General features: G+C 40.7%; 3 protein-coding genes across 3 annotated transcripts; 2 read left to right on the forward strand and 1 right to left on the reverse strand.

The window, feature by feature from the left end:
* Positions 1–3,460: 3,460 nt before the first annotated feature.
* LOC117380423 (ATP synthase subunit beta, mitochondrial) lies at positions 3,461–6,472 on the forward strand. Its single transcript, XM_033977233.2, has 10 exons — positions 3,461–3,617; positions 4,268–4,441; positions 4,512–4,686; positions 4,760–4,881; positions 4,959–5,143; positions 5,217–5,375; positions 5,451–5,573; positions 5,646–5,858; positions 5,942–6,143; positions 6,214–6,472. The coding sequence occupies exons 1-10, from the start codon at positions 3,515–3,517 to the stop codon at positions 6,309–6,311; spliced, it is 1,554 nt and encodes a 517-aa protein (XP_033833124.1). The 5' UTR covers positions 3,461–3,514; the 3' UTR covers positions 6,312–6,472.
* A 241-nt stretch (positions 6,473–6,713) lies between these two features.
* On the reverse strand, positions 6,714–12,255 carry LOC117382126 (retinol dehydrogenase 7-like). The gene is made up of 5 exons (XM_033979177.2): positions 12,183–12,255; positions 11,176–11,490; positions 7,323–7,581; positions 7,079–7,242; positions 6,714–7,003 (listed from the first exon to the last, which is right to left on the reverse strand). Exons 2-5 carry the CDS (start codon positions 11,486–11,488, stop codon positions 6,804–6,806), a joined length of 936 nt encoding a protein of 311 aa, XP_033835068.1. The 5' UTR covers positions 11,489–11,490; positions 12,183–12,255; the 3' UTR covers positions 6,714–6,803.
* Positions 12,256–17,814: 5,559 nt separating this feature from the next.
* LOC117381491 (bile salt export pump-like) lies at positions 17,815–43,881 on the forward strand. The gene is made up of 28 exons (XM_055227294.1): positions 17,815–17,893; positions 17,976–17,994; positions 19,160–19,189; positions 19,258–19,312; positions 19,984–20,279; positions 20,603–20,690; positions 21,085–21,218; positions 23,154–23,325; positions 23,403–23,527; positions 23,595–23,769; positions 24,688–24,801; positions 24,923–25,033; positions 25,110–25,235; positions 25,655–25,858; positions 25,927–26,097; positions 26,171–26,372; positions 27,297–27,366; positions 27,757–27,874; positions 28,871–29,035; positions 29,637–29,741; positions 31,780–31,941; positions 33,085–33,288; positions 34,844–35,085; positions 35,161–35,317; positions 35,561–35,758; positions 37,860–38,066; positions 39,685–39,831; positions 42,915–43,881. Exons 1-28 carry the CDS (start codon positions 17,815–17,817, stop codon positions 43,113–43,115), a joined length of 4,077 nt encoding a protein of 1,358 aa, XP_055083269.1. The 3' UTR covers positions 43,116–43,881.
* Positions 43,882–72,089: the final 28,208 nt, after the last annotated feature.

A 72,089-nucleotide genomic window follows, 5' to 3' on the forward strand; every position in this document is an offset into this window, starting at 1 on the left:
GAGGAGAGCGTGTTGCGTGAGGAGGAGGACACACAGAATGTCTCCCCTGCAGGTATCAAACCAGTGTTTTTACAAGCTAATGCTAATGCTAATGCTAATGTAGCTTAAACACACTCTTCTTCTCTCGCTCCAGGAGACGAGGGCAAACGCCGGGGCTGTTGACGCTTTTGTCAGACGAGTAAAATGATCCAAGATACACATTTCTCTGCCTCAACACGTTTTCGACTCGTCTGAACGGCCAGATGTAGAATAAATGTACAACACAACAGAAAGGACAGGCCCGAATCTGTGGCTTAACTCAAAGGTCACGGAGGTGTAAGGTCACAGGGGTCAAAGGTCAATGAGGTCTAAATAAATAAGTCAGGAGATAATCATCCTCCAGTGAAGTACGACTTTACTTCTGTCGGACCGTCAGGCGACGCTGGAGATACACAACACAAACACACAACACAAACACACAACACAAACACACAACCTCAACACAAAACACACAACACAAAACACACAACACAAACACACAACCTCAACACAAACACACAACCTCGACACAAAACACACAACACAAAACACACAACCTCAACACAAACACACAACCTCAACACAAACACACAACCTCAACACAAAACACTCAACCTCAGCACACAACACAAACACAAAACACACAACCGCAACACAAACACACAACACAAAACACACAACACAAAACACACAACACAAAACACACAACCTCAACACAAACACACAACCTCAACACAAACACACAACCTCAACACAAACACTCAACCTCAACACAAAACACAAAACCTCAACACAAAACACACAACCTCAACACAAAACACACAACCTCAACACAAAACACACAACCTCAACACAAACACACAACCTCAACACAAACACTCAACCTCAACACAAACACTCAACCTCAACACAAACACACAACACAAATACACAACCTCAACACAAACACATAACCTCGACACAAACACACAACCCCAACACAAACACACAACACAAATACACAACCTCAACACAAATACACAACCTCAACACAAACACACAACCTCGACACAAACACACAACCTCGACACAAACACACAACCTCAACACAAACACACAACCTCGACACAAACACACAACCTCGACACAAAACAGCTTGGACAGAGCAGAGGAATCACCAGATAAACATAGAAGAAGAAACAGTGTTAAGATCATCACTCAGATTTGGCAGCAGAGTACTACAGTGTCAGTACTGCAGTATTACAGCACTACAGTATCAGTACTGCAGTATTACAGTACTACAGTGTCAGTACTGCAGTACTACAGTGTCAGTACTACAGTATTACAGTACTACAGTGTCAGTACTGCAGTATTACAGTACTACAGTGTCAGTACTGCAGTATTACAGTACTACAGTATCAGTACTACAGTATTACAGCACTACAGTATCAGTACTGCAGTATTACAGTACTACAGTGTCAGTACTGCAGTACTACAGTGTCAGTACTACAGTATTACAGTACTACAGTGTCAGTACTGCAGTATTACAGTACTACAGTGTCAGTACTGCAGTATTACAGTACTACAGTATCAGTACTACAGTATTACAGCACTACAGTATCAGTACTGCAGTATTACAGTACTACAGTGTCAGTACTGCAGTACTACAGTGTCAGTACTACAGTATTACAGTACTACAGTGTCAGTACTGCAGTATTACAGTACTACAGTGTCAGTACTGCAGTATTACAGTACTACAGTATCAGTACTACAGTATTACAGCACTACAGTATCAGTACTGCAGTATTACAGTACTACAGTGTCAGTACTGCAGTACTACAGTGTCAGTACTACAGTATTACAGTACTACAGTGTCAGTACTGCAGTATTACAGTACTACAGTGTCAGTACTGCAGTATTACAGTACTACAATATCAGTACTACAGTATTACAGCACTACAGTATCAGTACTGCAGTATTACAGTACTACAGTGTCAGTACTGCAGTACTACAGTGTCAGTACTACAGTATTACAGTACTACAGTGTCAGTACTGCAGTATTACAGTACTACAGTGTCAGTACTGCAGTATTACAGTACTGCAGTGTCAGTACTGCAGTATTACAGTACTACAGTGTCAGTACTGCAGTATTACAGTACTACAGTGTCAGTACTGCAGTATTACAGTACTGCAGTGTCAGTACTGCAGTATTACAGTACTACAGTGTCAGTACTGCAGTATTACAGTACTACAGTGTCAGTACTGCAGTACTACAGTGTCAGTACTGCAGTATTACAGTACTACAGTGTCAGTACTGCAGTATTACAGTACTACAGTGTCAGTACTGCAGTATTACAGTACTGCAGTGTCAGTACTGCAGTATTACAGTACTACGGTGTCAGTACTGCAGTATTACAGTACTACAGTGTCAGTACTGCAGTATTACAGTACTACAGTGTCAGTACTGCAGTACTACAGTGTCAGTACTGCAGTATTACAGTACTACAGTGTGCAGCTTGTGTAGATGGACGAGCTTTAATCACAGGCTGATTCTTTAGAGTCGATGTCACTGGTTTGTGTAAAATGATGTTTTTTGTTGATACAAACTGAACATCACATGGTCCAAACACAGAGGCTCATCTCTGCAGAACGTCCACCTCCAAGGACCAGGAGCGTCAAACACTCTGACCCCTGAAGACCAAGAGCACAGACACTTGGACGATTTAAATCAGTGCAAACACAAACCTAACCCTTATCTCTGAACATGATCCTGGAGATGATGCTGTGGATGAGGTTTTAGGAGCTCGTCCTCTTAAAATAGATACTGCAGTTTTAAAGTATTATTCAGATGTATTTGTAGAACATACAGATCCTCAGTAACTCACTTCACTCATCTGTACTTTTACCAGGTCTGAACAAAGTGACCTCATGGTCTTTTTCCTCCTGTGGTTCAACAGCGCCCCCTGTTGACAAAAACACTTTATTACACACAGTTGTTCAAATTTAGATTGCAATTGCACTTTTTATTCGTTTATCAATTTACAATTTTACAGTTGAAGCCACAAATATGTCCTTAAATGTGTGATTGTTTTACTGATTTGTAACAGGCAGCAGCGCATCAGAGCACATCATTTTAACCTTTATATTTCTGTAATAGTGACCGCGTTTAAGAGTCACACTCATGTAGGACAGAGGTGCAGGTCCGTCCTCAGTCTGTCCCCTGTCCTCTGTCCCTCTGTCCCTCTGTCTGTGCCCTGTCCTCAGTGTGTCCTGTGCCCTGTCCCCTGTCCTCGGTGTGTCCTGTCCCTTGTCCCTTGTCCACTCTTTGCAGCTGTTTTGACTTCAGAGCGCGCTCCTGGTGCGGGGCTCGTGCCCGTCATGGAGGGCAGAATGTCACTGAGGTTCTGCGCATGCGCCCTGTGCGGTGCAGTGTGGCGCATGCGCAGTTGGGGTGGGTAGTGTGTCATTATAAAGCTCGCAGTTCCGCTGTCTCTTTCCACCTTCAGCCATTTTAACCATGCTAGGAGCTCTGGGACGCTGCTGCACCGGGGCTCTGCAGGCTCTGAAGCCCGGGGCCCAGCCCCTCAAAGCCCTGGTCGGATCCCCGGCTGTTCTCTCACGTATGTTATGCATGTTTATTATTTAGGAGAAAATAATGTCCTTAAAGCGGCGCGAGAGCACAATGTCGAGGCTAAGCTAACACAGGCTAACGGGCTGGTGCTAGCTGTTAGCATGTCACCTCCACGAGTGCACCGGCGGACCTTAGGCCTCAGAGATCATTATGTCCTATTCAATAGTTTTTAGAGCTGTGAATAGGATTTACATCTGTGCAGGACAGTGTCCACACTGAGTCTGTCTGTGGGAGGACAGAGACACGGAGCTGTGCGCGGTGTGTGTCCGTCCGCAGAAATGACCTTTGTAAATGACGTGAGGCCCTGATGGAGTCAGAGCAGAGAACAAACTCACTTTAATAAGAATCTGTTAGATTGAGATGAAGCCCCTTTAAACCTGCTGCTCTCATTGTTGTGCATGAAGGACACGTCCTCCTGATTAAAGTCTGAGGTTGTTGTTGCACAAACCTGCAGCAGCTTTAGCTCAGTCAGGACAGAGTCAAATGAATGAGCCGCGGAGCTAACTGTGCTAACTGTCCCTGCAGAGACATGTGGACATTGTGTACGCTTTACTTGGTTGATGTGAAAAGTGTTTGTTGATCAGATTTTTCATTCAGTTGACTGATCTGGAGTCAGTTTGACATTTTAATATTTGTTAGGCCGAAACTATGTGGCTCCTGCCGCCGCCGCAGCCACCGCCAGCGGGAAGATCGTGGCTGTCATTGGGGCTGTGGTCGATGTCCAGTTCGATGAGGATCTTCCTCCCATCCTGAACGCTCTGGAGGTCACAGGCCGTGACTCCAGGCTGGTCCTAGAGGTGGCACAGCATCTCGGTGAGTTAAACTCTGATATAAAAGTGAAAATGCAGAAACTGCAGTCCTAATTGTTTTCTGTTGTGTCCAGGGGAGAACACTGTGCGAACCATCGCCATGGATGGTACTGAGGGTTTGGTCCGTGGGCAGCAAGTCCTGGACACTGGGGCTCCCATTAGAATCCCCGTCGGCCCCGAGACCTTGGGTAGGATTATGAATGTAATCGGTGAACCAATTGATGAGAGAGGACCCATCTCCACAAAGCAGTGAGTTAATATTAGAATTTAATGCATACAACCAGACAGCATAAATGTTCACATTTCATTCTGTTTTTTTCAGGACGGCCCCAATTCACGCAGAGGCCCCTGAGTTCACAGACATGAGTGTGGAGCAGGAAATTTTGGTCACTGGCATTAAGGTTGTGGACCTGTTGGCTCCTTATGCCAAGGGAGGAAAGATTGGTATGTTGACCCAATTACTACTGTAAATTATGAATGAACTTGACCTCAAATTGCTATAATTATATATTCTGGTTCAGGTCTGTTCGGTGGCGCTGGTGTCGGCAAAACTGTATTGATCATGGAGCTCATCAACAACGTGGCCAAGGCCCATGGTGGTTACTCTGTGTTTGCTGGTGTGGGAGAGCGCACTCGTGAGGGAAACGACTTGTACCATGAAATGATTGAGTCTGGTGTCATTAACCTGAAAGACACTACCTCCAAGGTTAGTGAGGTTTTAATGTTTATGGTAATGAAGAGATGACTGGACCTTTCACTCACTGCATTTGTTTCACCAGGTGGCGCTGGTGTATGGACAGATGAACGAGCCCCCAGGTGCCCGCGCTAGAGTGGCTCTGACTGGTCTCACTGTGGCTGAATATTTCCGTGACCAAGAAGGTCAAGATGTGCTGCTGTTTATTGACAACATCTTCCGCTTCACACAGGCTGGCTCTGAGGTCTGTAGTCCTAAGTACAAGGTCAAAGGACAGATTTGTTTTGGGCTTTTTAACCATTCTGTGACTCTTCTTCAGGTGTCTGCCCTCTTGGGTCGTATCCCATCTGCTGTGGGTTATCAGCCCACTCTGGCCACTGACATGGGCACCATGCAGGAGAGGATCACCACCACCAAGAAGGGTTCAATTACGTCTGTGCAGGTAAACCAGGTCCAGATAAAATGCAGGGAGTTGGAAGTCGCAGCTTAAACTGAGTGCTCCTTTTGTCCCAAGGCTATTTACGTGCCCGCTGATGACTTGACTGACCCTGCCCCGGCCACAACCTTCGCTCACTTGGATGCCACCACTGTGTTGTCTCGAGCCATCGCTGAGCTGGGTATCTATCCCGCTGTGGATCCTTTGGACTCCACCTCCCGTATCATGGACCCCAATATTGTGGGTGCTGAGCATTACGATGTCGCTCGTGGTGTGCAGAAGATCCTTCAGGTCAGTGATTGAAATGGAGACCACAAACCGTCACCTGCACAGATGTTGTGCTCATTAGTCCATGTGCTCCTTTCCTCTTGTAGGATTACAAATCCCTGCAGGACATCATCGCTATTCTGGGTATGGATGAGTTGTCTGAGGAGGACAAACTGACTGTGGCTCGCGCCCGTAAGATCCAGAGGTTCTTGTCACAGCCCTTCCAGGTGGCTGAAGTTTTCACCGGACACATGGGCAAGCTGGTGCCACTGAAGGAGACCATCAAGGGCTTCAAGGCCATCCTTGGGGGTAAGGAACATTTTAAATGTGCACTGCTATGAATTTGTTCATATTTCATTCTAAAATACTGTTTTCTTAGGCGAGTACGACGCTCTGCCTGAGCAGGCCTTTTACATGGTGGGTCCAATTGAAGAAGTTGTCCAGAAGGCTGAGAAACTTGCAGAGGAGCACTCTTAAAGATCAAAATTATAAACTGTCCTGGAAAGGGGGTTAGGAGCACTTGGTTTGTAAAACATGTCAAAATCGATCGTACCTGTCTTGTTCATAGAAAGTTCTATTTAATGTTTCCTAAGAAAGGATGGAATAAAAGCATCTGTCCACAACATCTGTCAGCTTCATACTTGTTTTAACTGTGAGGTAAAAGACACTGAGCTCTGATGCCTCAATGAAATAAATGGCTGAAAATAACTTTATGAATTGTCTTTTACTCAGCAAAACCAGCAGCACTTGACCCAGCTCAGGTTTGAAAGATTGTTTCAATGGCTTGTGTTATTCCACTGAGGCCTAAGTAGGTTTAGTAGAGGTAAAGGGAACCTAAAGCCAAGTCTTAAACTTCTTAAGATTTTTATTGCAGCAGCAACAGACATGAAATGGCAGAGAATTGTTTTGTGATGTAATTATAACCGGTTACACTACAGCCTGAAAAGAACCAGAAAGTCAGTTTGAGCTTTACAACCTTGGCTTCATAATATAATCAAAGAGCCACGTTGGCATGTAGGACAGCGGCAGCCAGAAAAACTTTGCATCCCAACCAGCAGAATATCGTGTCCTGGGCCGGACCGCGGACACGGCGTGCTCCATACAGCTGACCACCTTCATCAGATCCCCATCGCTCATTTTTTCCACCTCATTTTTGAGTAGTTTCAGAGCTGTTAAAGCAAAAAACAAGTCAGGACATCTGCAGAATGACTAAAACACCATAAAAAACACCATATAAAACGTACAATTGTTCAAATAATCTGGTCCATAGTCGTCTTTGACCTCTTGGGGCAGCCTTTCCCACAGCGCGATCACGGTCTTTGAATGGAGATCCGAGTTGGTCACGTTTGTTTTGAAGAAGCCCGGCTCAATGCAGAGGACTTTGACACCAAACATCTGCATATTGATTCTGAGGAGAAGATATTTAAATATTAACTCGAGCGATACTGACTTTATTATTAACTTTATTATTTAAGATCATCGTTTAACCTGAGACTGTCGTTAAACGCTTCCACTCCATATTTGGACACGGTGTAAGGGCCCCCCGTCGGACTGACCCTCCCAAACACGCTGGCGACGTTCACCACTCTCCCTTTGGCCTTCTTTATCAGCGGTAAGACGCTCAAGGTCACGGCGATGACCCCGTTCAGGTTCACGTTGAGCATGGAGGTGTAGTCGTCTATGGTGAGCCAATCACAGGGGGCGGAGGGGACGGCCACACCCGCGTTGTTCACCACGGCCCACAAACCTAAAAAAAAAACACATTTAGACACATGTTAGTTCAGTAATAGTTTAATAATCTACATCCTTATGGCACAGTACGATTGTTTTAAAGGGAAATATGGAGCTTTACCGGTGAAAATGTGTATTAAAGCGACTGTAATGAGACCGTTTGACCCAGTTCTGTTGTATTTTCACATAAAACCACCAGTAAAAGATAAAGTTATGGATCAGACTTGGACGACTGGGGGATTACACAAATATATAACACAACTAGATGCATTTACATTACTCTTGTGTGTTACTGGGCCAGATTTAGCCCGATAAACCGAGAAAAACAGAGCACAGTCTCACTTTATATAGTAAATTGTTTTAATATATCAATTAAAATGGCAGTTACACCTGAAAAAAAGAGTGAGTTGGGCTCATATTGGGCTTTTCCTGTGTAAATAAACACAGGAAATGGTTGAGGAAGTCCCAGGACAGAGGAAGAAGAAGAGGAAGCCCAGTGAGAGACAGGAGCCGGGGGTCAATGGGACACTTCCCCCGTAGTGAGGACTGAATTTCGTCTTATTATTATAACGCCATCCAACCACAGACTGTGTAAAGAAGTGGACTGAGCGAGTGTGACGTCTCCCGCAGCGTTCGGCTCCAGTCAAAGCTTATTAAAGTTCCATATTTGGACCGTGAGTATCATAGCAACCAAAGAGCCAATCCAGAGCGAGGCTGCTGAAGGTAACGCCGCTGGTTTAGCAGAGTTTAGCAACGCTCTCGATCAAACTGTGACAAACTGAGCCTTTTGTCCCTTTAAAAAAAATCACCAGAGTTTTGTTTATTCACAGATTTGCTCATTTTCAATAATTTTTCAATATCCAACTAATCACAACTATCCCGGGTTTGTTTTGTTTAGTCTTTCAGTTAATCGACCTTTAATTTAAACACCACACACACCGGATACTTTAAAGATATTCAGTTATCTTCAGTTACAACACATCCATCTACTATTCATTTATTCATTTATTCATTTATTCATTTATTCATTTATTTATTCATTTATTCATTTATTAATTCATTTTTTTATTTATTCATTTTTTTATTTATTCATTTATTTATTTATTTATTTATTCATTCATTCATTTATTTCAAGCACATGTATCTCACATTTCACAAATTAATCCTTATATGAGCTCGAAAAGGAGTGGAAAGAAGAAAACTTATTAAATCCCACCCATCTCTTACCTGAGTCTCCACATGGTCCAGACACAGAGGGGGCGTGGCCTATGTCAGCCATTTTTAAAGCCTTGGGTGTGGTCGTGGGCCGGACCATGTGGAGGGAGAACTGGGTTAAGTTATTTTTGTTTTAGTGTTTGTGTTTGTGTCCATCTGTCCATTTTCTTCCTCTTATCCAGGGGCCGGGTCGCGGGGGCATCAGTCTAAGCAGGGGCTCCTAGACTTCCCTCACCCCAGACACGTCCTCCAGCTCCTCCGGTGGGACCCCAAGGCGTTCCCAGGTCAGAGAGACACACAGTCACATGTCCTCGGTCTTTGTGTTTGCAGATTTAACTCCAAAAGTGTTTAAAATAAAACTATAGTGTTTGATGAGATCTTGCTAAAGTTGAACCTGCTGCACTTTGTGAAGTAAATGGCGTTTACCTGAGGGGGCGGAGCTTCTGGATTAAGACTTATTATTTATAAGCAGGACAAGTCAGTCTTTCAGGAGAACATCAGAGTAGCCGGTTGCACATGGGGTGTTTCCTCAGTTTCTTTATTCTGTTGCTTTTTGCTTAAGTTGAGCAGTTAATTTTTGGTATATATGTATTATTTTTTCTTTTTATAATATTTTCTTGTAAATATGTATTATTTATTTATTTAGTGTTGCATTTATTTATTTATATATTTTTCTTTTTATTATTTTCTTTTTTCTTTTCATTATTTTACAATTTATTATTTTTTTGTAAATATGTATTATTTATTTAATATTTTATTTATTTATATATTTTTCTTTTTATATTTTTCTTTTTTCTTTTCATTATTTTATTATTTTATTATTTTTTTGTAAATATTTATAATTTTTTCTTTTTATTATTTTTTCTTGTAAATATGTATTATTTATTTTGTGTTACATTTATTTATTTTTCTTTTTATTATTTTCTTTTTTCTTTTCATTATTTTACAATTTATTATTATTTTTTCTTGTAAATATGTATTATTTTTTCTTTTTATTATTTTTTTCTTGTAAATATGTATTATTTATTTATTTAATATTATATATATTCATTTATTTATATATTTTTCTTTTTATTATTTTCTTTTTTCTTTTCATTATTTTATTTTTTGATTATTTTTTCTCGTAAATATGTATAATTTTTTCTTTTTATTATTTTATTTTTATTTTTTGTAAATATTATAATTGTGGATTTTTTTTTGAGTGCCTCCTATTTCGACCACATTGGGCCAGCTTTTCTCACAGAAAGCGCCTGATTTGTTATTAATGTTCATATGTTGATTTACAGACACAACAGTGAAATAAAACACCAGGATCATGTAGAGCGGGTTAAAACTGAAAGTTAATTGGAGCTCGCAGGTTCGCTATGTCCATTTATATAAACAGTCTGCGGTTTGAACATTTGCTTTTGTTAGTTTTGCTCAGAATTGTGTCAAACGTCACTCGTCCTCGCTGCGGTACAGGGAGTACTTCTGTTGCAACAATACAAACCGCTCAACGTGACACAAACTGATTATTTCTGATCCGTTTCCTCCGTGGTTTCCTTTCCTCGCTTCCTTCCCTCGTCTCCTCTGAGTCGTGGGACACTACTTAAACTGGTGCGTGTGATTGACAGCTGAAAAATGGTTACCCGTCCCGTCAGAAGCGCACGCCGTGACAAGACTTTACACGGACGAGTGGTTCTGCGGCGGAAAATGGAACAGATCCAATCCAGGAGTGAGACTCAGAGGATCCCAGAGTCTGCGCAGCAAGTATGGTCAAGGTTGTCTTGATTATTTACATATTTGGTCAAAGGAGCGTGGGAGTGGGTCTTTTAGCTTAAATCAACTCAACAAACTTAAAACAAGTCTTGAAAAGGAAAGAGAAACTAATGCAGACTAAGAGAGCTCCTACTGCAAAACTACGAATGAAAAATGCTCAGGAGAAATGTCTGAGTGTGTGGATGAATGAAGCAGAAACGCACGATGAATGGATGTGAGAAAGGGAGTAAACGGGAAGGTCCAAAGTGGGAGAACAAGAAAGTGTGTGAGAGGAAGACGGGGCCGGATGTTCCATCAGTTTATTCACCCAGAAATCCTTTTACTCAGACATGTTCACCTGCAAACAGCACTGGGTCAGCACACGCACACAAGTACACGATGTTAAAGTACGAGTTACTGCTGTTGGTTCTCGTCTCTATCCAGATCTGAGCGCCGTTTCTGCTGTGCACATCGACCCTGACCTCGACCTTTGCCCGCCGAGCCCAGCAGCCTTTTACAGATTAATAAAATAACGCAAAAATAAACAAAACACAGCCCTGGTGACCCTGAAAAAAGCCCAGGTGAGAGTGAACAGGGCTCACATCTGCCCCCTACTGGTAAAACAAATCAAATAAACTTAGATTAACACATCACTCACCACGCGCTCCCACGATGTCCTTGATAAACGCCGCCACTTTGGCCACACTGTCCTTGGACGCCACATCCAGGTGAGTCGCGGTCAGCCGTTCAGAGCACGACTTCTTCAGATCCTCCTCTCCTTTCTCAGAGTAACATCCCGCGATCACCCTGAAGCCCAGCTGGTCCAGGTGACGCGCCAGGAGGTTCCCGAAGCCGGTGTCGCAGCCGGTGATGTACACGTACTTGTTGCCCTTGTCCGGGACCCGGGGCATCTCTGAGATCCAGCGGTAAACATAATAAAGAACCACGAGAGCCAAGATGTACAGGAACATGTCTGAAAAAGCAAGAACGGGGTCAGTGTGTGGACGCAGAGACTTAAAACTGAAGCTTACAACCACATACCATAAGCCCAGGGCCGGACCAGCGTTTAAGCAAACTGAGCAGCTGCTGAGGGGCCCGAAGCCAGCAGGGGGCCCCCCAAGAGCCCATACATTTATATTGAAAATAATATAATGTGTAAAATTTTACTGGAAGCAGAGCAGCAGCTTAAATATCCCTCTATATCTCTATTTTTTTATTTCTAGTCGGCACAATTCATACACAAAATAATTCAAAGTGATTTACAGAATAAGACGGACATTAAAATCACACAAATCAAAGCAAATAATCACGATAAAATTAACATTATAACTGAAAAGTGCAGAATAAAAACCTTTCAGAATCGTTTTTTGAGCAAAATATCTGCTTTGTTTTGCGGGTTAAATTAAAACATTTCGGTCTTTTGGTGATATAAATAGAAATACAAAAGGACGAGCTGAGTTAAGGTACGTTCGCTGCAGGGGGCCCAGAGACACACTGTGCTTAGGGCCCCCTGAAAGCTGGGACCGGCCCTGCATGAGCCTAAATAGCCCTAATAAACAGCTATGGAACTGAAATAGCATATTTTGGAGCGTGTACTTCATATACTTTTCTTTTCCCGTGTGTTACTAATGCACAAAAACGTAATGGCACAAATATTTTCCAAACCTTAGTCCGGACGTGGAGCCCAGCGTTCGTAGATCCAGATTCCAGCCCTGCCCCGGCGGAGAGTGCGATGGCCTTGTCCCACGATAAAGAGAGTAAGGTCCAAACAAACGCACAAGCCCCGCCCCCTGAGTCACTCCAGCGAATCAGGCCCCACAGATGTGACTTGGAATCTGCTCAGAGTTCACAGTGACTCAGAACAAACTAAAAATATTAAATACACATGTAAAATAAAACTGCAACGACGCATCTGTTATGAAACTCACAAACAACGCAACAGTTTAAGCTCTGAACACAGTGGAGAAACGGAAGTACAAGGAGGAAAGTACTGGCTACTTAAGTACATTTATAGTGGATACTTTTTACTTTACGTCACTGCGTTTGAGAGCAGCACCTGTACTTTCTACTTCACTACATTTTTAGTACTTTTCATGCAATTTGAGGGGTTATTTTTATCGTGTTCGTGGAAACATCCTGACTAAAGTTTCCAAATTCAAGCCTCAGCTAAAATAAATGCACAAAATTCATGAGAAAAAGTAATAAACTGATCCGTATTTTCTACTGTGGACCAAAATTTGTATCATTTTAAATCAATCTCTCTACTTTTAATGCTTTAACAAATGAACAACACTTGTAGATTATATATATAAATGTAATACGTTGCTCACTTTCTTACAAAAAGGTCTCAAATGTTTCCCATCATGCAGCAGTGCTCATTTATCACACTTAGATAACGGCTGTGTTCTGGTCATTCTGGTTAAAGGCACATCTCAGGAATGTGTGACCCTCGCACCGCCCCGCTCTGGGAGGGTGGTGGGGCACGCTCTGTTTGACTTTGCTTTAAATTTCTTCTCTGTGACCTCCGCTCTGTGACCTCTGCTCTGTGACCTCTGCTCTGTGACAGAAAACACTCTGGTCTATAGAAAGTTTAAACTCCGACTCTTCTAGTCGTATAAAACCCCTGGTACAGTCTCACCCTGTCAGAGTCTCTCTTGGACTCCCTCTTGGACTCCCTCTTGGACTCCCTCTTAGACTCCCTCTTAGACTCCCTCTTAGACTCCCTCTTAGACTCTGCACCAGACTCTTTTAGACTATTAGATTCTATTAAACTCTCTATTAAAGACTCTTTGACTCTGCACTAGACTCTGCACTAGACTCTTTTAATAATAATAATAATAATAATGCATTTTATTTATAAGCGCCTTTCAAAACACCCCAGGACACTGAACAAGATAAAAATGAGATAAAAACAAACAAATACAATAAAACATGACAAAAAACTGATTGATAAAATACGTGTGATTGTTACAAGAGACAGGACAGACTGAACAGGCGAGTTTTGAAGGGTGGAGAGAGTCTAAGGTGCAGAGATCAGGAGGGAGAGACTTCTTTTAGACTCTTTTAGACTCTTTTAGACTCTTTTAGACTCTTTTAGACTCTTTTAGACTCTTTTAGACTCTTTTAGACTCTTTTAGACTCTTTTAGACTCTTTTAGACTCTTTTAGACTCTTTTAGACTCTTTTAGACTCTTTTAGACTCTTTTAGACTCTTTTAGACTCTTTTAGACTCTTTTAGACTCTTTTAGACTCTTTTAGACTCTTTTAGACTCTTTTAGACTCTTTTAGACTCTTTTAGACTCTTTTAGACTCTTTTAGACTCTTTTAGACTCTTTTAGACTCTTTTAGACTCTTTTAGACTCTTTTAGACTCTTTTAGACTCTTTTAGACTCTTTTAGACTCTTTTAGACTCTTTTAGACTCTTTTAGACTCTTTTAGACTCTTTTAGACTCTTTTAGACTCTTTTAGACTCTTTTAGACTCTTTTAGACTCTTTTAGACTCTCTTAGACTCTCTTAGACTCTCTTAGACTCTCTTAGACTCTCTTAGACTCTCTTAGACTCTCTTAGACTCTCTTAGACTCTCTTAGACTCTCTTAGACTCTCTTAGACTCTCTTAGACTCTCTTAGACTCTCTTAGACTCTCTTAGACTCTCTTAGACTCTCTTAGACTCTCTTAGACTCTCTTAGACTCTCTTAGACTCTCTTAGACTCTCTTAGACTCTCTTAGACTCTCTTAGACTCTCTTAGACTCTCTTAGACTCTCTTAGACTCTCTTAGACTCTCTTAGACTCTCTTAGACTCTCTTAGACTCTCTTAGACTCTCTTAGACTCTCTTAGACTCTCTTAGACTCTCTTAGACTCTCTTAGACTCTCTTAGACTCTCTTAGACTCTCTTAGACCCTCTTAGACCCTCTTAGACCCTCTTAGACCCTCTTAGACCCTCTTAGACCCTCTTAGACCCTCTTAGACTCCTTTAGACCCCTTTAGACCCCTTTGGACCCCTTTGGACTCCGCACTAGACGTCACGACTCACTTGACTTTAAATCTCACAGGACGTTGCCTTTAACCCGACTGTTTTGCTGTAACCGACAATAAAAATCTACAGAACGATCCCTGAGCCTCTGCATCTGCGTCTGTTCTTCACGCGACAGAACAGAAACACTTTTACTTTTTTACTTTAGTGCTTTCACTTCAGTACAGTTTTGCTTTTACTTGAGTAACTTTTGACCTTTGTACCTGTACTTTTACTTAACAAAACTGAGTACTTCTCCCACCACTGTCTATAACACAGTCCATTTAAATCAGTGTCAGAGCGAAAGAAACATGAACAAGAGGCTGTTGAATGTGACACTCACCACTAGATGGCAGCAGAGCACAGTACTCTCATGTACACAGAGAATAAACTGTACACAGCCTATTTTTATGTATTTTGCGCTTTAATCGCTGTATAAAAACTACATATTTAAGATTATCAAATAAGAACAGGTGAAACAGTAACAATAACTGGTATAAATGATCATAATGTGGCAATAAGGGGTTAAAAAATAAAAAAATAAATAGAAACAACACCCCAAATCTAGTTTTGAGAATAAACCTTAAGTATAAAGTTCAGAGGTCACACAAAGTACACAGTGAACACAAAGTCTGCAAAGTATGTGCCTGGTTTGGTTTAATTTACAACATTTTTATTTTATATTAATGAGAACACTATTTTATTTTATTTTTTTAAATTAACAGTAACTACAGTATATAAAGTCTGGATTCACTCACACACACTCACCTGTCAGACAAGAAACAGGGAAAAATACAACAGGACGCACACACAGGTCTGTCACAATAACACATGTTCAACTAAGATATATCGTTTCAGAGGAATATCACGATAAACGATAATATTAAAACAACTGTATGTCCCTGAAAGAATAATAAAGTGATAATCGTCCATAAAAGTGACATATTCAAACCAACAAAACAACAAAAACACCCCAAATCTCCACCTGCGACAGAGTAAAGACAGAGCGCCCGGACCGAGCGGCGCCCAGAACAGCTCCACCCGAGAAGAGGCGGGGCCAACGTGGAACGAATACAACTGTAAATAAACTGAGAAAAAACAAAATGTGGAGGAAAAAGAAAAGATGAAATGGACCAAAACTGTAGGAAAAACAATAAAACTGCTGTGGACAGTCGAGTCTGTATTTGACCCATTTCTCTGGGTTGTTTGATTTGACCCATTTCACCGAGTTGTGTGCGAGGATTTGACTCATTTTGCTGGGACGTTTGCGAGGATTTGACCCATATCAGGGCGTTGTTTGAGAGGATTTGACCCATTTTGCTTGGGTTGATAGATTTGACCCACTTCTCTGGGTTGTTTTGGGAGAATCTGACACTTTTCTCTGGGTTGTTTGCGAGGATTTCACCATTTCACTGGGTCGCTTGAGAGGATTTGACCCATTTCGTTGGGGTTATTTGCAAAGATTTGACCCATTTTACTCAGTTGTTTGAAAGGATTTAACCATTTCGTTGAGTTGTTTCATAAGATTTGACCCATTTTGCTTTTTTTTTGCAAGGATTTAACCATTTTTCTTTGTCGTTTGTGATAATTTGACCCATTTCGCTGAGTTGTTTCATAAGATTCGACCCATTTCGCTTTTTTTTTGTGCAAGGATTTAACCATTTTTCTTTGTTGTTTGTGATGATTTGACCCATTTCTCTGGGTGGATCAGACGAGAGACGGGAAAATATCTATCATTATGTCCAATTAAATTACCCAGTGAAACTCTGAAAATAACTAAAAAAAAGTGACCAAACTCCACCAACCTGGGCAGAAAACATAACCCAGTATTTTTAGCTCATACGAGGAGTTTAAGTTGTTCTTTTCCAGTCGAGGCTGATTAATCTGCTCAGTACAGGACCACACTGGGTAAACACTGGACGCTGAACAAAAACACAACCTGCTGGACAAACATCTGCCCTAAAGAGCCTGAGAAAGTCGGGGTCAGGGACCTCGCGTACACGGACCTCCAGGATGAGGCCCGTTTCCTTTGTTTCAACTTTAGATTCTCTTTAAAAGGTCATATATTACGCAAAATTGACTCTTGTGAGCGTTTAGTCGTGTTCTAAAGCCGTTTCCTCCTAAAAAACAGACCTGGAGTTGAGTTTTGTTTCATTCGCACATGTTTCTTATTAGTCTGTTACATCTCCAAAGCTCAAAACGCTCTGTTCCACCTTGTGATGTCATCAAGTGGCAGTTTTTAAGCTAAAAAAACAGCTCATTTTACAGTTTAGTTCAGTAGAAAGTGACAAAACCAGGACTGAAATGATCCAAATGATTCTAGAAATGAAGGTGTGTGGAGTTTAAAAACACAGCGGAGCACTTCCTGTATCGCCACACGATGACATCACGAGGTGGAACGAAGTGTTTTCAGGTTAAGATTACGTATAAACGCGCTGCACGTCACACTAGCGAGCAGCAGATTTTTATGAATTAAGAGAGTAAAATTGAGGAACGACGTGAGTCCGGAGCGGTGGGTGTGTGCAAACTGGGGACGATCACTAAAATTTTGAAAATGAGCTCATAAATCAGTCCAAAAAACGTCTGAAAAGTCAATTTTGCTGATTTAAAAGGTCCTATATTACACAAAAATGACTGTTAAAATGTTGTTTCCTCATCAAAAACAGACCTGGAGTTGTGTTTTCTTTCATTATTATTAGTCTGAAGCTCAAAATGCTCCGTTCCACCTCGTGATGTCATGAAGTGGTAGTGGAACAGCGTTTTTTTTTCAGTTTGAGACAAAAACTCAGCCTAAATGTGCAGGTTTTGTGCGTTAAACATGTGCAAACGAAGCAAAAAAAACCACAACTCCAGTTCCGTTTGTGACGAGGAAACATTAAAATAACACAGATCATAAAAAAAACAAAAAAACAGCGTCACACGTGCGCTTTAAATCCCGCTGCAGTTGCTGTAGGACGACGCACGAACCGCAGGTAAAGTGTTTGCTGCCTCGGCCATTGACCTTTACAGTACAACCGGCCGGACACTTACCCTCAAACGCACACTCTGACCCCACGATTCACACAAAACCAACTCAAAAACACCTCGTGCAGCTGTAGAGAACACACAGCAGCCGCACGGGGCCACGCTCCAGCCTCGCAGCTTCTACAAACACATTCAACTCCATCTTAAACCGTCTTTTAACCCTGCACGGACGCGTAGGTAAGCATCGCTCTTACGTTCGCTTTTAACGTTTGATTAGCTTGATCGTTTTGGCTGTTTTTTTTTTCCTCCAGATGATTCAAAATGCCAGCAGGTTCGGTCACATTACAAAGCATAAAAAAACTGGGCCAGGAAAACCGCAGCTATGAAGTCTCAGATGAAGGTTTGTGATTTATTTCGCCGCACGATGGAACATGGACCTGCCCCGAAACGCTTAACTGAATTATAAAACCGATCTTTTGTAGAGCCCGCTGGATCGTACATGTGAGTGGGGAGTATTCTTACAAACGCACATTATCGGAAGAGGTCTGAGGTTGATCGAAGAAAGAGTCTCGTCGTTGTAGGGTTTTGGAGAACGATGGTCTTGGTCTTTGGTACCAGATAGAAGATCCGTGCTTTTACTGAAGAAAAATGTTGAAGAAATACTTAAAAAAAAATGCCATAGGTTCATTTTTTTATTGTGCTCAAATGTTCTTGTTCTTCTGGACCCAATCTTGCATTTTTTGGATAAACTACACCTACGATCTCCAACCTTTTCTCTCCGGTGCGCTGCCTTTACCAAATTTTTACGTTTGCGAGAAATTGAGCAAATACAGCGCGGCCCAAAAGTCACTGACAGCTGAAAAAAACTCATAACTCTTTCGTTTCTAGATATTTTTCTTTCATTTTTTCAGAGCATTTAGAACGACTCTTCCGACATTAATCTGAGCAAATTCAGCACCGAGGAACGAACCCTCATTGTACAGTGGAACTTTGAGTCACATGGGTCAAATTCGACATTTTAATCCCAGAGATGCCCCAAGCGTAAACGCCATTAAAGGAATAATACGTGTTTTTCAAAGACGGGGGGCAGAATCTCCACAGACCTGACTAGTCCCGATTTCTTCCTGTGGGTCGATCTTAAAGAAAAGATGTTTGTGAATAAACCTCAGACGACTTAATAAACAACTTAAAACGTGATATCGAGGATCAAATAAGAGACATACGCCCGGAAATTAGATCATTTTTATTTCCAAGTTTAAGTCGTGATAAGTTCAAGTGTAAGTGAACAATTATAACCGTTTATATCGCCAAAAATCTCGGAAGGTTCAGTTTATCTACTGCTAAAATTTGATGAGTGTAACATAAGAATTATAGGAGCGATGGACGATTTAAAAGTGCCGCTGACTTTTGGGCCACGCTGTATAAGAGGCACAATGAGACTTAGATGTGACGCAGTTTGACGTCTATAAAAACGTAAACCAGTTTCCATTTATCAGGCATCAAAAAGACACATTTACATCGATAATCTACGTTTAATTTACTGCGTTTGAGCACAATAATAATTCAGAAATCCCGTTGTTGAGCTACACGTTTTGAACTATGAACTAAACTGTACGATTCTTGTTTTTTTCCACGACAACTAAAGCGTTTTTTTTCTTCCTCGCAGGAGTATGTCGGCGTCTAAAGAGAACGCAAAGTAAGTCAAAATAAAAATAAAAGGGTTGACGTCGGCGTCGGTCTAAATAAACTTGTTTTGTTTGTCAGGGCGCCGGGGAAGGCGGAGGAGCAGCCGGCCATAAGAGTCGGGTTCTTCCAGCTGGTAACGTCCGTCTCTTTGGTCGTTTCCTTTAGATTCGAGCTGTCGCGGTAAAACGTTTGGAAGATTTGCGATATCTTTCTGACGTAAATACAGACGATAAACGGTAATATCGAAACCAAACCGTACAGAAGATTTATCCCTCCAAAAATATTCCATGTGCATTTAAATAGTCAGAATTCAATCTTCTACGACTCATTTCTCAGCGTAAATACGAGGGTCATTCAATAAATAAGGTGAATTTTTCATATAAGGACTTTTAATACACATAGTTTACCTTTTTTTTAATTTTTATAACACTTTTACTTTTTACTCTTAAAGTGTAAATGTAGAAATATTGATTAAAAATTAGACATTTTGGTATTTCAGTAACAAAATCTATTTCTTAATTTTTCTTCTGAATTTTGTGAGTTTATTTTTGTTTTGCTCAAAGTCAAAACTTCAACTCGAAACTTTATTCAGGATGTTTCCACGAACATGGTAAAAATAACCCCTCAAAAAAGTACTTTTCCTGTTTAGTTAAAAAATGTAGTGGAGTAGAAAGTACAGATACTGCTCTCAAATGGAAAATGTACTTAAGTAGAATTTTGAGGTATCTGTACTTTACTTAAGTACTTTACTACTTGTACTTGTCTCCCTGCCGCTGCTGTACCTCGGTCCATGTTTCTGCACAGTTCCGTTTCTCCACAAAGCGGGACGTCCTGATGATGGCGGTGGGCGGAGCTTGCGCCGTGCTCCACGGCTCCGCCCAGCCCCTGATGCTGCTGGTGTTCGGGCTCCTCACCGACACTTTCATCGAGTACGACGTCGAGCTGAACGCGCTGAAGGACGACAGGAAAGAGTGTGTGAACGGCACCATCCAGTGGAAGAAGAACTACACTGCAGGACTGAACATGAGCCAGAGCGGCTGGAGCGCCATGAGCAATGCAACATGGGAAATGATGACTCCTCTGGAGGAGCTGCCCTGTGGGTGAGTGCGACTCCTCTGGAGGAGCCGCCCTGTGGGTGAGTGCGACTCCTCTGGAGGAGCCGCACTTAGCACAGGGCGGCTCCTCTGAGTGCGGCTCCTCTGAGTGCGGCTCCTCTGGGTGAGCTGCTCTGAGCTAAGTGCTTGTGACAAATGCATGAGGACGAGGCTTTTCCAACATGGAGCCTCATGTATGACACGTTATTAAAAGACCCGTGTTCTTTTTAGACCCGTGTTCTTTTTAGACCCGTGTTCTTTTTAGACCCGTGTTCACAGGCTCCTCTACACGGCTCATCTTTTATTTACTCTGTGTTTGTCTCTTTCAGGAATCTAGACATCGAATACGAAATGACCAAATTCGCTTTTTACTACGCTGGAATTGGAATCGCAGTGTTTTTGTTGGGCTACCTCCAGGTTAGTTTAGTTTAGACACATTATTTCCTCCTTTTGTAAATCATCTTTAGACCTGATCATCACTTTATCGACTTATCGTTCAGTATTTGAAACCTGGAACGATATTTTTGGAGTCAATATTTATCAAGTTTTGGGTCATTTTTTAGCTCTACGATCAGATTTAAGCCGTAAAAGTTTGGATTAAAAACGTGTCTGACTCATTACAGACGCAAACTGTTTATTTATTTAGTGCAGCTCATGATTTTTTAACAATATTGAAGATTTAGAGGAGTTTTGTGGTTGAAATCTGCAATATTATCATCCGTATTTACTTCAGCGATACATAGAACTTCGACACATTTCACTGCACTTTTGTCGTGTTCAAATCTAACCGCAGCTTCTCGTCCGACTGCAGATCTCGCTGTGGGTGAGAGCAGCGGCCGGACAAGTCCAGCTCATCAGAAAACAGTATTTCAGTAAAGTGATGCGGATGGAGATCGGCTGGTTCGACTGTACGTCTGTGGGGGAGCTCAACACTCGCATGTCTGAGTGAGTCCAGTTCACTTTCTATTGAAAAACCACGGGGCTTTGTTCACTGTGGAGGATTTTGGAGACTGCAGAATATTTAAGTTGCTTTTAAACCGTAGAATACTTTTTTTTTTTTTTTTTTGACAATGATTACATCTCTTAATTATATCTATGTCCTTGTCCTGCGTATTATTAATATTTATTTAATACAGTAGCAGCTTAAAAAATCAACCTCACAGCTGCTCGGGAAGATCAGAGCAGGTCCTGAGGTCGGAGCTTCGTGTCACGCTTTGAGGAAGTAGAAATGGTCGACAAAATATACAGCTACACCCAGCCCTGACCTCAGACTGTATATGTAAATGGACGTAGCTAACCTGCTAGCTTCCATCGACTCTGGCTCCAGTTCATTTTCTATTGAAAAACTGTGTCCTCTCTCTGTCTCTGCTGCTTCAGACTCATTTTGGTCATAAATGTTCATATTAACCCTCTACATGATCCTGGAGTTAATTAATTTATTTTAATTTATTTTTTTAGTTATTCACAGTTTATTGTTATTTACTTATGTTATTTTTTGAGGGTTTGTTTTTTTTTAGTTATTGAGGTTTTCGATTTTTTTTCTTTATTTTTAATTTATTTATTTATATGTATATTTTGTTATTTTGAGTTATTTATTAATTTATTTTTTGTTTTGAGTTTATTTATTTATTTAATTTTTTTTAAACTGTCCCCTCTCTCTGTACCTGCTGCTGTCAGACTAATTTTGGTGTTAAATGTTCGTACTAACCCGCTCTACATGATCCTGGAGTTAATTTTTTTTAATTTTTTTTTTGAGTTATTCACAGTTTATTGTTATTTTTTGAGTGTTTTTTTTGTTATTTTGAGGTTTTAGATTTTTTTCTTTATTTTTTGTTTATTTATTTATATGTTTTTTTTGTTTTTGAGTTTTTTATTTATTTATTTTTTGTTCTTTTGAAAAACTGTCCCCTCTCTTCGTACCTGCTGCTGTCAGACTCATCATTTTGGTCTTAAATGTTCATATTAACCCTCTACATGATCCTGGGGTTCATTTTTCTGAGTTATATGGAGTTTATTGGGTTTTTTTTTAGTTATTTTATTATTTTATTATTTTTTAGTTTATTTATATGTATTTTTTGTTATTGAGGTATTTATTTATATTATTTTTATTATTATTTGTATTTTTGTATTTTTATTATTATTATTTATGTTGTTTTTTTTTCCTCTGTCTCTGCTGCTGTCAGACTTGTCGTTTTGGTCTTAAATGTTCGTATTAACCCTCTACATGATCCTGGGGTTTTTATTTCACTATTGTGTCTGTAAATCAAAGATATGAACATTAACCTCCTGGGTCCTGGTGTCCACATGACGTCATTAAACTGTCACTTAAAGGCGACAGAAGAGTTTAACATATTATAGTTCAGATTCTAGATGGACTTTCGTTAAAGGCTCATGTCTGCTGCTCTTCAAATGAGGCACAATTGTTGTTTCTCATTTTGTTTTTACTCAGGACAAATGTTGCAAAATGTTTCAGGCTCTTAACAGTTTTCGCAAATCCTTATTCAAATGTTTTATTAAAATTATTCAAAAGTACCACGAAAGAGCTCGAGTTTTAGGAGGTTAATAACAGACAAATCAGGTCCTTCTTTCCCTGAGGTCACTCCTGTTAGCGTTAGCAACAGGTTTGATTGACAGCGTTGCTAAGGGCCCGATCCCCGTTAAACCAGAGGTGCGGGCGGGAAGGGGCGTTAACTTCAACAGCCTCGCTCTGGATTGGCTCTTTGGTCGCTATGATACTCACGGTCAGAATTACAGACACGAAACTCGGCTCCAAATTAGCCGCTATAACTGCTAGCCTCCATTAGCTTCATTTGGAGCTGAACGCTTTGCACAGTCTATGGGATCAGTTTGAATAATTTACTTATTTCCTGCGTTTTCCAGCGACATCAACAAGATCAACAACGCCATCGCCGACCAGGTGGCCATTTTCCTGCAGCGTTTCACCACGTTCGTGTGCGGCTTCTGCGTCGGCTTCATCAAAGGCTGGAAGCTAACTCTGGTGATTGTAGCGGCGAGTCCTCTGATCGGCGTCGCGACCGGCCTCATGGCGCTAGTACGTCCCGTTATCACCGCGTTAGCTTTGGCGGTTTTTGGACGCAACTTTATTTACTTTATTTACTCCGTCGATAGTTCGTGGCGAAGCTGACGGGTCTGGAGCTGCAGGCGTACGCTAAGGCGGGAGCGGTGGCTGACGAGGTCCTGTCTTCTATTCGTACGGTGGCGGCGTTTGGCGGGGAGAAAAAGGAAGTGGACAGGTAAATTCTGCGCAGGTGTGGTGTTAGCTTAGCGTTTCGTTGACCGCTGACCGTCCCGTGTGTCCAGATACGATAGAAACCTGGTGTCCGCGCAGCAGTGGGGCATCAGGAAGGGCCTCATCATGGGGTTCTTCACCGGATACATGTGGTTCATCATCTTCCTCTGTTACGCTCTGGCCTTTTGGTACGGCTCCGGTTTGGTGGTGGACGCAAAGGAGTACACGCCGGGAACGCTACTGCAGGTTTGAATCCATCGCACAAACACAAAAGTAGTAGATTCGGCGCAATTTATGATTAAAAATGTTCACTTAAAGCTTCTCTATTGCACAAAATGGACTCTCGTGAGGTTTAATCCATGTTCTAAAGCCGTTTCCTTCTCAAAAACAGACCTAGAGTTGTGTTTTGTTGTGTCCGTTCCACCTCGTGATGTCATCAAGTGGTAGTTTTCAAGTCAACAGCTCCATTTTTAACTTTAGTTTAGTAGAAATTGGCAATTCCAGGGCTGAAATTATCCAAATTATTCAAGTGAAGGAGCAGAACTCAGCTTAAATCTGCAGGGTTTCTGTTTTAAACGTTCGAATGAAACAAGAAAAAAAAGAAAAAACACAACTCCAGGTCTATTTTTGACGAGGAAACGTTATAACAGATCAGAAAACAACGTAATATGGACGCTTTAAGTCAGGGACGTCAAACACCTTTTCACCGAGGGCCACATCAGCAAAATGGTTGCTCTCAAAGGCCCACACTTTAAACAAATGTAACTACTTTTTTAACTTGTGCATTAACTGTCTCTGTATTTATTTCTTATTTAAGTTAAAAATATTACACATACATTTCCATAGATTTAAAAAAAATGGCTGTACAACTGTATCTCCTGATAAAGTAACATTTTAAGACAGTCAAACCTTTTAATTTATCTTGTTGTGGGCCACATAAAACGACGTGGGCGGCCACATTTAGCCCGGGGGCCTTGAGTTTGACACATGTGCTTTAAGTAGAATTAAAGCGCAGTGTCCCAAATAGTTAAAATCTATATAAATATGAATATAATTGGACAGTTTTGACCTTCTCACCTCTGCACTTTTCACATTATAGCTCAAAATCAGTGATAATTGCATTAAAACTTACATTTATTATCTTTTTTTTTTACCTCTTTTCAGGTGTTTTTCGGTGTCTTGATCGCCGCCATGAACTTGGGCCAGGCGTCTCCGTGTCTGCAGGCGTTTGCCGCGGGCCGTGGAGCCGCAACCAGCATCTTCGAAACTATCGATAGAGTAAGACATGTGGCATTTTAACTCGGAGCTATTATGAGGCTGAGAAATAACACTGATGTTATTTCTATGGCAACCGCTGAGCCTTATTGATGGACTGTTGCTTGAAATGTGCCACTGGCAGGAGCCGGAGATCGACTGTTTGTCCGAGGCTGGATATAAACTGGACAGGGTCAAAGGAGATATTGAGTTTCATAACGTGACCTTCCACTACCCCTCGAGACCTGAAGTAAAGGTAACCAGCGCAGAGGTTTATCAAATCAGAGAACAAACCCATTGTGTTTGTAACGTCCAGCGTTTGTTTGTGACAGATCCTGGACCAGCTCAGCGTCGCAGTGAAGTCGGGAGAGACCACGGCGTTTGTGGGTCCGAGCGGCGCGGGGAAAAGCACCACCGTTCAGCTCATCCAACGCTTCTACGACCCCAAAGAGGGCATGGTGAGTTTGCATTTCAAAACACGCTATCAAAGCTACAGGAGTAATATAGTCGTTCTCGAGTCAGCTGCCTTTTTGTGGAGCTGGAAATGAAGTCGTTTGGTGTAGCAGCTGTCTTCTTTTTTACATTCAGAGGAGTTTTAAAAATAGACGTCCCGGGGGATTGATAAAATGACATGATAATCTCTTTCATTATCAGACAATAAGCCCATAGAGCCCACTTTTTCAATTTCAATGGAGTTAGACCTTGAGCTGCGTTTTCTACTCGCTCCTGCAGAAAAAAAAAAGGCCTCTAAAAGCTACAATGTCAAGGTTACGCAAAAGAAAAGTATAGCACAAAATATATTAAAGCAACAAACGGCGTAACGGCTTCATCCATCACTTTGAGCCGAGCCACCTGCTCCGTGCGTCCTGCGTCTCAGGTGACCCTGGACGGCCATGACATCAGAGGGCTCCATATCCAGTGGCTGCGCTCTCTGATTGGCATCGTGGAGCAGGAGCCGGTGCTTTTCGCCACCACCATCGCAGAGAACATCCGCTACGGACGTCCCGGGGTGACCATGGATGATATCGTTAAGGCTACGAAGGAGGCCAACGCGTACAACTTCATCATGGACTTGCCTCAGGTAGTGATCTGCAGAAAAACAGAACGTACGCGTTTGGCTTTACTAAAACGATGATGATGTTGTTTCAGAAATTCGACACGCTGGTGGGCGAGGGCGGTGGTCAGATGAGCGGAGGACAGAAGCAGCGCATCGCCATAGCCCGAGCGCTGGTCAGAAACCCTCGTATTCTCCTGCTGGACATGGCCACGTCTGCTCTGGACAACGAGAGCGAGGCCGTGGTCCAAGAAGCTCTGGATAAAGTAGGTGCCGCACTTCTCCGAGTTCTTTAAAAGTTCTTGTCGTCTTTGAGGGTTTTTCTTGACGTTTATCCAGGTACGACTGGGCAGGACGACCATCTCCATCGCTCACCGCTTGTCCACGATAAAGAACGCGGACGTGATCGTGGGTTTCGAGCATGGGCGTGCGGTTGAGCGAGGGAAACACAACGAGCTACTGGAGAGGAAGGGAGTGTACTTCACCCTGGTCACGCTGCAGAGCCAAGGAGACAAGGCTCTGAACGAGAAAGCCAGAGAAAGTAATAAACCGTTGTCCCTCGTTTTATCGCGGTTCAACTTTCGCAGTCTCGCCTTTTTTTAGTTGTGATGTGCGTCCTGATGCTGCAAAACACAGACAGCGTGGCCCAAAAGTCACTGACAGCTGAAAAAAACTCATAACTCTTTCGTTTCTAAATCTTTTTCTTTCATTTTTTCAGAGCGTTTAGAACGACTCTTCCGACATTAATCTGAGAAAATCCAGCACCGAGGAACGAACCCTCATTGTCCAGTGGAACTTTGAGTCACATGGGTCAAATTCAGACATTTTAATCCCAGAGACGCCCCGAGCGTAAACGCCGTTAAAGGAATAATAAGTGTTTTTCAAAGACAGGGGGCAGTATGTGATCTCCACAGACCTGACTAGTCCTGATTTCTTCCTGTGGGTCGATCTTAAAGAAAAGATGTTTGTGAATAAACCTCAGACGACTTAATAAACGACTTAAAACGTGATATCGAGGATCAAATAAGAGAAATAGGGCGAAAATGCTTTAAATGTGACGCAAAGTGTGTTGGATCGGGCTGTTCAGGGCGAAAACCAAAATGGTGGACACTTAAAAGTTCATTTTTACTTCCCGTAGTTTAAGTAGTGATAAGTTCAAGTGTAAGTGAACAATTATAACCGTTTATATCGCCAAAAATCGGGGAAGGTTCATTTTATCTACTGCTAAAATTTGGTGAGTTTAATTTAAGGATTATAGGAGCGATGGACGATTTAAAAGTGCCGCTGACGTCTGGGCCACGCTGTATAATAACTGAAAAAAATACAGCTGATACTTCGCTGATTTCGCCCATCGTGGGTTATTTTTTTAGAACGTAACCCCCCGCGATAAACGAGGGACCACTGTATGTTTAAATGCTTTTGGATTTGAGTTGCTGAAGACTCACTCCGCCGTGTCTCGCACTAGTGGCCAACACAGAAGAAGATCTGGAGGGACGCACGATGATCAGAGCAGGAAGCTACCGAGAGAGTCTGAGGTGACGTCCAAACACATCCCCCCGCTTCTTCTTCTTCGCTTTCTGCTGATTCTCTTTCTTGCGCATTAACAAAACCCGAGCTAGCATCTAAATTGGGTTATTAGAGAAGCTGTTACGTGGCTGAAAATTTGTCCGTGTCAAAGCAGAGACCGGCGCCGTAATTTGCTAAAATAGCCTTTTGCATTTACATGGCCATTTGAAGCATTACGCTGACACCTTCATCTGGAAACACAACAGTATAAAAGGCTTTGGGTGTGAGGGGAAAAAAAGCCAGGACGTAATCTAAACCAGCAGTTTTCTTACGCCTACACCAAAAGAATGTGAATATATGTGAATGTTGAAGCCCGGGTTTGCACAACGCTCATGTTTCTTTGACTTTGGTCGTCTCAGGGCCTCCATTCGCCAGCGGACCAGATCACAGATGTCCAACCTCATTCCTAATTCAGTTTCCTCCGCGGGAGATCTTGGCCCCAGAGCGTACTCGCTGTCCCAGCCCGACAAATCAAAGGTTTGTGTTGACGAGTCCGGCGCATCTGACTTTATGTGAGCGCAAACCTGCTGTAAAACCCGGGTAATGGAAGGATTATTGTTCTGGAACCTGCCTGAACGACAAAGATCACACGCTCAGGCTAATACGGGTTTTCTCAGTCGCTTTGGTGCGTTTTTCAGATGTTTTCAAAGCTTTAAATGCATTTTTCAAAGTAATACAAGCATCAAAACCTGTTGGATCTATTGCGAAACCAAAAAACTGCGCAAAATCTTTAGTTAAACTCACAAAATGAAGTATTTCTTTCACTACAAATACATTTTTAGGGTTAGTATTTCTTTTTGCACTACTGGGAATTTTTTGTGAATTTTTTGGCTGTTTGATCAGATTTAAGCCGTAAAAGATCAAATTATTAACATCTAATCAAATTGTCCAACAAAACCCTCATAGTGAACAAAGCTTAGGCGCAACTTATCGATATATAATCAGACAGAACAATCATTTTTTCTTCGTACCAACTGAAAAATGTTGTTATTTTTCTTGTTCTACTATTAGATTTGAGGTGGTGGGTTGAATAAATAACTTGGACATGAACTAGAGTGTTTAATTCTATTTATTTATCGCCGTTTGTCTTATAAAACCATATCGTTTCTACCACTTTTAGAATAATTTTTTTGGAAATACTTCTACTTTAAGATTAATTTCAATATTATCGTGTTTTTAGAGCTGAGTTTTTATCCTGCGTTTGCAAAATTAAATCGTTTTTTTCGTTATTTCAGGGTTTTTTTTCACGTAAATGCGAGAATAAATCAGCTCTTTGGTTAATCTTTTGGTTAATTATTTGTTGCAGCTCATGTCTTTTTATGATTCAATCTATTTTAAAATGATTTATCGTCATTTTCGTGTTTCATTTTGATGGCGTGCGTGCCGTGAAGTACGTCGTTTATCGCGGTACATCTCAAAAATCGCTTCGAAATGTTTTATCGTGACGCATTTTGACGTTGTTCTGATAAAAAGGCTGCTGTCGAAGAAGAGGAGGAGTCGGTGGAACCCGCTCCCGTGGCGAGGATCCTCAAATACAACCGACCCGAGTGGCCGTACATGCTGTTCGGATCCATCGGCGCCGCAGTTAACGGAGGAGTCAACCCCGTGTACTCGCTGCTCTTCAGTCAAATCCTGGCTGTAAGTGAACGCATCAGTGTGAGACGGCCCGAGTGTGTGACGGGCCCGAGTGTGTGACGGCCCCGAGTGTGTGAAACGGCGCGAGTGTGTGAAACGGCCCGAGTGTGTGACGGCCCCGAGTGTGTGACGGCCCCGAGTGTGTGACGGCCCCGAGTGTGTGACGGCCCGAGTGTGAGACGGCCCGAGTGTGAGACAGGCCCGAGTGTGAGACAGGCCCGAGTGTGAGACAGGCCCGAGTGTGAGACGGCCCGAGTGTGAGACGGCCCGAGTGCGAGACGGCCCGAGTGCGAGACGGCCCGAGTGCGTGACGGCCCGAGTGTGTGAGACGGCCCGAGTGTGTGAGACGGCCCGAGTGTGTGAGACGGCCCGAGTGTGTGAGACGGCCCGAGTGTGTGTAACAGCCCGAGTGTGTAACAGCCCGAGTGTGTGACAGCCCGAGTGTGTGACAGCCCGAGTGTGTGACAGCCCGAGTGTGTGACAGCCCGAGTGTGTGACAGCCCGAGTGTGTGACAGCCCGAGTGTGAGTGCGTAACAGCCCGAGTGTGTAGCAGCCCGAGTGTGTAACAGCCCGAGTGTGTGTGCCTCCTCTGTGTGTGCGCAGACTTTCTCTATACCGGATTCTCAGAAGCAGCGTGACGAGATAGATAACATCTGCCTCTTCTTTGTCCTGGTCGGAGTGCTTTCTTTCGTCACGCAGATGCTTCAGGTAAGTCGAAGTCTTTACTCCCCGAGCGCACACGTGTTCGCCAAGTCTCACGACACACGTACACACGGCGCCGTATGTCGTTTAAAAGGTCAGATGTTACACAAAGAGCGTCTTGTGAGCGTTAAGTCGTGTTATACTGCGGTCATGTACTCAAAAACAGACCTGGAGTTGTGTTTTGATTCATTCACACACTTTATTATTAGTCCGTCAACATTGCCAAAGCTCAAAAACGCTCCGTTCCACCTTGTGATGTCATGAAGTGGTGGTTTTCAAGCTCCTTTTACCTTTTGTTTTAGTGGAGATTGGCATTTACAGAGCGGAAATGATCCAAATGATTCTAGAAATGAAGGTGTGTGGAGTTTAAAAACACAGTGGAGCACTTCCTGTATCACCACATGATGACATCACGAGGTGGAGTGTTTTCCAGTGTTTAAGTTAAATGCTCCTTTGACCTTTAGTTCTGTAAAGATTGGCAATTCCAGCTCTGAAATTATCCAAATGATTCTAGAAATTAAAGAGTGTGGAGTTTCAAGATGAGAACATTAATAAGAGACGAATCAGGCGGCGTCTTTCCCTGACGTCACTCCCGCTAGCGTTAGCAACAGGCTTTATCGGCAGCGTTGCTAATCGTCCACTATGTGCTAAACCAGCAGCGCAGGCAGGAACAGGCCTCGCTCCTGATTGGCTCTTTGGTTGCTATGACACTCGCGATCAGAATTACAAATATTGAACTCTGCTACAAATTTGGCGCTATAACTGCTAGCCTTGATGCGCGTCGTTTGACCCGTGCGCGTTTTGCATCTTCCAGGCTTTAAATCCGCCAGTTACTTTTGCAAATCGTTAAGTCATTACAGTTTTTCTCTGTCGCTTTGATGCTTTTTTTTTTTTCTAACCAAAACTGAACATTTCAAAAGTTTAATCTGCAAATCATTCAGTCACATTTGCAAATCGTTAAGTCGTTTTCGTGTTTGTTTTTTCCAAAGTGAGCTCTTTTTTTTTGGAGCATTGTTTCAAATCATTTTTTTGTGTGTGATTTTGCGAGACTGTCTGCTGTTCCTTACACTTTTGATTTGGTTTTGTCAGACTGTTCAAAATGCATTAAAGCGGCTCTCATCTATTCCAACGAAACATTCAAAACATTTAAACGTCCTGAATTAAACTAAATGGATTCTTTAAGCTTTAAGTCGTGTTTTAACGCCGTTTCCTCCTCAAAAACAGACCTGGAGTTGTGTTTTGTTTCATTCACACATGTTTGAGTCACACTTAATTATTAGTCTGCAACATCTACAAAGATCAAAATGCGACGTTCCACCTTGTGATGTCATCAAGTGGGAGTTTTTAAGTGAACAGATCGGCCTAAACAGGGAGAGGAGACAAGAGGAGGAGGAGAGGAGACAAGAGGAGGAGAGGAGACAAGAGGAGGAAAGGAGGAGATAAGGAGACGAGACAAGAGGAGAGGAGACAAGAGGAAAGGAGGAGATAAGGAGAGTCTAGACAAGAGGAGGAGAGGAGACAAAAGGAGGAAAGGAGGAGATAAGGAGACAAGACAAGAGGAAGAGGAGAGGAGACAAGAGGACGAGGAGACGAGACAAGAGGATGAGGAGAGGAGACAAGAGGAGGAAAGGAGGAGACAAGAGCAGGAGGGGAGGAGACAAGAGGAGGAGATAAGGAGACGAGACAAGGAGGAGGAGAGGAAACAAGAGGAGGAGAGGGGGAGAGGAGGAGGATTCATTCATTCATTTATTCCAGGAGCTGAAATGATCCAAATGATTCTATAAATGAAGGTGTGTGGAGTTTAAAAACACAGCACTTCCTGTATCACCACACGATGACATCACAAGGTGGCACAGAGCGTTTTCTGGTCTAAATACGCAGGTTTGTGTGTTAAACATGCGTAACTGAAAGAAAACACAACTCCTCGTGTGTCTGTGACGGGGAAACGACATTAAAACAGATCAGAAAACGGCGTCAAACGGGTCTTTTAATGTAAAGACAAAGCTAAAGCGTTTGTGGTAAACTCGCCCTTTTTTTTCTGCAGGGTTACGCCTTTTCAAAGTCTGGAGAGCTGTTGACCCGGAGGCTGCGGCGGCTGGGGTTCCACGCTATGCTGGGGCAGGAGGTCGGCTGGTTCGACGACCACAGGAACAGCCCCGGAGCGCTGACCACACGGCTGGCCACGGATGCTTCACAGGTTCAAGGGGTGAGTTATGTCCTGAGAGAAAACAAAAGCCTTTCATGAATCCCAAGCCGTATTTCTTGGTCTGACAGTTTAAAATTCAGTTGTTTATGATGTAGAACAGTAATTTCCAGACTCTAAAATGTGGTATTCTCAGAAGGAATTCCAAGGATTCCTAAAGTATCGTATTTTCTGGACTATAAGTCGCTCTGGAGTATAAGTCGCACCAGCCAAAAAATGTAGAATGATGAAGAAAAAACTAATATAAGTCACATTTTTGAGGAAATTTATTTTACAAAATCCAAGACCAAGAACAGACATTTTATCTTTACAGACAAGTAAAAATGTAATAAAAATAAAATGATAAAAAAAATAAAAACAATAAAAAATGTAATAAAATAAAAAATGAAAATAAAGAAATGAAATGCAATAAAATTAAAATAATAAAAAATAAAAATGATAATATACATAAAAAATTAATGTATTAAATTCAATAAAAAAAATAAAAAAAATGCAACAGGCTGAATATCAGTACATCACGCTAACGCAACACATTTATATTATTTTATTCAGCGACATGAAGCACAGACAGAACTGAACACGTGTCTGGTTTGTTAACGTAAGATATTAACAGTTAATCAGATAAATAAAGAAGAAAAAACAAGCAACAAGTTTACTCTGGATCTCACTCCAAATCAATAAATCCTTTAAATTCTTCATCCCCTTCTGAACAACTCCACCAACTCTAGAGAAAGATGAAGAGTTCAGTGTTTCTCTTTGTCTTTTAAATCACCATAATGTTGAAATTTTTAGTTTTCAATGGTACAGGAGGAGTAGATACCTTATTAGCATTATTATTACACTGTATTTTTTCTATTATTATTATTATTATTATTATTATTATTATTATTATAACCTGTATAGCTGCAGTTGAGATCAATACCTTAAATAAAAATAATCAGAAAAAAATGCCATTTATAATCCGGAAAATTCAATAGTAGTCCAGACAAATCCAACAAAGGGATGTTAGCGACTTCTATTTTTACTCATTTACTTAAGAGAAGGATGTTTTTGCCTCCAGTGCGTCCTCTTGTAAAACAGGGATCAGGGAGAGGAAAATCTTGGGAAGGACTTGGAAATATTTGATTTCCTGGTGTTTTTTCTCAGGCCACTGGCTCCCAGATCGGAATGATCGTGGACTCTCTGACGAACATCGGCGTGGCCATCCTGATGTCCTTCTACTTCAGCTGGAAGCTCACCATGGTCATTCTGTGCTTCCTGCCGTTCATCGTTCTGTCTGGAGGGTTTCAGGCTCAAATGCTCACGGGTTTTGCTAAACAGGACAAAGCCGCGATGGAGACGGCGGGACGGGTCAGTCGGAGCGTTTTTAAAACTTTTATTACTACCAATTTGTTAGATTTTCATTTTTAAAGTTTCAACAATTTCAAATCTACGTTGAGAATATTTTAAAAACATAATTCACAATCAGTACAATCTAGAAAAAATATTGCAACAAAGAATGATTTACCTGAGAACAACAGGAAGTGCACCATTTGCTCACTAGTGTCATGGATCGAATCATAATTTTGTTTTTTTTAATATAGTTTGAGCCCTTTGTTGAATTATTTATATTATTATTTATATTATATTATTTATATTTATTTTGATATGCTTAGTTTTTATTGAATTATTTTATCATTATTTTTTATTATTGAATTATTTTTTATCATAATTTGTATCATGATTATTATATATATATATATATATATATATATATATATATATATATATATATATATATATATATATATATATATATATATATATATATATATATATATATATATATATATATATATATATATATATATATATATATATATATATATATATATATATATATAGACTGTTTATATAAATGGACATGGCTAACCTGCTAGCTGCCACCGCATTCCAAACAGGAAGTGATCATGTCCACACTTCCTTCATCATCGACTCTGGCTCCAATTCACTTTCTATTGAAAAACTGTGTCCTCTGTCTCTGCTGCTTCAGACTCATTTTAGTCTTAAATGTTCGTACTAACCCTCTTTACGTGATCCTGGGGTTCTTTCTTGACTTTATTTTTTTAAGTTGTTTTTTTATTTTTTTTATTTTGAGGGTTTTTCATTTATTTTCTTAATTTTTTTTGTTATTATTATTTTTTATTTTATTTTGAGGGTTTTGGGTTGTTTTTTTTTGTGGTTATTTTTACTATATTTTTAATTTATTTTTAGGTTGTTTTTTTTGTTATTATTTATTATTATTATTATTATTATTATTATTATTATTATTATTATTATTATTATTATTATTATTATTATTATTATTATTATTATTATTATTATTATTATTATTATTATTATTTTAGTTATCCTAGAGTTTTCCTCAAACAAAACTAATTTACTGAAGAAGGTTCTGTAAAAACTTAAACATACTTTCTAACTTTGCGTTTTATTAACTGTAAATGTTCGTTTTAACTGTGCACTCAGGAATCTCGGACGCAATCTCAACGGGACTCCCTGATGATAAAAATACAAAATAAATAAATAAAACATAGTGCATCTACACAGTTTATAAAAGTAAAGTGGTTTTCAATCTGAGTAACTCGGCGTGTGCGTTTGAACTGAGCACTTTACCTCAGGACAAACAAAAAAACCTTTAACTGGACTTTTTCTTCTTCTGTCGCAGTAAAACAAATGCTTAGTTCTTCATTTAAAAGCAGATTAAATTAAAGATTAACGATTCCTTTTGGGGGAGAACACAACAGCAGAAATAGAGTTGGATTTATAGGCAGATTTTGTTCCCGCGGTGCTACTTTTTAGTTTGTTTTGGCGCCGTGTCCTGGAGGGTCACGCTGTTCTGTTCTCCGTTTTTGTTTGTTTACAGATTTCTGGCGAGGCTCTGAACAACATCCGCACCATCGCCGGTTTGGGCAAAGAGAAGCTTTTTGTGGAGATGTTCGAGGCGCAGCTCCACGCTCCCTACGACGCCGCGATAAAGAAAGCCAACGTGTACGGCGCTTGCTACGGCTTCGCGCAGTGCGTCGTGTTCTTCACAAACTCCGCCTCCTACAGGTTCGGCGGATATTTGGTACGACAAGAGGGGCTACACTTCAGCATGGTTTTCCGGTACGAAGCGGACGACTTTGTGAAGTTTTGTTTAAAAAAAAAGCGTGAAACTGAGTCACTTTTTGATGGTTTTAGGGTGATTTCGGCCATTATTACAGGCGGTCAAGCCCTGGGCAGAGCGTCGTCCTACACGCCGGACTACGCCAAAGCCAAGATCTCAGCTGCACGTTTCTTCCAGCTGCTCGACCGTGTTCCTCTTATCAGCGTCTACAGCGACAAGGGGAAAAAATGGGTCTGAGGATATGACATTTCACGTTACACTCTCCTTTTAACGACATTTTTATGCAAGAAACAATGAACTGAAGGCTTAGTTTTTCTACGCTTGTTAATTTGCATAATCCTTTGAACCTAGCGTAGCATAAATTTGTTTTTCTCCTGCACTTTAGTTAAATGTAGTGACAGACTGAGCCACACGGGGGCACTCTACCTCTCACGCCTCATTATGACCTTTGTTCTCGTCCTCTGTTTGTTTTAGGATAACTTCCAAGGCAACCTCGAGTTCATTGACTGTAAGTTCACCTACCCCTCCAGGCCCGACATCCAGGTGCTCAACGGTCTAAATGTTTCCGTGAAGCCGGGCCAAACTCTGGCCTTTGTGGGCAGCAGCGGCTGTGGTAAAAGCACGAGCGTGCAGCTGCTGGAGAGGTTCTACGACCCGGACCACGGCCGTGTGGTGCGTAAACTCACGACTCGTTTATTTAGGCCGATACAGGAGCTACTGGAGTAAATGTAAAGGACGTGAAGTGAACGAATACAACAGACTGAGCAAATATGGAAAAAAAAGTCTATTCTGTCTGTTTACAGTCGTCTGCCGTTTATCGCGGGGGTTCCGTTCTAAAAATAACCCACAATAGGTGAAATTTGTGAAGTAGTTGTAGTAGTACCTTTATTTTTTTACAGTTATTCTCTCAGTTTTTGTCTGTAAAACCCCTCACCACACACTTTATACACTTTTCTCACACAGGCGTTAACATTTTCTCACATTTCTCTCGTTTAAACTCTCTCAAAGTTCAAACCTGTGTGGATTTTTTAAAATAAGTTCAGTATTATAGAAAGAAGCCGAAGATCAAGACCCGTTTTTCAAGCTGAAACATGTTTGAGAAATAAAAATAAATGTTTTTTTTATGCTGGATAGTATAGGAAAAACAGTTGACCGATTTAAACTTCATCTTTAGCTCTGGATCAGACCTGGACACAGACGGTTTCCTATAGTGTGAATAAAAATGACAGCTTTTAGAAATACTGTAACAAATTTAATTTTAATGATCAACCTACGAAGTTGGACACATATGAAATGATTAATAGTGCTCACTCGGTGCAGAACGTTTCATCGACATTGTGGGTTTTGTCGGGGAGAAAGCAAATTGCAAACGTACAGCACTTCAGAGTCACACTGAGATCCAACGTTTATGTGAATTTGTCTGAACACATTCTGTACTGGACAGGAGACACGGAGGAGACTGATGGACAATGGTCTACAGTCCAACAGCCAATCAGGACGCACGACACAATGGTCTACAGTCCAACAGCCAATCAGGACGCACGACACAACGGTCTACAGTCCAACAGCCAATCAGGACGCACGACACAATGGTCTACAGTCCAACAGCCAATCAGGACGCACGACACAATGCACGATCATACACTGTAAAAAAAACACGTAAAATTGCGCTAAAAAATCCACGAAATGGCGAAACCGTGAAAGGTGAACCGCGATATATCGAGGGGACAACTGTAATCATAATATCAGTACGTTTGTCGAAAAACTAAGGCCGGGTAGTTTTGCCTGAAAATAAAATTGATGATTTTTTTCCTCTAAAACTTTTTCGATTTCTCTCCCTTTTCCACTAAAAATGTTCTGCAAACTCTGGACAACTGTCAAACTTCACAACAGATCGTATTTGTTCATATTTAACCCATCGACCATTTGGGAAATCTTTTATGAATGAAATAAAACAAACGATTACATTAAACATATCCCCCCAACATTTGATTTGACGTCACTCATTTCAGACCAAACTAATCGATTTGAACTTCAGATTCGATTATACAAAGTTTTGCCCAGTTTTAGTCCAAAGTTTTACACAAAAGGACTTTAGCGGAACCTCCTGAACGGATTCACACTATATAATATCAGTCCGTGTTCTTGTATTTTTACGTTTTTCCAACAAATGAACAGCAGTAAAGTCAAAGTGAGTTCTACTAAAATAACACAGACCAATCAAACATGACAGATGAATAATAAATCTAAAAACACACCGCAGACCTCTTCAAACGCGCTGCTGTTTAAGCCTTTGTGCGGAGCGTCTCCCCGTCGATGTCGAACAAGAAGCTTTTGATAAAAGGTCAAGAGCAGCTGTAGTGTTATTGGGCATTATGAAACAGAGCGGTGGTTTGTCACTGTCTCAGATAATTGGCAGACATTTAGTGCCGTCGTGGACCGAGCCGCTCCAGATCCTCGTTCCACGTCGATTCATTTATCAGTCGGACATTTGTGCTGACGAGGTTCTTTATTTTTAAAAAGAGAGCACTTCATCCAGAGTGGAGCCGCTTTTGTGCCAGTGAAGGATCAGAGCCAAGATTCAAATGGCCCTAATTGAGTTGGAAGTGGTTTGGAAATGCTGTTTTGATTTGCAGCCAGATGTAAAAAGGGCAGTGCCACCTCTGCGCTGGTTAAGACATTACAGACTTGTTTTGTTGTATGATTGCCCATTAGGTTAGTTTGGAGTTTAATGTTTGTTTGCACTGACGGTAAAATCAATGACGTTCTGCAGATGATCGACGGCCACAGCTCCACGCAGGTCAACGTGGCCTTCCTGCGCTCCAAGATCGGCATCGTGTCCCAAGAGCCCATCCTGTTTGACTGCAGCATAGCGGAAAACATCAAGTACGGCGACAACTCCAGGGAAATCAGCCTGAACGAGGTCATCTCAGCCGCTAAGAAAGCTCAGCTCCACAGCTTTGTCATGTCTCTACCCGAGGTACAACTGCACACGCACTCGGGCTCTGTGCAAGAAACACACTGGAGGCGCCGTTTGGTCCAGCACAAAAGAGAAAAGACGACAGACAGAGATTAACATCAGCGTGAAGGCGGCACACACGCAGGAACACAAAGGAATCCCACAAAAACGGGCATTTGTAGAAAAAAACTGAAGCAGAACTGCACCAAAAACACAAACAAACACAATATTTCCATGTCATAAAGTCTTTAACATGATTAACTTTTACGGAATTTCTAATAGTCAACACCAGTTTTTGTGGAATTCTATTGATTACATATTATTTTTAAGGTGTTTACTATTAGAAATTCCACAACAGTGATCAAGAGAAAGACTTTATGACGTGGAAATATAGTTTTTTGGTGCTGTGTTGTTACGTTTTTGGTGCAGTTATACTTATGTTTTTTTCTGTAAATACCAGTTTTTGTGGAATTCTATTGATTTCATATTTTTTTTAAGGTGTTTACTATTAGAAATTCCTTAACATTAATCAAGAGAGACTTTATGACGTGGAAATATTGTTTTTGTTTGTTTTTTTGGTGCTGTGTTATGTTTTTGGTGCAGTTATGCTTCTGTTTTTGTTTTGTTTTTTGTGTGAAAAATATGAAATCGATAGATTTAAACAAAAGCTGGTGTTTACTGTTTTTTTCAAAGGTATTTACAAAAAAAACAACAAAAAAAACAAACAAAACAGAAGCATAACTGCACCACAAATGAACAAAAACAGTATTTCCATGTCATAAAGTCTTTCTCATGATTTCTGTTGTGGAATTTCTAATAGTAAACACCTTAAAAAATAGATGAAATAAAAAAAAATTCCACAAAAACAGGTATTTACAAAAAAAAAAAAAAAAACACCCAAAAAAATAATAACTGCACCAAAAACGTAACACAGCAACACAAACAAACAAAAACAGTATTTCCACATCATAAAGTCTTTCTGATGATTAATGTTCAGGAATTTCTAATAGTAAACACCAGTTTTTGTGGAATTCTATTGAGTCGATTGCATATTTTTAAAGGTATTTACAAAAAAACAAAAAAAAACAAAACAAAACAAAAACAGAAGCATAACTGCACCACAAACAAACAAAAACAATATTTCCACGTCATAAAGTCTTTCTCATTACTACTGTTGTGGATTTTCTAATACTAAACACCTTAAAAAAAAAAATGAAATCAATAGAGAAGTCGTGTTGAATTGAAAAAAGTCAGATTTATTGATTCATGTGTGCACAGTTGTCAAAGAGCTGTTGTCCCAAATGAACAAACAAACAGTGGATTTGTACCATTAAAATAATCGTTCCCGTCTTAATCTAGTCCGAGTGACTTTATTCTGCAGGACACGTCGTCTTGAACGCTAAAAAAAAAAACAAGATTTGACCTAATTTTCATGATACTATCTGTTGTTACGCGAGGGCAAAGAGAGAGAAACATTACAGATCAATAAAAACAGATAAATGATGAATACAGATCGATAAAAGTAAAGATTTAGGCCGTAACATTACCAAAAGAGCCATAGACAAAGATACGTCAGGATATAAAAACACGACGACTGCTGAAATGACCTCCAACTCTGTATTCCGTTCCCTGTCTTTAGAAATACGACACAAACGTGGGGGCGCAGGGCTCGCAGTTGTCCCGCGGGCAGAAGCAGAGGATCGCCATCGCCAGAGCCATTATCCGTGACCCCAAAATCCTGCTGCTGGACGAAGCCACGTCAGCTCTGGACACGGAGAGCGAGAAGGTACGGCGAGCTGAAATCAGAAATGTGTAAAGACGAGGAACGGGGGGAGCGCGACTTCACCCACAGCGTCGAATTAAGCGGTTATGTACGGAGAATTTGGAGCCGAAGTTGGATTTTTATGAATTCCAACCGCGAGTGTCCTAGCAACCAAAGAGCCAGCTGACCTGATTCCGCTCTGACTTTTTCCGTAAATGTGACTAAACTAGAACTTTCTATGAGGTGGTGCTTCTGGTTGTGTGGAAACTAGTTTGTTTTGTGTCAACTGATCAATGTTTATGTGCAACACCACGTCGACTCTGCACCGACTCTCTGGGAACATTTAAAACGGCTCTGTCCCTGTAGAACTTAACGTGTTTTATCGAGTATAGGTCGCACCAGAGTATAGGACGTGCCAGCCAAAAATGCATATTAATAAAGAAAAAAACCCCCATTAATTTCACACATAAATTTAACCGGAGTATAAGTCACACTGGAGTATAAGTCGTGCCAGCCAAAAAAGCATAATAATGAAGAAAAAAAACATTAATTTCACATAAATTGCATCTGAATGTAAGTCGCACCCGCCAAAAATTGCATAATAATGAAGAAGAAAAAACCCATTAATTTCACATATAAATTGCATCTGAGTATAATTCGCACCGGCCAAAAATTGCATAAATATGAAGAAAAAAACCCCCATAAATTTCACACAAATTGAACCGGAGTATAAGACGCACTAGCCAAAAAAATACATAATAATGAAGAAAAAACCCATAAATTTCACATATAAATCGCATCTGAGTATAAGTCGCACCCGGGGCCAAACTACGAAAAAAAGTGTGACTTTTAGTTCAGAAAATACGGTATTTGCTGTCAAGATCGGCCGCTCCACACGAAATAATACAACCCAAATGATGATGGCGGCGCCTACAAGAACTTCCGGGATAAGATGAGTTTGAAGATACGCTAATGAAGGTAACGCCCCTTACCGTCTGCATCGATTTACAGACACAATAGTGAAATAAAAACCCCAGGATCATGTAGAGGGTTAATATGAACATTTAAGACCAAAATGAGTCTGAAGCAGCAGAGACAGTTTTTCGATGTAAAATGAGTCAAAGTGCGCACATGTTCACTTCTTATTTGGAACGCGGTGGCTAGCAGGTTAGCTATTACCATTTACATATACAGTGTGCGGTTTAAATAACGCGCTGAGGCCAACGCGCTGAGGCCAACGCGCTGATGTTTGAGCGTCTTGATGTTTGCAGCAGCAGCAGTTCATTATTATTACCATTAGCGTCATTATCATTCATCATGTGCATTATCAGCTCCCACCGCAGCTCCACTAGTGTCTCTGAGCGAGTGTGCGATTGTGGGAGTGTGCATTTGTGCGTTTGTGGGAGTGTGGGATTGTGGGACGTGGGAGACTCGAATGTTGAAATCTCACAGAGGAGAGAAGAAGCCTCTGTGGTACCGACCCGCTGGAACATTCTAATGATGGTAATCAAGCCATGATTGTCAAATTGCTATAATTGTACCGTGTGTGTCTGCGGGGAACTGATGGACCTGCAGAGATGTGTAACCGTGTGTGTGTATGTGTGTGTGTAAGTGTGTAGGGGTGTGTAGGTGTGTGTAGGTGTGTGTAGGGGTGTGTGTGTGTGTAACCGTGTGTGAGACCGTGTGTCTAAGTGTGTGTGTAACCGTGTATGTAAGTGTGTGTGTAACCGTGTGTCTAAGTGTGTGTGACCGTGTGTGTAACCGTGTGTGTAACCGTGTGTGTAACCGTGTGTGTAAGTGTGTGAGACCGTGTGTGTAGCCGTGCATCTACGGGGAACTGATGGATGCTGCAGAGATGTGTAACCGTGTGTGTGTCCGCGTGTGTGCGGGGAACTGTTGGACGCTGCAGAGATGTGTGTGTAAGTGTGCAAGCATACATTAGCGTGTGTAAGTGCGCGTTAGCGTAGGTAAGTGCGTAAGCATCTGTAAGTGCATTTTAGCGTGTGTGTGTGTGTAAGCGCGTCTTTGTGTGTAACTGTGCAAGCGTGTAAATGTGTGTGTAAGTGCATATTAGCATGAATGTGTGCAAGCGCGTGTTAGCATGTGCAAGTGCGTGTGTGCAACTCTAATAGTGTGTAAAAGTATGTGTAAGCATGTGTGCGTAAGTGTGTGAAACTAAGTGTGTGTTAACTGCGCGTATATAACTGCGCGTGTATATAAGTGTATAACTGCGTGTATAACTGCGTGTGTATAACTGTATAACTGCGTGTATAACTGCGTGTATAACTGCGTGTGTATAACTGTATAACTGCGTGTATAACTGCGTGTGTATAACTGTATAACTGCGTGTATAACTGCGTGTGTATAACTGTATAACTGCGTGTATAACTGCGTGTGTATAACTGCGTGTGTATAACTGTATAACTGCGTGTATAACTGCGTGTGTATAACTGCGTGTGTATAACTGCGTGTGTATAACTGCGTGTATAACTGTATAACTGCGTGTATAACTGCGTGTGTATAACTGCGTGTATAACTGTATAACTGCGTGTATAACTGTATAACTGCGTGTATAACTGTATAACTGCGTGTATAACTGCATAACTGCGTGTATAACTGCGTGTGTATAACTGCGTGTATAACTGTATAACTGCGTGTATAACTGTATAACTGCGTGTATAACTGCGTGTATAACTGTATAACTGCGTGTGTATAACTGCGTGTATAACTGTATAACTGCGTGTATAACTGCGTGTATAACTGTATAACTGCGTGTATAACTGTGTGCGTGTATAACTGCGTGTGTATAACTGCGTGTATAACTGTGTGCGTGTATAACTGTGCGTGTATAACTGCGTGTATAACTGCGTGTATAACTGCGTGTATAACTGTATAACTGCGTGTATAACTGCGTGTATAACTGTATAACTGCGTGTATAACTGTATAACTGCGTGTATAACTGTATAACTGCGTGTATAACTGCGTGTATAACTGCGTGTATAACTGCGTGTATAACTGCGTGTATAACTGCGTGTATAACTGCGTGTATAACTGTATAACTGCGTGTATAACTGCATAACTGCGTGTTCTCGTACATTTTTCTCAGACGGTCCAGGACGCTCTGGACAAAGCTCGAGAAGGCCGCACCTGCATCGTCATCGCTCACCGTCTGTCCACCATTCAGAACTCTGACATCATCGCCGTCATGTCCCGCGGCTACGTCATCGAAAAGGGGACGCACGACCACCTCATGAGCCTGAAGGGGGCGTACTACAAGCTCGTCACCACGGGAGCGCCGATTAGCTAAACGCTCGAGGAGGAAGAAGAAGAAGAAGAAGAAAACAGCGACCGAGAACGACATTGTTACAAAAACGTGGGAGCGTGTTCCGACAGTTCACTCTTACAGTATTTATATGAACCAGAAAGTGTGTGTTTGAGTTTTGTGTTGTGTTTTGTTGCTCTTTATCAGTGTTTCAGGTGTACGGGGACCCCTAGTGGTACGGAGGGGAACAGTTTGGAGTGATTTCAGATTTAAAAAAGATGGAACGGACAAGTATTTGAAACTTAAACGTTCTTTGTAATGTTTCTGTAGAATAATTTTGACATGAGGATAATTAAAACAAGAAAACACAATTGGTTTTATTGATTATATTGTAAAAAAAATTAAGATATGTGGGTTACGACTGGGGCTGTCCATCAAAAGTAAAGTTATAAACGCCCAAATGAAAGCTTAAAGTGAGGTGTAATACGCACAAAATATCACAAAAATGATTATAAAGAGAAAAACAAGGCGTTCTTGATTGGGTTTTTTCATTCAAACGTGGCTTGAAATGTTGTGACGGTTTATTTTAATAGGTGAGATTTTACTTTTAAGTGTTTTTTTCATCTGTGTTTGTGAAATTTCAGGTTTTAATGGCGAATATATTGGAGAAGTTTGTTTATAAAGTGAATTGTGTAAAGACGATGGCGGGAACGGGGAATAGTTTTGTTTTGGGACGTCACAGTTGTTGTTTTTTTGCTTTTATTTCAGTTTGTGTTAATGAAAAAAAGAATTAATAAAAGGTTTAAACTAGACAAAAGTGTGTGGTTGATGCACATTTTTTCTTATCACACCATAAACCTGCAACGAGAAGACGACAAAAGTGTCGAAAATCTGACTCTAAATCGATACTAAAAGTCATCTGAGCAAATGTCAATATGAAAAAAGTTCACAAGAACAAACCAGGACCAAACCACGACTAAACAAGAACTAAACCAGGACTAAACAAGAACTAAACCAGGACTAAACAAGAACCAAAACCAGGACCAAACCAGGACTAAACAAGAACCAAAACCAGGACCAAACCACGACTAAACAAGAACTAAACCAGGACCAAACAAGAACTAAACCAGGACTAAACAAGAACTAAACCAGGACTAAACAAGAACTAAACCAGGACTAAACAAGAACCAAAACCAGGACCAAACAAGAACTAAACCAGGACTAAACAAGAACTAAACCAGGACTAAACAAGAACCAAAACAGGACTAAACAAGAACCAAAACCAGGACAAAACAAGAACCAAAACCAGGACAAAACAAGAACCAAAACCAGGACCAAACAAGAACCAAAACCAGGACCAAACCAGGACCTAAACCAGGACCAAACCAGGACCAAACAAGAACCAAAACCAGGACCAAACAAGAACCAAAACCAGGACCAAACAAGGACCAAAACCAGGACCAAACAAGGACCAAAACCAGGACTAAAGAACCAAAACCAGGACCAAACTAGGATCAAACCAGGACTAAACAAGAACTAAACCAGGACCAAACCAGAACTAAACAAGGACCGAACCAGGACAAAACCAGAACTAAACCAAGACTAAATCAGGACTAAACAAGAACCAGGACCAAACCAGGACCAAACCAGGACTTGTTGCTTTAGTGATCACAGGCCTGTTCCTAAATAAACGTCTTGTTCAGTTTGTAAACCTGGAGCAGTAGATTTTGTGCTGTTCTATATTTTGTGACTTTTTCTTTGCAGAAGTAGGAAATTTGTTTGGGAATTTTGTTATGTGAACGCAGCTCATGTCTTTTAATAAAATGCATTTTGTTCAATCTAAAACTATTTTCAACATTATCATTTATCACAATATATTAGGATTTGATATTTGTTATATTGAGATCGAGCAGCGTAACAAGTTTCATTTAAAGTCACTACAGAAGAGCTTTGAAAAAAAAAATACTACGAAAAGTTTTGGGTCGACATTATTCAGACCAAAAGTTGCATCCCGTCCTGGAATAAAACATTTTCCTCAAGACGATCACAGAAAAGCACTCTCGTCTTTAGAGATAAAACTCACAGCAGCGTCGAGACAACACCAAGATGGCTGCCCGATTAAATCTGAAACGAAAAGCAAACAAAGTCGTTCTGAGTATCTGTCGAAGTGACGGACACCGGGGAGGCCCTGAACGCATCGCTAAACGAAACCACCGCTGCTTTTCAGACACATTAGCCTCTCGCTCCATGATGAAATAACTGAGGAAAGTGGAAGAGCTGCAGGAATCATGAATTACATTTCTCTGCTAAGGCACTCGAGCTCAGCGTCCGACTTGACAGAAAACAGATCGCACGCTGAAGGCGAAGAACGGAAAGAGCAGATAAAAGCCTCAAACGCAACATTATTACTGGCATCGCTGAACAAAGACGACGAAATTATGTTTAGAGCGTCAAACACGGCAGAGTGTGAGGTGAAAGTCTGTCCGATAAACCCAGAAATAAATAACTCCATAAATAAGCCCATAAATGACTTAATTACCCGAAAATAACCCCATAAATAAACCCATAAGTAACCCAATAAATAAGCCCAGTAAATATTAGCACAATAAGGAAATCTGTGCTGCACGTGTGTAATAACCATGTGTAAATAACATGTAATAAACATCTAATAAACATGTTTATTACACGTTACACACCTTTAGTATACATGTGAAATAAATGTGTGTAAGAAACAAGTTTAAATGTGTAAGAAACGTGTGTAATAAATGAAAGAAATGTGTAATAAGTCATAAACGTGTGTAGCAAGTGTGTAATAAACGTGTGTAGCGTGTGATAAACATGTGTAGCGTGTGAGACTAGAGCACATCTGAGTATAAGCCGCACCAGCTAAATTTGAAAAGAAAATCATTTTGTACATATATAAACCGTACCTGAATATAAGTCACAGGTTTTCACGTTGTAACAGGAGACGTTTACACAGAAAGATGGAATGCAGAAGGTTTTTTTTGTTGTTTATTTTAATTTTTAAACTGTGCCTGAAAATCAGCACCAAAACGGGATGAACACACCTGTATGTTTAGAAAATAATACAGCACCAACACGGACCATTTGCTTTTATTTCCTCTGAAAACGTTTGTCGTCTTTTTACATTGACTAAGTTCTTCCCGCTGCCGCCTCCAACGTCGCACCATCGATTCTTAAATACCAAACTTACGTGCAGGGGCTCCATTTCCTTCTTTAATCATCAAACTTACGTGCAGTGGCTCTATTTCCTTCTTTAATCATCAAACTTACGTGCAGTGGCTCCATTTCCTTCTTTGTTGATCAAACTTACACGCAGTGGCTCCATTTCCTTCTTTAATCATTAACCTTACATGCAGTGGCTCCATGCAGTGGCTCCATTTCCTTCTTTAATCATCAAACTTTCGTGCCGTGGCTCCATTTCCTTCCTTGACACATTTCTTCATGTATTTTCGATGAGGCTGTGGCACGACGCGCAAAATAACAGTTCAAATCAAAACTAGTGTATTCTTCGGCGCGTAATCTGTCTCGTAATCTGTTTTACTTTTGCGTTTACTGCTAGAGAGCTCCCCCCGGTGGACGATAGCCAGTAAAAATCCATAAATTAGCCGCAGCGTTGTATAAGCCGCGGGGTTCAAAACGTGGGGAAAAAGTGGCGGCTTATAGTCTGAAATTTACGGTAAATTTGTGTAATAAACCGTAACAGGGCGTCACGAGTGAAGTGCATCACAGGGACACGGTCAGATACGCGTCAGATGTGCCGTTTGTGTCGTTTGATTTTTAACATCTCTAACTCAAACGCAGAAGAGCTGAAGTGACTTAAACACTTAAACGCAGAAGCACACGGGCGTGACGGCGCTGAGACCTGGACACACGCGGGGATAAGCGCGGCACGGCTCTCCGCGTTTGAAGATAATGGCGGATGGCAGAGTTTTCAGGGCTTATGTACGAGCGCCGCTGTGGCCCTCCCTCCTGCCGCCGCGCTCGCACAAACCGCAGCACGGAGACGCTTAAACGGGGACGCCGCGCTGAATTCTGGAGTCTAACAGAATATTTAATCCTCGTGTTAGCTCCTGCCACGTCGGCGCCATCACCAGAGCCTCTCCGTCGGTTAAGTTGAGATGTGATTGCGCCGCACTGACCTCTGGGAAATCGAGTCTTTAATCACCACGTCTCCAGGCTCCGGGTAAATTAGCATTCCTTGGCTGTAATCTCATCTCAGCGGCTCTTCTGCCAATTCCGTGAGTGAGGGGACAGCGTTTGACTTTGTGCCATGTAACGCCGATGCGGCCGTGATTGATGAGAGCAGACGCCCTCCGGCTGTGATGCGTCTCCGCTGGATGTGGGACCCTCGTATGATCGCGCTCCAATTGCTCGCCAACGCCGTCTCAAACGTACTGAACTTTAAAAAGGTCTTATATCACACAAAACGGACCCTTGTGAGGTTTGAGACGCGTTATGATGCCGTTTGTCTCATTCACGCATGTTTAAACGCACAAACTCTGTAAATTTAGGCCACGTTCTTCTCTCAAACTGAAAATATAACACTTTATTATTAGTCTGTTACATCTCCAAAGCTCAAAATGCTCTGTTCCACCTTGTGATGTCATGAAGTGGTCATTTTTAAGCTAAAAAAACAGCTCATTTTACCTTTAGTTCAGTAGAGATCTGGTCTGAAATGATCCAAATGATTCTAGAAATTAAGGTTTGTGGTGTATCAGACCAGATATAATAAAATATAAACTGATAACAATGAATTATAATGAAAACAAGTATAATTATAAGTTTATAACTGAAGTAAAGTGCATAAAAAACACCTGATCTGGAGCGTGACTGATCAAATAGTTTCAGTGATGAGTTTTTGGTGGAGACGGGGCGGATGGTGATCAATAGATAATAAATTTGAAAAGATGCAAATTTATTATTTAATTTTTTTTTAAAATTATTACTATATTACTATTATTTATTATTATTATTATATTACTTTTTAAATTATATTTTTTTAATTATTATATTTTTTTAATTATTTATTTAAAAAAATATTATAAAATATTATTACTATAAAATATTATAAATAAATTATTATTATTATTATTATTATTATCATCATCATTATTTATATTATTATTATTATTATCATCAATATTTATATTATTATTATTGTTATCATTATCATATTATTATCACTATCATTATTATAAATATATATTTTTTATGTATTTTACTTTATGTATTTTTTGTATTTAGATATATGTGTGTATGTAAATATATTTCTGTTCCTGTGCTTACCCCGTGTGCATCTGAGCAGGAGGGCTGTACAAAATGTTAAAATAAATAAAGAATATCAATTAAAAAAAACAAAACACAGTGGAGCACTTGATGACATCACAAGGTGGAACAGAGCATTTTCCAGCCTAAATATGCAGGTTTTGTGTGTTAAACATGTGCAAATGAAACAAAACTCAACTTTACGTGCGTTTGTGATGAGAAAACGACATTAAAACAGATAAAACCGTGTAACGTGAGCAGCGCTTTAAACTTGTATACTGCAGTTTGATTTGTTAGTGAAGGTCAGATAAGCTCAAAGCATTTTAATAAATAATATCTGAGTACTATATATTTTGTTGTGTGCGGAGATGTAAATTCTGAGTCGAGAGTCCGGCGGCTGAAGGCTGAGGTATTGACAAGGTGAAAAACAAGGGGTCTCTCTCTCTCCATCTTATTTACTGCTGCTGCGAGCTAACCAATTTAGCGGCTCCTCTCAGTGAGCTGTAATGGCTTCTTGGCTGTCAGCTCTTTAAATCCTTAAGAGACCACTGTCCAGATCCGAGAGGTCAGACCAAAACAGACGCCGCACAAATGGACCGTTTGGGAAATAAAGCCCCATGTAATTATTAGAAAGAGGTAAAGATTATGCCGTCTCATCAAATCACCCCGAAGCACCTGTATCTGCGCCGACATCATGAGTGATTAGCACCTGCAAGTCAGCGAAAAGGAAGATATTTAAAGAGCGCATCTCGTCATCGTTCGTCTCTCAAACCGAAAACACTCCGTTCCACCTTGTGATGTCATCGTGTGGCGATACAGGAAGTGCGACGCTGTGTTTTTAAACTCCGCACACCTTCGTTCATAGAGTCATTCAGATCATTTCTCCTCTGGAATTGAACTAAAATCTCAACTGAACTAAAGGTAAAAGGAGCTGTTTTAGTGTGAAAACTACCACTTGATGACATCACAAGGTGGAATAGAGTTTTTTGAGGTTTGGAGATGTTACAGACTAATAATAAAGTGTGACTCAAACATGTGTGAATGAAAAAAAAACACAACTCCAGGTCTGTTTTTGAGGATAAAACAGCATTAGAACATGATTAAAGCTACAACAGTCAGTTTTGTGTCATATTGGACCTTTTAAACATGCTCTGTTCCACCTTGTGATGTCATGAAGTGGTAGTTTTCATGTTAACAGCTCCTTTTACCTTCAAATCTGGGGCTGAAATGATCCAAATGATTCTGTAAATGAAAGTGTGTGGAGTTTGAAAACACAGTGGAGCACTTCCTGTATCACCACATGATGACATCACTTCAAATCTAAACTCAAAACTCATGTGTTTAAAAAGGCCTTCTCATCCTGACCACTCTGACCATAACTGCTCTGTCTTTTAATCTATATTTGTTTTTAAATGTATTTTTAATCATTTTACATTGTTCAATTTGTATTGTGTATAAATGTATGTACGGCGACCTTGAGAGCCTTGAAAGGCGCCTAACAAATAAAATGTATTATTATTATTTATTATTACGGTGTTTTGAGAGAAGAACTCAGCCTAAATCTGCAGGTTTGTGAGTTAAACATGTGAGAATGAAACAAAAAAACACAACTCCAGGTCTGTTTGTGATGAGGAAACATTAGATCAGAAAACAGCGTAACACGGGCGCTTTAAAATACCAGTTTAAAAAAGTACTTTAAGAGTACACCCAAAGTATTTCACACGAGTATTGCTAATTTAAAGTGTAAATGTAGTGACAATGATTGAAAATGACACATATTTTGGTCACAGTAACAATACAAATACATTTCTGAATGTATTCTGCATTTTGTGTATTTATTTTTGTAGTTTGTTTTTGTTTGTTTATTTTTGCATATTTATTTTGTTTGTTTTTGCGTATTTATTTTTGTTTTGTTTATTTGGTTTATTTTTGCATATTTATTTTGTTGTTTATTTTTGTGTATTTTTGTTTTGTTTATTTTGCATATTTATTTTGTTTTTGTTTATTTTTTAAAATTTAGTTTATTTTTGCATGTTTATTTTATTTTTTTGCATATTTATTTTATTTTGTTTATTTTTGTGTATTTTTGTTTTGTTTATTTTGTTTGTTTTGCATATTTATTTTGTTTTTGTTTATTTTTTTAAATTATTTTATTTTTGCATGTTTATTTTATTTTATTTTTTTGCATATTTATTTTATTTTGTTTTGTATATTTTGTTTGTTTTGCATATTTATTTTGTTTTTGTTTATTTAGTTTATTTTTGCATGTTTATTTTATTTTGTTTATTTTTGCATATTTATTTTGTTGTTTTTGTGTATTTTTGTTTCATTTATTTTGTTTGTTTTGCATATTTATTTTTGTTTATTTAGTTTATTTTTGTTTATTTTGTTTATTTTTGTGTATTTTTGTTTAATTCTGGGCAACTCTAGGTCTGAAACGATCCAAACGATTCTAAAAAATGAAGGCGTGTGGCGTTTAAAAACACAGCGGAGCACTTCCTGTATCACCACACGATGACATCACAAGGTGGAACGGAGCGTTTTGAGCTTTGGAGGTGAAGTGTGAATGAAACAAAACACAACTCCAGGTCCGTTTTTTGACGCGTTAACACCATTATAACACGACTTAAACCTCACACGAGCCCATTCTGCGTAATATCGGACCTTTAGTGTAAAATAATCGCCGCTCGATGATGTAACGTTAACCCAGGGCGGCGAATAAAAGGATAAAAAGACTCATTCCATCACAAAGCAGCGCGGTCATTACATTACCGCTTTTTCATTATCATAATCGTTATTATAGCACCAATAACAGCGAGTGTGACCACGGGGAGGACGGCCCTAAATGAGATCAATCTGGAATCGGGCTGAAGACGCGGGGACGGCGTGTACGGTCGGCGCACATCGCTCTCCAGATGACTAATTTAGCGCTTCTCGGGACGTTGTGTGACTTTAAATGTGGCCCACAGTGGACCGCCTCATCTTTTATTGAACATAAAGATCGTGATGGCGCCAGTAACCCCGGACACATTTGCTCGCGCCGCACCCGGAGGCGAGTCAGTGAAATGGCCGCTCCGAGCTCACTTTAGTCTCTGATAGATTCTGTCTTTCACGGTCGCGGCGGCGCCTCTCCCGCCCCCACGACCACGGCCGGCGCTTTGACATTTTGGCGTTTGGATCGATGATGGTTTATTGATGCGGCGGTCCTGATAACACCTGAGGGCCGCGGTATCAACCACGCAAAAGTAAAGAGATGACTGGGTTTTGTCGCCGCGTTCGATCGATCCTAAATAAAACTTATCGTCCTTTTGTCTTTGGCAGTTTTTTTTTTTTTTCCACGTAGACTCGATATTAACATCTGTGATCTCAGAGTCGGAGCGTGAAATGTCACTTTATACAAATATAAATAAAAAGTCTGACAAAAGGATAAAGTCATTATGTTTGTTTTGGTTTAGACTGGTTTTAAATCTGGTTTAGTCCTGGTTTAATCCCAGTATAGTCCCAATACAGTCCTGGTTTAGACCCGATATAGTCCTGGTTTAGACCTAGTTTAGACCTGTTTTACACTTAGTTTAAACCTAGTTTAGTCCCGTTTTAGACCTAGTATAGATCCAGTTTAGTCCCGTTTTAGACCCCGTTAAGACCTAGTTTAGTCCCGTTTTAGACCCCGTTAAGACCTAGTTTAGTCCCGTTTTAGACCCCGTTAAGACCTAGTTTAGTCCCGTTTTAGACCCCGTTAAGACCTAGTTTAGACCCCGTTTTAGACCCCGTTTAGCCCTGGTTTAGTCCCAGTTTAGTCCCGGTTTAGTCCCGGTTCAGACCCGGTTCAGACCTGGTTCAGACCTGGTTCAGCCCTGTTTTCTTCACATCTAAATCTGTTTGTGCCTTTGTGCCTGACCATCCCTCTCGTCTCTGGAGCTGATTCGTTCGTGTCAGACTTGTGTTAAATTGGTTCCTCAGACTAAACTCGGTCTAGACGTCGTTTATAAACTCAAGTGTGACTGTTGAGTTGTTGGCCTCAGTAAAGTGTCTATTACAGACACATGGAGCTGGTAATGTGCGATAGAAGAGTCTGTGTGTAGACGACGCTCCGCCTGCATTAAAACCAGACCTTTGTTCTCCTAAATTCACCAAAATAACAGTGATGCGTGCTCCTGCTTTCGGCGCGGCGTTAAATCACCGTGATTGTGTTGCATAATGTGTTTCCTGGAGTCTGTGCACATTCACTGAGGTGGCATTTATGAATACGATTACGCCGCTCCACATACCTGGCTCTGCGGCGGTTTGTTTGGATCACAGAATCACAGGGTGGAAGTCATCAGCGTGAAGATGAGAGCCGGTAAACACGAGAGCCGGTAAACACGAGAGCCGGTAAACACGAGAGCCGGTAAACACGAGAGCCGGTAAACACGAGAGCCGGTAAACACGAGAGCCGGTAAACACGAGAGCCGGTAAACACGAGAGCCGGTAAACACGAGAGCCGCTCCGACATCAGACGATTCATTCACATTCCCGCCGGCTCCTCTCTGACCTTGGACCTGTTCATTGGACAAACACATTTCACACAGAAGAATCCGACGCTTAATCTTCTCCCGCTTTCCCCGTTAATTAAAAACGCGGGCGATACGGGTTTGAGTCTCCGGGGGAAGCGCGTTAGGACTTGGAGGTCTTCATTTGACCTCACGGCGAGTCGATGTCCCCGCTGGGATGAATAAACGCCACGCAGGACGGCGGGATTAAATCAGTGTTATCACTCGACTCATTGGTAAAGCCTGTGGAGTTTAGACCTGGTTTAGTCCTGATATAGTCCTGATATAGTCCTGATATAGTCCTGATATAGTCCTGATATAGTCCTGATATAGTCCTGATATAGTCCTGATATAGTCCTGATATAGTCCTGATATAGTCCTGATATAGTCCTGATATAGTCCTGATATAGTCCTGATATAGTCCTGATATAGTCCCGGTTTAGACCCGATATAGACCCATTTTAGTCCCGATATAGACCCATTTTAGTCCCAATATAGACCCATTTTAGTCCCGGTTTAGACCCGATATAGACCCGGTTTAGTCCCGGTTTAGACCCGATATAGACCCATTTTAGTCCCGGTTTAGACCCGATATAGACCCATTTTAGTCCAGGTTTAGACCCGATATAGACCCATTTTAGTCCAGGTTTAGACCCGATATAGACCCATTTTAGTCCAGGTTTAGACCCGATATAGACCCATTTTAATCCCCGTTCAGTCCCCCCGTCCAGTCCCCCCGTCCAGTCCCCCCGTCCAGTCCCCCCGTCCAGTCCCCCCGTCCAGTCCCCCCGTCCAGTCCCCCCGTCCAGTCCCCCCGTCCAGTCCCCCCGTTCAGTCCCCCCGTTCAGTCCTCATAGACAGTATTAAATCTCCTCATATCTCGCCTCGTGGTTAAACCCCGCGGCGCTTCCAGACTTACAGAACGTCGTCTTCGTTCCCTCCTGTGCAGCTCCGCCTCCTCAATAGATTTGTCACATTTCAACATTTCCCCACAAATCCCCTTGAAATAACCTGAGATAAGCTCGTCTAAATAGACTGGTGCGCAGATCGCTAACGCGTCCTAAAGCAGCCATTAGCGGGATTAGCAAGTAGCTTTTCAGTAAATGAGCCCATCATTGACCTTGTAGGGATGCTCTACTCAACAAGTAACAGCGCCGATGTTCTTTTCCTCACCCTGCGGAGACTCTGTGAATGTGGACTTTAAAGTAGCATCGCGCTCGTCCAGCTGTTAACGCACTTTTGATCATGGAGCAATTTGCAGAAATGCTTCCACTGTGCGAAAGACATCAATGGCTTCCCACAGAACCGTGCAATCCAAGGACCACTGTGAAAGTTTATTAGCTCAAGAAAAATTGTGTTCACAGACCTACTTTTGTGCCAGTTTTATCTCACGCCACTAGTGAGAAATAAAAGACCTTTGTTTTTGAAGAAACATGAAAGTTCTGCAGCACCGTCACAAATGGATCTGTGGATTATTACTGCACCTGTACGACCCGGAGTTATTCTGTTATTCATATGTATCTGTGGATTAAAACCGTCTGTACGACCTGGAGTTATTCTAATGTGGGTCTTCCTTTGAGTTAGGCCTTGTTTACTACTCAAGACATGCTATAGTCTAATTTTAGTCCTAGTTTAGACCTGGTTGAGATCTGGTTTAGTCCCGGTTTAGACCTAAAGTCCTGGTAAAGTCCTATTTTAGACCTGGTTTACATCTGGTTTGGACCCATCTTAGATCAGGTAAAGTCCTGTTTTAGATCTGGTTCAGACCTGGTTTAGACCTGGTAAAGTCCTGTTTTGGACCAGGTTTGGACCTTTCTTGGACCTTTCTTGGACCTTTCTTGGACCTTTCTTGGACCTTTCTTGGACCTTTCTTGGACCTGGTTCGGACCTGGTTCGGACCTGGTTCGGACCTGGTTCGGACCTGGTTCGGACCTGGTTCGGACCTGGTTCGGACCTGGTTCGGACCTGGTATAGTCCTGTTTTAGACCTGGTTCGGACCTGGTATAGTCCTGTTTTAGACCTGGTTCGGACCTGGTATAGTCCTGTTTTAGACCTGGTTCGGACCTGGTATAGTCCTGTTTTAGACCTGGTTCGGACCTGGTATAGTCCTGTTTTAGACCAGGTTTAGACCCGGTTTAAACCTAGTAAAGTCCTGTTTCAGACCTGTTATAGATCTGGTTAAGAACTGATTTAGACCTGATACAGATTAGGTATAGACCTGTTTTAGACCTAGTATAGTCCTAGTTTAAATGTAGGTTAGACCCGTTAAAGTCCAGTCTTAGACCCGTTAAAGTCCAGTCTTAGACCCGTTAAAGTCCAGTCTTAGACCCGTTAAAGTCCAGTCTTAGACCCGTTAAAGTCCAGTCTTAGACCCGTTAAAGTCCAGTCTTAGACCCGTTAAAGTCCAGTCTTAGACCCGTTAAAGTCCAGTCTTAGACCCGTTAAAGTCCAGTCTTAGACCCGTTAAAGTCCAGTCTTAGACCCGTTAAAGTCCAGTCTTAGACCTGTTTTAGACCTGGTCTAGATCTGACTGCACTCGAGCATTTTCTTGGACAGATACTTGGTTTAAATTTCGAGCAGCTCTGCAGACGCCTGTAGCTGTAGATTTGGGTTCAAGTCTATAATTATCAGCAACTGAGCTCGGAGGAATTATTCTCCCAGTGTTAATTTATTCAATGTATAAATGATGCGGCGCTAATGTGTTCGCAGTTTACAGAGTCGACATTAACACTGTACAATTTTCATCCACAACCAGCGATAAGACTCACCACAGATGATGCAACGCCGTTTCCTCCGTGCGTCTGTCACCGGCGCCTCGATTCACACAGACACCTGCAGAAAAGCGTATTAGCGCATTAGTCACCGTACTTATGTAACATTCACAATTACACTAGAAACAGTTAGTTATGTTAGCGAGAACAGCCCGAATCTGCTTCTGGGGTGGAAAAAGTGCGGGTTTTGCATTTTAAATCATCTTTACATAACGTGACGCATTTGTATACATAAATATATACTACTTACTTTACGTTAGAGTAAAGATACTACAGTTACTATTTACATTTATTTGTATAACGGCCATTTTGTGCAGTTGTTAGCTCGCGCTGTCCGTTAGCGTCGGGGTAAACTCACTTTGTATAAGAGTAACGTCGGCCTTTAGCGGTAGCAGGTGGCACAGACGACAGCAGCACGGGCGTGGTCCACCATTTTATTTTATTTTATTTTATTTATTTTTTTTATTTTATTTTATTTTTTTTCAAATTCCCCAAGTACAAAAAGCAGCGTCTCATTCATCAGAAGAACCTGGTGTGTTGTTTCAGGCGACTTTTATACCGTCCCACTAACTGGATCAAACTATTGTTACTAAAAAGGGGTGTTTAAAAATAACATTTGCTCTTTAAAACTCTTAAACCTTCACAAAACCAAATAAACCCGAAAATCAGATTAACTTTATCCATATATTAAACACATAAACGCTAAAAACAAACACCAAATATATTTAAAAAAAAACGTAAACTCTTTAAAATGCCTGACATGCCTCCCCCCTGCACGTTCCCCGCTTTGGTCCTGCCCTGGAACCTTTCTAATGGAGCTCGTTTCCCTGGGGACCTCTTTGACACCCGGACACAATGACACAGCAAGTAAGTTTGACATTTTTAACACACTATTCACTAAAAACACTATAAATTACACCACATAAACACTTAAAAACATTCTTAAATAAGTATTGCACTAATATTACACATATTCAATTTAATTATTAGCAGTAAACTTTAAATTTGTTTTATTTTCCCTCCAGGACACACAGCTTCAGTTAAAATGCTACAGACAAACAGACAAGTTAAATAAACATTTTAAAATCCTTTTGTCTAATGTCTTATTTTTTAAAGTGCAAATAATGTTCAAAGTGTAAGTGTAATTTAAAGAGCATACAGTGAAAAGTGCTGTTATTCTGGTAATAAATGGGCTGTTTGTTACAATAAGACACTCTGGTATTTAAAATAGAAGATTAAACATAGTAAGAACAATATACATGTGTTTACAGAGCGACGTTTGCTCGTGTTTTTACTTTAATTACATCATTCACTGCGTTTCCACTTTGTTTTTAATGTGCATTTTCAAGATTTACATAAGTAACAGGAGGTGGAGACGCCAAATATCACTTTTGTCTGCGTAAAAATGTGTTTGTTCGCTTCAGTTTGCTGTTAATTTAAGCGTTTAACAGTTAAATCGCATTTTAAAAGGTGGAAACTGCGAGTGTCATGTGACGTTACACCTGTTGCTAGGTAGAAATGAACTGAATTACCTCATTTGCTGCGTTTCCACCTTGTTTTTAACGTGGATTTTGAAGATTTGCATAAGTGACGGAAGGTGGAGATGCCAAATATCACTTTTGTTCGCGTAAAAGTGTGTTCGTTCGCTTCAGTTCTGTTAATTTAAGAGCAGAACTGTTAAATCGCACTTTTAAAGGTGGAAACTGCGAGTGTCATGTGACCGTTACACCTGTTGCTAGGTAGAAATGAACTGAATTACCTCATTTGCTGTTTCCACTTTGTTTTTAAGGTGCATTTTGAAGATTTGCATAAGTGATGGGAGGTGGAAACGCCAAATAACGCTTTTATTCGTGTAAAAGTGTGTTCGTTCGCTGTTGATTTAAGCGCTTAACAGTTAAATCGCATTTTAAAGGGCGATAACTGTGTGTGTCACGTGACCTTTACACCTGTTGCTAGGTAGAAATGAACCAGAACTCGCTCTGTAAACGTTATAGCGCCTGTTTTTTTATGGTTATGATATTTCAGATATGTATTTTAAAATGTAAAAGGTGAAGAGAACGCGCCGGGAGCCAGGAGACACTGAGCTGATCTAAAATCCCTCGTGTCTCGCTCCGTGTGATGCACAGTCCCAGTGGAAGGATCCATCATGGCGGGTCGCAGACACCACTTTCCCCTCTGTCAGATCCTTCAGCGCCGCGGCCCGGTTTGCAGCGAGGTGAGCTGATTTTCACGCACATTTACAAACGCACGCTTATGTTTTCTAAAGCCTTTTGGGACAATGTGCACTACTGTTTTTTTCTAAATTTAAAAGACTTTAGCAGAAAATACGTCATTTTTGAGTCTTAAATGTGAAATGATTTTAAATATAATCTTTGTTCTGGGTAAGTTCTTTATCTACAAGAGCAGGTTCTTAAAAAAACAACCATCTTTCCTCATAATTCATACAGAACTTTGTCTTTTTTTTTAAAATCTGGAAGTTTTATTAAAAAAAGATGCTAAAAAAACAAAAAAAAATTGATAGATGATCCAAATCTTATGCACAACCCTTAGTATTGTGCATAGATGTTTATATACGATTATAGAATTTATTATCCTTTAACATTTTGCATTATGTCTTTATTCATTTATTTATTAATTATATTTATTGAATTAATGTATTTTATTTATTAACATAATTTTATTTATGTATTTTTTTTATTTATTTAACTTATTTTGTTTTTTTAAATTCATAAATTATTTTTTAATTTTTATTTATTTATTTTTTTCCGTCATTTGCTTTCTGGTGTAATACTTTGTCTGTACTGATCATTAATTGTGGAAGTTTTCTACTTTGCCACAAATTTAAAAACCTTTATTATTGAAAAAAAAAAAAAATTAAATAAAATATAACATTTACAAGGGTACACTGTATATATAATCCTTCAGAATATCTAGCTTTTCGATGCAACATGGAAAATATAAATATAAACTTGAAAATGTACAAAATCGTACAAAATAAAGCCAAGGATCGTCTGGATAAAAGCAAAATAAACACTCACTTCAGTTTTATTAGTCCAACGTTTCGGCTCTTCTGAACTTCAGCCCGTTCCGTTCTTCTTATATGAATTAAGGTACCGCCCCTTTAAGAGCAATTAACCAATCACAACAGAGGAAAACACATTCACAATTACACCCCAGCGTAACAGTGTTTTATGAGTAGAAACATATAAAGACAATTAACACACAAAAAGGTCACGGTTTTATTTGATAATTCTGACGTTTTTAAGCAAAATGAGCAGCGCCACAAAGGTTTATTTTACACAATGTCCCAAACAAACGCGTATTTGCCGACTCGTCCTTATTTTCTGCGCGGATCCTTTTCCTTGGGCTGAATCGCGCGTCTCCAGCTCCGTACGGACGTTGAGTTTGTGAGTGTTTACTGGCAGTCAGCTGTAATTACTTTGCTCTTCCTATTTGTGGCGGTAATTAGCACCGACAGACACCGCTCCTCCTGTGTTTAGTGAGCGGCGCTAAATGCTAACACGGGTCTGGACTCTGTCTGTTTGCTCCTCGCTCTTTCTGCTGTTAACACACATGCATCACGGAACAAACAACTGTCACCGTTTTCAAACATTGTGCAAACTGTGAAATTCATTAGAGACTTTTCAGGAAGTGCTCGGGGACGGAGAAACACCCAGCCGGGATTTAATTAATTTCTGGAGCCGTTTTGATCCGTGGCAAATCGCGTAGAGGAATTAGAAGGATAAAAGTGTGAAAGGAATTTGTGATAAGGTGAGAGCGAACTCAAAACATGACTGTCGTAGGCGCAGACTGTGTGAAGAAGCGACTTAGTGAGTGTGACGTCACCCACAGCGTTTAGCTCTAAATCAAGCTAATCCAGGCTAGCAGATATAGCGGCTAATCTGGAGCCGACTGCGAGTGTCATAGCAACCGAAGAGCCAATCCAGAGCGAGGATTTGTCTGTTATTAATGTTCATATCTTGATTTACAGACACAATAGTGAAATAAAAACCCCAGGATCATGTAGAGGGTTAATACGAACATTTAAGACCAAAATGACGAGTTTGACAGCAGCAGAGACAGAGAGAGGGGGCAGAGTTTGTCAAAAAAAAACAAAAAACCTCAAAACTCAAGAAAAAAAACAAACAAAAAAAACCCCTAAAAATAAGAAAGAAAATAAACTTAAAAAAAAAAAAAAACTAACTAAAAGTAACAAAAAAATTTATAAAAAAATAACTAAAAACAAAAGAAAAAAAATTAAATAACTAAAACAAAATAAATAAATAAACTTAAAAATAAACTAAAAAAAACTAAAACAAACCCCAGGATCATGTAGAGCAGGTTAATATGAACATTTAAGACCAAAATGACGAGTCTGACAGCAGCAGGTACAGAGAGAGGGGACAGTTTTTCAATAGAAAGTGAATTGGAGCCAAAGTTGATGGCGCTGGAAGCACAAACATGATCACTTCCTGTTTGGAACACAGCGACTAGCAGGTTAGCTATGCCCATTTACATACAGCGGTCCCTCGTTTATCGCGGGGGTCACATTCTAAGAATAACCCGCAATAGGTGAAATCCGCGAAGTATCAGCTTTATTTTATGTTTTTGTCTGTAAAACCCCTCACCACACACTTTATACACTTTTCTCACACAGGCGTTAACATTTTCTCACATTTCTCTCTCGTTTAAACTCTCTCAAAGTTCAAACCTTCGTAGGCGTCTTTGTCGGTGCAGAACGTTTCATCGACATTGTGGGTTTTGTCGGTGGAGAAAACAAATCGCAAACGTACAGCACTTCAGAGTCACACTGAGATCCAACGTTTATGTGAATTTGTCTGAACACATTCTGTACTGGACAGGAGACACGGCACGGAGGAGACTGATGGACAATGGTCTACAGTCCAACAGCCAATCAGGACGCACGACACAATGGTCTACAGTCCAACAGCCAATCAGGACGCACGACACAATGGTCTACAGTCCAACAGCCAATCAGGACGCATGACACAATGGTCTACAGTCCAACAGCCAATCAGGACGCACGACACAATGCACGCTCATACACGGTAAAAAAGTGTAGAATTGCACTGGAAAAATCCGTCTGTTTAGCGAAGCGGGTGTTCACTGGATGCGACGTTAAACAACTCAAGTCTGTGCAGAAGAGTCCAGTACGATTTATACGTTTTTTCTTCGTTATTATGCGTTTTTGGCTGGTGCGACTTATACTCCAGAAAAAAAACGCTTTATCGAGGAAAACCCATTGATACTTTGCGTGTCACTCCCACCGCGCTAGTGCCCCCGGTGGAACAACCAGGTAATTAGTCACTATCCGATGACATTTGCTACAGGTTTGTTGTTTTTTTCCGTTGTTTTTTTGTTGTTTTCCAGCGTCGCTTGGGGGTAAAGTCTGAAGTGACACGTCCCCCAACCGTCAAGTCCCCCAACCGTCAAGTCCCCCAACCGTCAAGTCCCCCAACCGTCAAGTCCCCCAACCGTCAAGTCCCCCAACCGTCCAGTATGACTTATACGTTTTTTTCTTCATTATTATGCGTTTTTGGCTGGTGCGACTTATACTCCAGAGCGACTTATACTCCAGAAAAAACGCTTTATCAAGGAAAACCCATTGACACTTTGCTTTTACACAATCTAACCAAAAAGAACAGACGTAGCTGCAACCGCCCGTTTGTTTACGTGTCACTCCCGCCGCGCTGGTGCCCCCGGTGGAACAACCAGGTAATTAGTCACTATCCGATGACATTTGCTACAGGTTTGTTGTTTTTTTTCCGTTGTTTTTTTGTTGTTTTCCAGCGTCGCTCGGGGGTAAAGTCTGAAGTGACACGTCCCGCTCTTGTAAACCTTTAATGATCTTCGCGCGCGCATAAATCTCATATCAAAACGTTAGCTTACGCACAAAGACGAGGTTGTAGTTATACAGCCTGTAAAGCCGTCTCCCAGGCTGTTCTCTTCTCCGCAGTTATTGTGCTCGCGCTATAATCTACCCATCAGCCCCTGGGCCCGCCACAATCCCCCGCTGACATGAAACCGCCGCCACTTAATTTCATTCTCGATTATCTCGCCGAGCGCAGAGCGAGCCAGCAGTTTGCCCATATTAACTAAATTGGAGGCAGAGGAGAAGCCACAGATGTAATGCGTAAGGGCTGACCTTGCGCCCCAATGACCTCTGGGTAATGTAGTTTTCTCCTTCACGTGACGCTATTGATTTTTGGTTGTTTTCTTTTTTTTACCTCGTGTTTTATTATCCAGAACTTTTTATCATCTCCGCGTCATCTCCCGCAAAACAGAGTAAGTCAGGTATGAGTAATGGATCCGATTTATCTCTCACATCGGAATTTTGTGTAAACAGAAGGTAAGACGCACCGGGACCTAACCACGATCCAAGATGTCAGTCATTTGTTATTGCGCACTCCGGTTTGGACTGGTTTGGAGTGATTGATGGCGCCGGTTTATCAGCGAGTAGATGCTTTTAGGAGACGGGCCAGCGGTGATGCACGGGGGACACTGGAGATGAGAAGTTATTGTTGTATTTTACTTTTTTTTTTCCGGAGTTTTGCACCTCGGCGTCATCAGGGAGTCGTGTTGTCGTTTTCATCAATAACAGACCTGGAGTTGTTTTTATTTGTTTCATTCACACAGGTTTAAAACATAAAAAAAAACATGCAGATTTAGGCTGAGTTCTTCTCTCAAACTGAAAACACTCCGTTCCACCTTGTGATGTCATCAAGTGGTGATACAGGAAGTGCACCGCTGCGTTTCACCTTCATTTCTAGAATCATTTGGATCATTTCAGCACGGAAATTGTCTAAACTAAAGGTAAAAAGAGCTGTTTTAACGTGAAAACTACCACTTGATGACATCACAAGGTGGAACAGAGCGTTTTGAGCTTTGGAGATGTTACAGACTCATAATAGTGTGACTTAAACATGTGTGAATGAAACAAAACACAACTCCAGGTCTGTTTTTGAGGAGGAAACAACATTAGAACATGGATTAACGCTCAGAAGAGTCAGTTTTGTGTAAGACCCTGTAAGACATTTATAATAAACCTCAATGCTTAAGTTCGTCGGTGGAATTATATGAAAGAAAACACACAGTAAATTGGCCTCGGAAAACAACAATAACAATAGTTGTGTTTGCAAAATTGGCTTAACAACTTTAGCTTTAATATCGTATAAACAGTTTTAAAATTAGCTGCATTGCATTAAATAAATAAAGGCCATAAGTGACATGTTTTATGTGTTAAATAATATGAAAAAAGAGGTTTATCAAAGAAAACAATTGACACTTTGCAGCTGATGTCATCAACGTTCCCTGTGGGTGAAGCTAACTGGAGGCACTGCTCTGTCTGAACCCGTTACTCAATTTAAGACTTTTAATTTGCGCTTTGTTTTAACAGTTTGAACATAAAGAGCTGAACTACAACAGGAGAACTGATTTGTGCTGTTAAACAAGTCTCTCTCGAATATTATTACCGTTGCACGCTAGCTAGCATTAGCATTATCCAACAGTTTTACAGTTAGCCTCGCACCTCGGATTGATAACAGCCTCCTGAAAATCAACTGTTTAAATCCATTTTGTATTGTTTTCTTGCGTTTTCAGCCTTTTTTTTGCTGCGTTTTCTATGACGTGCGGAACATTCCTCCATAGACACACATGCAAAACCCCTTCCTAGCGTGGCGTTTCAGCACTATCACTGTGAAGCGTGCATTTGGCTCACGATAGGCCTCACACCGAGCCGCGAGTCCTGGATGGATCCGAATCTCTGGCCCATTTTTCTACAACGGAAATAAACATCTCGCCCCCGGTGGCCAAAAAGTGGAATTTGTAAAAACGTGGTCATCACAGCGGTTTAGCGTCAGAGCTGTCAGCTGAATAAAACATAAGGGCTTTTCTTTAGCTGCTGTCACACTCGGGGATCGTTAGCTCTAACCAGCCTCGCGCCGCACACGTGGAAAATGGATTTAGTTTGGACCACAGGCGAATTTACATGTGAGCGTTAATGTACTCGTGTTCATTCAAATGCAACGTCCTATTTTAAATAAACAGACGAGAACGTGGAGAGCAGTTTACGCGGCAGAATGATGCACCGAGAGCGTCCGTGTGCTAAAAGCCCGACGTTATAGCCTGTATATAAATGAGGACTTGACGTGACGCCCGGTTTCAGCGTTATCGCTTTAAATGGCTTTGGAAATCGTGTTTTTCTTCCTCGGAAATTAAACTCAGCAGTGCACAAATATGTATGAGATAAATTATACACAGTTTTAAGATGGAGTCGCGTTTTATTTCGTGGGTATTTTAATAAATACATTTACATACAATACATTTATGCAACGACAACTTTATTTCTGCGTTAAATCTTTTTGTTTTTTTTAAAGATACAGAACACATAATAGCATAAAAATAACAAATAGAACGCCAGGGTTGAGGCAAACAAAGAAAAAAAAAAATGGTTCCACTGTTAAATTTTACAAAACTAATAAACACAAACATCCTTCACGTGTTATGGCTTTTTATTTTATTTTATTTTTTTTACGTTTTTGCAGACAGTGAATATGTAAGATTTAAATGCTTAATTTGAACGGGAAAAAACAGATGTGACAGAAAATTAGCTTTTGTGAATATAAAATTTGCCAAATATAATAATGAAATGAATTGCCATTTTTATTTGAGTCCAAATTCTTATGTTCACTGAATATGATGCGCTCAAATTTGAGTAAAAAGTTGGTGTCAATATGTTTTTTTTTATAAATTATAATGTACAGGTCCCCCAATCTCCCGGTCCCCCAAACGCCAGGTCCCCCAAACATCTGTCCAGTCCCCCAACTGCCAGGTCCCCCAATTGTCCGGTCCCCCAAACGTCTGTCCAGTCCTCCAAACGTCTGTCCAGTCCCCCAACCGTCTGGTCCCCCAACCGTCTGTCCAGTCCCCCAACCGTCTGGTCCCCCAACCGTCTGTCCAGTCCTCCAAACGTCCAGTCCTCCAAACGTCTGTCCAGTCCTCCAAACGTCTGTCCAGTCCTCCAACCGCCCGGTCCCCCAAACGTCTGTCCGGTCCCCCAAACGTCTGTCCGGTCCCCCAAGCGCCCGGTCCCCAACCGTCCGGTCCCCCAAATGCCCAGTTCCCCAAACGTCCGGTCCCACAATCCTCAAGCCCCATCAGGAGGTAAATATGGGTCAGTTCTCTACAGCAGCAGTTCAGGCTCAAAATGAGAGAAAAAAATGTCCGACACCATTAGCAGCTCCATTAGTGACCGAACCACATCAAGACGGGACTGGATTTGTCGTGGTGTTTTGCCGTAGCAGAGCCTCATCAGTGTTTCAATCGTATCTGTATCTTTGGGTTTACTTCAGTAATGTCCTGTATCTTTGTTCCAGACACGAAATCCTCACCACAGCCCCACAGTCCACACGCTGCTTCTCTCGAGGTGGAGTCATTTCTTAAGGTTTCATTCAAAACGACGCCCCTTTAATCAACACGATGCCCGACACAAAAACGCAACGTGATTAAAAACCTTTAAAACCACCGAGTACAGCAGAACAAATCTAATTCATACATCTCATCACTTGCCTTTGTAATTACATTTTAAGAGATTTTATGGACACTGTATGAGAAGAGGACGTCGATACAAACCCGTTTAGTCTCCTGATGTCACGCAGAACATGCTTACACAGATGTCTCCTCCTGCAGACGCTTTACGGACAAATACAAGGATTTTCTTCTGCACAGACTTGACTTGTTTAACGTCGGATCCAGTGAAGAGCAGCTTCACCAAACAAATGGACAGATGGAACATAAAACCGCTCGAAGGAATAAAAGGTGAAAACAAAACCACAGGGAAATTACCGTATTTTCTGGAGTATAAGTCGCACCAGCCAAAAAATGCATAATAATGAAGAAAACATATATAAGTCGCTCTGGAGTATAAGTCGCATTTTTTGGGGGACATTTATTTTACAAAATCCGATATCAAGAAAAGACATTGAATTTTTTTAAACATAAGTTAAAATAAAATAAAATAATAAAATAAAATAATAATAAAAAAATAAAATATATAAAAAATGAAAATGAAATAAAATAATAAAAAATAAAATAAAAAGTAAAATGAAATAAATTATAAAATAAAAAATAAATAATACAAAATTTGAATGATACAAAATAAATAAAATTAATAAAACAAAATAATAAAAATATGTATATATATATATATATATATATATATAAAATGAAAATGCAATAAAATAATAAAATAAAGAAAGTAAAATGAAATAAATCATAAAATAAATAAAATAAATAATACAAAATTTTAATTATAAAAATAAATAAAATAATAAAATAAAATACGACAGGCTGAATATCAGTACATCACGCTAACGTAACACATTTATATTTATTCAGCTCCATGACGCACAGACAGAACTGAACATGTGTCTGGTTTTATATTAACAGTTAATCAGATAAATAAAGCAGAAAAAACAAGCAACAAGTTTACTCTGGATCTCACTGCAAATCAGTAAATCTGTCGCAGCGACCATCAGGGGGACCAAAGATTCAGAACTCGGGTGAACAGTTTAACAATGTTTATTTACAGATAAAGTTATGCAAATGAAGGTTGAGCGGATCTGGCGAGAAACAAAGATCCAACTGAGCGAAAAAGGCACGAACGCAAAAACGAGACTGAGCCAAGCGGAGCAGCACCACTGGACACGAGGACGATCTGGCGCCGAGTGTCAGGTCCTCGGTCCCTTTGTCCTCCTCAGGTGCAGCTCGATTAACGATTAGTTGCAGGTGTGTGTGGGAGGAGCCTGAATCTCTGCCCAGCTCCAGGCTCTGAGGATGGAGCGTTCAGTGTTTCTCAGATGTCTTTTAAATCCTAGAGCGCCCTCGTGTGGTCGTCACTGTGACAATAACGAAGATGTGACGTTGTATATTTGAGTAATTTCACATATAAGTCGTGTCTGAGTATAAGTCGCACCTGGACAAACTATGAAAAGTGCGAGTTATAGTCCGGAAAATACGGAAAATCTGCCCCTCGTCGCTCTCCACAGACCTGCTCCCGATCGTGGGCGTTCTGAAGCACAAAATAGCGCTCGGATGTGGGTCAGGAGTCGGATGGATGAGGCTGGAAATGAGATTAATTACAAAATAGGTCTATCTCTGCCCGTGCGTCCCTTTTTTTTCTGAACGTACGGAGAGAAATATATAAAGATTTAACAGTAATCCATGGATCGGCCGACTCGGAATCAATAACAAAGTGCAGTAGATTGATGGAGCTGTCAGCGGTCAGTGGCCCGTCTCCAAAGGTTAGAAACAAAAGGTTGGATTTAAAGGGTCCTATATTCCACAGAATTCACGTTTACGAGAGTTCAGCCGTGTTTTATGGCTGTTACGTCGTCAAAAACAGACCCGGGGATGTGTTTTGTTTCATTATGTTTCCAGGATTACTCAAAAGTTGACCCTTTATTTAGTTTTTATTTCTATTTAGGACACATTTTGAAGCGAATATAGACGATAAACGATCATATTAAAACAAAAAAAAAGCAGAATTATCCTCTTAAGTAATGAGTTTGTGTTGATAATGAGAAATAAAATGCCATAATTCGACCTTCTCCAGCTCAAATCTCATCATCGAACAGAAAAATAACAGAATGTTTCATGCCAGTGCAAAAAAATATATATATAAAATGATAAAAATGACCTCCAAAAAGTACATTTGTTATGTCGTCTCAGCAGCAGTCACCTCCAGTCTCTCTCTCTCTAAAACCTTCAAATCAGGCCAGAAATCTCAGAAGAATAATGGACTCAGACTTGAACTTTAACAGCCACATCAAATCAATCACATCTGCAGCTTTTTACCACCTAAAAAACACGTCAAAAATCAAAGGTAAACTGTCAAAACCAGACTCAGAGACTTATCCTGCGTTTGTGTCCAGTAGATTAGACGACTGTAACGTCCTGATCACTGGACTCTCCAAACGAGACTTAAGACAGAACAGAACATCCAGAACATCCAGAACATCCAGAACATCCAGAACATCCAGAACACTGCTGCTCGGGTCAGGACTAGAACCAGGAAGTACGAGCACATGTGTCCTGTGGCTCAGAGAATAGACTTTAAAGGCTTTAAACTAGGACTAAACTAGGACAAAACCAGGACGATAGCAGGACCAAAACCAACACCAAAACCCGGACTAAACTGGGACTAAACCGGGATAAAATTGGGTCTGAACCGGGACTAAATCAGGACCAAAACCTGGACTACACAGGGACAAAACCAGGATGAAACTAAACGGGGACAAAACAGAACAGAACGAAACTAGAACTAAACATGGACTATAGCAGGACCAAAACCAACACCAAAACCCGGACTAAACGGGGACTGAACAGGGACTGAACAAGCACTGAACGGGGACTAAACTGGGACTAAACCAGGATAAAATTGGGTCTGAACTGGGACTAAATCAGGACCAAAACCTGGACTAAACAGGGACAAAACCAGGATGAAACTAAACAGGGACAAAACAGGACGAAACTAGGACTAAACCAGGATAAAATTGGGTCTAAACTGGGACAAAAGCTGGACCAAACCGGGACTAAACGGAGACTAAAACAGGACTAAATCAGGCCAAAAAAAAGCGGACTAAAAGGACAAAACCAGGACTAAACTAGGATAAAATTGGGACTAAAGTGAGGACTAAAGTGAGGACTAAAGTGAGGACTAAAGTGAGGACTAAAGTGAGGACTAAAGTGAGGACTAAAGTGAGGACTAAAGTGACGAAACCAGGACAAAACATGTTGAATTAGTGTTTATTTTTGTGCCGTTAAAATGTTTAACTGGATGTCAAAGGGGTTTATTCTGCACTTTTCTCTTTTAACGTTACTTTTATGATGATTATTCATGTTTTGATTCGTCGTATTGTGATCTTAGCGTCTTTCTTATTCTGTAAAACACTTTAAATAACTTTGTGGACGAATCGTGCTGCACAAACACACTTTTCTCACCTTACGTTTTCCGCTAAGTCGACGTCGTGATTATCGTGACGGGTCCACGTTTTGGTGATTCGGATTAATATTCAAAATCAGGGGCCGTCTTGACTGCGTTTTCTTTACGATGGATCATTTACAGCTTCAAACCGCGGCTGGAAACTAAACTATACGATCCACGCAGCACTTTGGAGGCTAATTGTAGCTCCCAGTTACATCTTGGTGTTATTTTTCTGGGTCAAAGTGGAAGTTACATGACGCTCTTTAAAGAAACTGCCACAAACTCACAAACTGGGCGGCCATATTGTTTTTTTGAGGGTTTTGATTGATGTAGATTTAGCACAATAACGAGCAATTTCCCAGAAGAATATTCCAGTGTAGTGTTTTTTTGTGGGTTTTTTTGCCCCTTAAGCTTCATTTCACTAAGCGCTAATTAAGACAACAAGGGCCGCGCCTCTCACATTAGCTGCGAGACAAATTCACGCTGGCTGCTTTTACATCTTTCTGCATAAATATGAGGAGATTGCAAATTACGGGATGTATTTTTCAGATTTGGATTCACGTTTCATCATCGGAGCAGAAGTGACGGGCAGAATGGCTTTTAGAGTCGCGCGTTCCCGAGCGTAATGACTGACGTATGCTAATCTGCTAGCATACAAGATTAATGCGGACGAGACGCAGCGGCAACAGCAGATCACGAAGTACAAGTAGAATTTTTCTGTATCTGTTTATGTATCTGTCTGTCTTATGTACGTTTTACAGTGGATAATTTTCACTTTTACTTCACTACATTTCAGAGCAGTATCTGTACTTTCTACGACACTACGTTTTTGAAAAGTAAAAAGTACTTTTTGAATGATTTGAGGGGTTAATTTTACCATGTCCGTGGAAACATCCTGACGTTTAAGAGTTGAAGCTTTGGCTTTGAGCAAAACAAAAATAAATACATAAAAATAAACAAAACAAAAATAAATATGCAAAAAATAAAATAAGAATAAAATAAATACACAAAAATAAATACACTAAAATGAACAAAACTAAAATAAATATGCAAAAAATAAATGAATACAAAAATAAGAATAAAATAAATACACAAAAATAAATACACCAAAATGAACAAAACAAAAATAAATACGCAAAAAAAAACAAAAAACAAAAAAACAAAATAAAATAAATACACAAAAATAAATACATCAAAATGGACAAAACAAAATAAATACATAAAAATAAACAAAACAAAAATAAATATGCAAAAAAAATAAAAAATAAATACAAAAATAAAAATAAAATAAATACACCAAAATGAACGAAACAAAAACAAATATGCAAAAATAAACAAATACACAAAAATAAAACAAAATAAATACACAAAAATAAACAAGAATAAATACACAAAATTCAGAAGAATGTTCAGAATTTATATCGTTACTGTGAACAAAATATTTATCATTTTTAATTAATATCACTACATTTACACTACATTACACACTAACAACTTCGCAATACTTATGTGAAATATTTAAATTTTACTCTTAAAGTGCTTTTTTAAACGGGTACTTTAAAGCAGACGTGTTTTCTGATCTGTTCTAATGTCGTTTCCTCATCACAAACACCTGGAGTTGTGTTTCATTTCATTCTCACATGTTTAACGCACAAACAAACACTGCATATTTAGACTCTGTTCCACCTTGTGATGTCATTATGTGGCGATACAGGAAGTGCTCCACTGCGTTTTTAAATTCCACACACCTTTTATTTATTTCTAGAATCATTTGGATCATTTCAGCTCCTGGAGTTCCCACTTATCTCGACTGAACTAAAGGTAAAAACTTGTTAACTTAATCCACCACTTGATGACATCACAAGGTGGAACGTCGCATTTTGAGCTTTGCAGATGTAACAAACGTGTGAATGAAACAAAACACAACTCCGGGTCTGTTTTTGATGCGCTATCGACATTTATAACACGACTTAAAGCTCCAAGAGTCAGTTCTGCGTAACATCGGACCTTTTCGAACATTTTCAAGTCGATTTTTCATGTGATACTTTTACTTTAGTAACTTTTCGCCTCCGTATCTGGACAAAACGAGGCGCTGCCGGGATGTGCCAAACTACATTAAAATCACGCTTCTTCCTCCGTCTTCATAAATCCCATATTCTGAACATTAAGCTAGCGCGGACTGTACTATTCATGAGACTTCACTTTCATGCTAATCAGAATGTGCCTCGTCATAAATATGCACACGCCATCACTTACAGGGGACCGTCCTCTGCACCGGGAGCTTTAAGAGTTAATTTCTCGCTCAGTAGATTGTGATTCCGCCGTCAGAGCCTCCCCCGTCTCCGAGCTTTGACGCACGCTTCCCCCATAACGGCCTCCATCTATTGGGACTGACAGAAATGTATTCTTGCAGCACAAACGACAAGGACAGTAACTCCCTGCTCCTATCAATATTAATACGATCTATCAATATTTAGGACGGTTTTTACATATCCAAGAGCAGCTGTGGCTTACTTCAGCAGAGTGAGAGTGTTCTGACGAAAGAGCGAGGAATAAGGAATCTATAAGAGAACGCGGCGACGTTTATGATGTTTGAAACGGACGCAGAACGTCCGACGGTGCTGCTCCGGTCCGGATGAGAACCAGGAAGTACAAGAGAGTAAGTCCCGTGGTCAGGTCTCAGCAACGGGTCCTGAGAATGGACTTTAAAGATGAAAGTGGGACGAAAACCACCAGGACTAAACCAGAATGAAAAGGGGACTAACGGGACGAAACCGGGACGAAACCGGGACGAAACCGGGACGAAACCGGGGCTAAACCAGGACTAAACCAGGACCAAAGCAGGACCAAAGCAGGACCAAAGCAGGACCAAAGCAGGACTAAAGCAGGACTAAAGCAGGACTAAAGCAGGACTAAAGCAGGACTAAAGCAGGACCAAAGCAGGACCAAAGCAGGACCAAAGCAGGACCAAAGCAGGACCAAAGCAGGACCAAAGCAGGACCAAAGCAGGACCAAAGCAGGACCAAAGCAGGACCAAAGCAGGACCAAAGCAGGACCAAAGCAGGACCAAAGCAGGACCAAAGCAAAACGAAAACGGGACTAAAGCGGGACTAAAGCGGGACTAAACCAGGTCTTAAACCAGGACTAAACCAGGTCTAAACCAGGACCATAGTTGAGCATAAACACATTATTTTACGGTTCATGTCTGGAGTCACATGTTCAGTACATTCAGACTCTTCTGGATCGTGTGAGCTCGTCTAGAACATTCTAACACCACATTAGAGCAGAAATGTGATTGTTTTAAATGTCCCGTGTGAAATATTAAACGTGGCCCGTGTCCCTGCGCCGTCACCTGCACAACGAGCCTCAAACCTGATATTTAGTGTCTTGGTATTTACCAGCTCTGTTTCGCTCTGAAAGGTCAAAT

The sequence above is a fragment of the Periophthalmus magnuspinnatus genome, chromosome 2, assembly GCF_009829125.3.
Source record: "Periophthalmus magnuspinnatus isolate fPerMag1 chromosome 2, fPerMag1.2.pri, whole genome shotgun sequence".
Lineage (NCBI taxonomy): Eukaryota > Metazoa > Chordata > Actinopteri > Gobiiformes > Gobiidae > Periophthalmus > Periophthalmus magnuspinnatus.

What these genes read in the sequence shown, in the direction of transcription:
- LOC117380423 (XM_033977233.2), top strand. Translation starts at nt 3,515, where the DNA reads ATGCTAGGAGCTCTGGGACGCTGCTGCACCGGGGCTCTGCAGGCTCTG. An exon ending in GGACCCATCTCCACAAAGCA is followed by an intron (nt 4,687 to 4,759) that starts GTGAGTTAATAT and finishes TGTTTTTTTCAG; the next exon opens with GACGGCCCCAATTCACGCAG. An exon ending in TGCCAAGGGAGGAAAGATTG is followed by an intron (nt 4,882 to 4,958) that starts GTATGTTGACCC and finishes ATTCTGGTTCAG; the next exon opens with GTCTGTTCGGTGGCGCTGGT.
- LOC117382126 (XM_033979177.2), bottom strand. Translation starts at nt 11,488, where the DNA reads ATGTTCCTGTACATCTTGGCTCTCGTGGTTCTTTATTATGTTTACCGC. An exon ending in GGACATCGTGGGAGCGCGTG is followed by an intron (nt 7,582 to 11,175) that starts GTGAGTGATGTG and finishes TTTTTTTTTTAG; the next exon opens with GTTTGTGGGCCGTGGTGAAC. An exon ending in ACCAGATTATTTGAACAATT is followed by an intron (nt 7,004 to 7,078) that starts GTACGTTTTATA and finishes TTGCTTTAACAG; the next exon opens with CTCTGAAACTACTCAAAAAT.
- LOC117381491 (XM_055227294.1), top strand. Translation starts at nt 17,815, where the DNA reads ATGCCAGCAGGTTCGGTCACATTACAAAGCATAAAAAAACTGGGCCAG. An exon ending in CGACCGGCCTCATGGCGCTA is followed by an intron (nt 23,326 to 23,402) that starts GTACGTCCCGTT and finishes CTCCGTCGATAG; the next exon opens with TTCGTGGCGAAGCTGACGGG. An exon ending in CACTTCAGCATGGTTTTCCG is followed by an intron (nt 35,086 to 35,160) that starts GTACGAAGCGGA and finishes TGATGGTTTTAG; the next exon opens with GGTGATTTCGGCCATTATTA.